At 43.2% G+C, this 72,089-nt stretch overlaps 1 protein-coding gene across 4 annotated transcripts; it reads right to left on the bottom strand.

Moving 5' to 3' along the window:
* Nucleotides 1–13,521: 13,521 nt before the first annotated feature.
* On the bottom strand, nt 13,522–56,641 carry LOC133130520 (ELAV-like protein 2). 4 transcript variants are annotated; one of them, XM_061245161.1, is made up of 8 exons: nt 56,352–56,641; nt 33,766–33,849; nt 30,649–30,892; nt 25,687–25,790; nt 22,731–22,884; nt 20,216–20,441; nt 18,638–18,676; nt 13,522–16,360 (listed from the first exon to the last, which is right to left on the bottom strand). In XM_061245161.1, exons 2-8 carry the CDS (start codon nt 33,835–33,837, stop codon nt 16,030–16,032), a joined length of 1,170 nt encoding a protein of 389 aa, XP_061101145.1. In that variant the 5' UTR covers nt 33,838–33,849; nt 56,352–56,641; the 3' UTR covers nt 13,522–16,029. The 4 variants fall into 4 exon arrangements, with proteins under 4 accessions (XP_061101145.1, XP_061101147.1, XP_061101148.1 ...); XM_061245163.1 differs by having other exon boundaries at nt 13,522–16,357; XM_061245164.1 differs by having other exon boundaries at nt 30,649–30,889.
* Nucleotides 56,642–72,089: the final 15,448 nt, after the last annotated feature.

Here is a 72,089-nt window from a genome sequence, read left to right as displayed (position 1 = left end):
ACCTGTGTATAACCGTGATCAGTGTACTCATAAACCTGTTTGTAAACATGAGCAGTGTACTCATAAACCTGTGTGTAACACAGTCTTGGGTCATTGTTTTGGATTAAAATACCTTTCTGTGCTCGATTGAGCTTTCCTGGTACAATTGAGCCAACCTAGGGGTTTTGCACTCAGTATTTCACCGGTTCCGGTACACCAGACAAGCTCTGTAAAGCATATACAAGTATTGAACCCAAAACAATTCCGTATTTGAGCCAAGTCTGGTGTAAAGCCAGATTTATACTCGTCGTACGACCCTTTCGACAAGTGTTTGATGAAAATGACGCATTTCCAACTGAATAAAGTGTAGTATGACTCTTTGTCTCAGTGTCACACCCCAGTAGAATTTTGTTATGTCATAGAACAGTCATACTTTGTCACACAGCGTTGATTGGACAGCCAGATGGAACACTGAAATTCATTGTTATGGATAGGCTACGGCAGGCTCCGCCCTGTTTTCAGCAGTTTGGCATCTTGTTACCATAGAGACAACAGAACCTTGATCACAGATCAGGCTTAACCCGTGCGCAGTGCACATACAAAGGGAGCAGGGCGAGTTTGCGTGCGTCGTTTTTTTAACAGAGATGAGAGAGCACGGGGCCTGGGGCACATGCAGCCCACGGTCATGTCCTTGCGTCTTCACAGGACTTCTTCACAGGAAATCACACCATTAACTGAGCGTTTCAGTTACTTAGACATACCGTATGCAGATCTGTCCCGTGTTTCCATCCTTTGTCCGGCCATACAGTTTCCTTTACTATCACTCAGCCTGGCCTATTATCTATAACATTTTAAGATTTCTTTGTTTTCAGAATGTGGAGCCAATAATTTGCAAGTCAATCAATTAAGAAAAGTGTTGCAAAAGAATGTTGAATAGTAATGTACACGCAGCACACTAATGTACAAGGTTGTGGACACATTTAGACATAGTATACTGTAAATGCAGGTCATGGGCACATGTAGTTGGCCAGACGAAGAAGTGTTTTGGACATAAGCCATCATATTTTATGTTTTGTAAGTGTTTTATCTCTGTGCAGTGTGATGTGATGAGGATAATTAATTTTTTGTTCCACATCCATTCTTATTGAATATGATTTATTTTCTATTTAACAAAAAATTCAAGCAGGAACTAGCCCCAAAGCAGTACACCAGAAGAAACCAGATATGATTTATGAGAGAACGCTTTGTTCCCCACCGACGTGTCATCTCAGTGTGTGAGAACACAGCTGATGCACACACCATGCAGGTTGACCAGTGGAGCTGCCAGTGCTTGATTTGTGATGTTTCAGCGTGTTTGGAATAGGTGCAAAAAAGTCTTGACCAAGGGCATGTGTCATCTTGGAAAATCCCCCAAAGATTGAAAGCAGGTTAAATGTGCCAATGGTAATACAAAAGCAGGAGTCCATTCAAAGGAACAGGGAAATGATGTCCATATATTTGTATTTCCATACAGTCGCTAGAGAATGTGCAAAGAGCACATGAACTGTATCCAGCTCCTGCCATCTGTCCCCTAATAAAAACGACTTATTTCACTTAGCGGCGAGCGACACAGTTCATTCCACAGTTTGATCACCTCCCTCCATAAAGGTTTAATGAAGTCAAAAGCTGCATTAAGTTGGGTGCGATGTTGTCACACTGCTGATAAATTATAATCTGTAAAACTCACACATATATGGCACAGGATGGGCGGGGAGGTAGGTACGGGAAAGCATCTGAGCCAAAATTTTTCTCTGTCCTCTGGATTTATGTGAAACTGTGACGACCTAATGTCTGCTCGAATCGCTTGAACACTGTCCCTACTGCTTTTCTGTCCCATCGGCACATGAGCGTGACAGAGCCTAACCACATCCATTACATTACATTACATTAATGGCATTTGGCTTATTCAGAGCGACGTGCAGTTGATTAGACTAAGCAGGAGACAATCCTCCCCTGGAGCAATGCAGGGTTAAGGGCCTTGCTCAAGGGCCCAACGGCTGGGCGGAGCAGTTTGGAGCAGTTTGCCCCCTCTGTATGTTTTGTACTATCAATGTCTTACAGCACCATCGAGGCAGAATGCACAAACCATGCTGGACAGACAGACAGACACCTTCTATCAGACGTCTCCAAGGAAGCCTTGCTTTCGGGTCACAGCAAGGCATTATTGGATCACGCATCTTTGACATTTTCCTCTACAATTTCAAAAATTATTATAGAGAGATGGTTACATCGATGGGTGCATTTTTATTTTTATGTTTTCACTAGGGACCTTCTGTTTCTATGAACAATTGTACATTTCATCCCAAGGGCAAAATAATGGTAATTAATTAACGTTAATAGTTACTAGACATATCCTTATGAAACATAACTCTTCCAAATGTACAGAAATGTAATTAATATTCATAATCATAAAAAGTATAGAAGTACAATTAATGCGTTATAAATCAAATGACTGTAGGAAATGACTGTACATCTCTCAAATATCTGAAAAACTTACAGTTGATCTAAGTGGTAATTGGAAGCTTTTATTCACAAATTATATAGCCATTTAAAACTAAAATAGCACCTTACAATTAGACAGCAATTATATATTGGCCCACACTGAGTGGAAAACTGCCATCAGAGTACATGATAAAAGGCTTTGAGACCTGTGTATTTTTTACTAATAGACAGTGCTGTCAAAACACAGTTCATGACATAACTTTGCAAGAAAGAACAAAGAGGAAAATCCTTCAAATCACAAAAAAGGATAGAGATGGGAGAAATTAATATGAACATTGGCAAAATGGCTGGACGTAGTCTCAGGAAGTGGTCAGTAAATTAGACCTTTAATCATGATGTTGTCCATGGATGGATGTTGTTATCCATTTCACCAACCACCAGTCTCCCAGGGTGGGCTAATTGGACATGTTTCTATTTGGATACTGAGTAAAACACTGGCTAAGAGTATCGGTTAAATGCCCATAATGTAATGAGCCTGTTAAGTGTGTACAAGTGTTGCAATATGAAGGCCCAGCTGGGATATTTGAGAAAGTTTTACCGAGGTAATTATGAGTTTCATTTTATGCTAAATCCAGGCTGGTATGAACGCCATATCATCTCATGCATCAGATTTATGCATATTTGGGCATTCATTTAACATATTTGAAGAGCATAACCCAGATTCCAGGATAACATTTTGGCTATGTTCTATGAGGGCTGTGGAGAAGAGGAATTAAAGCAGACTTTTCTTGCTATTTTTTCAATATTCAGGAAAATCTCTCTACTGTAGGTCATAAGTGATATACATTGTGTCTGACAGTATATAAAAACAGAAAAGAGAGGAAAAATACAAGCTTTGTGTTTGCTTCAAAATAAGAGTTTTCAGTTGAAAGTAGAAACCTCCAGTCTTCGGTTTTGGCAGCCTCATCTCCAGGGACTTTCTCCCACTTGCACAGACTTTTACACAAGAAATCCTGGCCTCCCCATAGACCCCATTGTCTACAGGTAAGCTTTATTTATTTCATTCATTTGTTTGATGGACTTTTATAGATTCACAGCTCCACATAGAGACAAACTGGGTTTGGGCTTTTGGGATCTCTTTATTCACATTTTGATTCAAATCAAAATAGTCATCACTGGGGACCCATTGGCAACAAATATTTTGTCCAGTATAGCTGCTTTTGGAGTCTGATTCTATTCTATGAGCAGTTTATGAGAAAATAAGAAAAAAAAAGTTATCTGGCATTACCCTCTGGAATTTTCTGCTATTTAAAATCTTTTTTTATTATTATTTGAAATCTCAAATCCCACCTGAATTTGGATTGTCTCATTCGCAAACGATGTACAAGCACACGCATATACACCCCCTGCTGCTGGCTTGGGCGAGTTAATACAAACTCCCTGTTCGTCTCCAAAACCCTCGGCGTCAGCTGGCTGCTTCTTTTTCACACCGCAGCCAGGAGCCACAGCCAGGGGCCACAGCCAGGGGCCACAGCCAGGGGCCACAGCCAGGGGCCACAGCCAGGGGCCACAGCCACGGGCCACAGCCAGGGGCCACAGCCAGGGGCCACAGCCACGGGCCACAGCCACGGGCCACAGCCACAAGCCTCACACAGGCAGAGCTGGGGTAGAGGAGGCCCAGTCATACACGTGGGCAGAGCAAGCCATGGGCACCGCACCCGGATGGCCAACAGGGGTCACTTGAGTAATGAACAACGCTATCCCCACCCAATAAATCCCTCCCCAATAGCCCTTGGGCGACATGAAGCCAGTTGTACACTACCCCTGCAGGGCTGCCAGCCACAGTCAGCACTGGTACAGGCTGGCTTCAGGCTGGCTTCTCATCCTTTAACCCTTGGGTTGTTGTCGTAAGGGTCAAAAATGATGTTTAACAGCAGAGAAAACCCCCTAAATGATCTTTTTATCTACTTGAAATTTGACAACAAAGTTTGTGAAGAGTGACAGGTTGTATCTCATGCAAAATATATGTGGGGTTTACAATTCAATTAAGCTGCTTTATTATAGGGGATAAGTGAAGGCGGGTCATTTTTTACCCTTAGGACAAGGGGAGTATGCAGAATGTTAAGACTACTCAAGGCATAACTATCTGAGACCATGGTCTTCACTCATTCCATACTCACCGAGTGAACTACCCAACAGCAGTTACCTGAACCTCTGACAATCTGAGACCATGGTGTTCAGTCATGCCATACTCACTGAGTGAACTACCCAACAGCAGTCACCTGACCCTTTAACAATCTGAGACCATGGTGTTCAGTCATGCCATACTCACTGAGTGAACTACCCAACAGCAGTCACCTGACCCTTTAACAATCTGAGACCATGGTGTTCAGTCATGCCATACTCACTGAGTGAACTACCCAACAGCAGTCACCTCATCCTTTAACATAAATAGTTGCTTTTACACCTGACGGCATCTGTGTCAAAAAGATCTGAGTTGAATGAAGACAGCAATTCCCCTCGGGGAAGCCAAACTTTAACCCTTTGAAGAGTAGGTTTTTTGGGGATTTTTTGTATTATTCTTTTTTTAAAATTTTTATTCTGAGTCATTGTTCAGGAACTCCTCTGCAGGCACCAGTAGCGATTGTTACATCAGCATTACACTGATCAGCAAAGCCGGCTGGCTCTCCGCTATTTGGGTCACATCGATGGGCTTCCATTTGAGAGTCTCTGTAGACTAAATCCCTGTCGGCCGGGCAGATGGAAGTGCGTGCTTCAGAGAGGGGCTGCAGACCTCCCAGTCACCTCCGCTGTGTTGTCACAGCCTAAGACAGTGACTCAGGCTCCGGCAGACCCACCGTAGCGGGCCGTGTGTGGCGTCGGGGCCGCCGTAGCGCGGCTTCGTTCCCGCGGTCCGGGGCAGAACGGGGAGGAGGGCCCGGGCGTTTCCGCCGCGTCATCGCTGCCCGCCCTCCGCTCGTCCGTCTTCATTAGAGCCTCCGTGGGCGGGGGCCTGGGTTTGATCAGCAGGGACTCCCTGGGGGCCTGAGGCCAGTAGTTCCCGTCTCTCTCCCACTGCTGCCCTCCGTCTCACACCGAAACAGCGGCTCAGCTCAGCCCGTCACTCTAATCCCTCCCCGGATTCCGTCGCGTCGTATATGCGAGGTTAGTACGCGTACGGGGCGATTTACAGAGGAAACGGTGGCTGGGTCTGCTTCGTCTCTCTCTCTCTCTCTTCATTTCAGTGAGATGTTCTGATGTTTCTGCTGTTTCCTAATGCATATCCATGAAGGGAGGGGGGTGTGGTCCACATCCAGCACACGAGAGCTGACACCACGGGAAGCTCTTAGCAGTGTGGCGATGGGAAAGGACAGAGAAGGACCCTCTTCAGTTTAACGATCTCCACCGTCAAGCGGACGGCTCGCCCCGCGCACGCACTTCATCCCGGGGCCCTTAAGCGAAACGAGTAGCACTCCGCTCCCTGCGGAGAGCTGAGAGGGGCCGGGAGCGGAGTGGACGGGCGGGACTCGCTCCGAACTTTGACCCCGCGGAAGTGACACCGCGTGACACCGGGCTTCCATCACGCTTTCAGGGACCGAACGTCGGCGCAGCGTGTCGACAGGGAACATGAACCGACTGCAAACGGGAAAGCGGAGAATTACTTTAACCGCGTCCTGTGGACACATTGAAACTGCGCGGGCAGTATTTTAATTAATTTATTAAATCAGGTGGTACTTTTAATAAAAAGCAAGCACTTTTCAGCGAAGTGGGTGACATTTGGGCGTAAATAAAACGTTCTTATCCTGCGCCACTCTACGCTCATCGGCTGAAGCACTTTCTGTTCATCATGATCTGGAGTGTTCTGCAGTCACTGGACTGTTAGGGTGTTCAATATCTATTTTATTTTTCATCTGCAGGCCATTCTCATCTATATGAAATCACGGCCCCCATCCCTGGGTATGCTGCCTCTCAACAGTAACTCAGCACTCAATTGATTTATTAGGCCTTTAAGCTGGGAGATCACAAATACAGTCCCGTCCAAAAGTATTGGAACAGCAAGGTCAATTCCATTGTTTTTCCTATACACTGAAGACAATTGAGTTTGGTGTCAAAAGATATACATGAGATGACCAATCTGAATTTCAGCTTTTATTTCCTGGTATTTATTTTATCTAGATTTGTTAAACAACTTAGAACAAATCACCTTTTGTATCAGACCACCAAATTTTTAGGTGAGAAAAAGTATTGGAACACGTGACTGACAGGTGTTTCTTGTGCCCAGATGTGACCTGTTAGATTGATTGGTTAAGCAATAAATAGTCCTGAATGTTTACTCTTGGTTTTAGCCTTGGGTTTTGCCTGTAAAGACTGCATTTGTGTTAGAAATAAACCAACACATAAACCAACATGAAGATCAGAGAGCTGTCTTTGTGAGAAAAGCGAGCCGTTTTAAAGCTTAGAAAAGAGCGGAAAGAGCCATTGTGCAAGCATTGGAGATAGCTTGTACAACTTGGAATGTCCTTAAAAAGAAAGAAATCACTGGCATACTGAGCAACAGACATCGAACAGGTGGACCAAGGAAAAAAACAGCAATTGATGACAGAAACATTATGAGAGCTGTGAAGAAAAACCCTAAAACATCAGTCAGTGACATCACAAACAATCTCCACAGGGCATGGCTGAAGTTTTCTCAATCAGCCGTTCAAAGAAACTTAGAGAGCAGCAATATAGAGGAATTGGCCTTGCTGTACTTTTGGAGGCGACCTTATGTGATTAGAATGACTCAGCAGAGCCTTCTAATGCTGATGTAATAATCACTACCTGTAACTGAATGCAATGGAGTTCCAGAACCCTTAGAATTTTGAAGAAAAAACAAAAAACATTAAAAAAAAAAAAATCTTTAAAGGGTTAATGATTACACAGGTAACTCTCTTCACCTGTTTTTCCCACAACTGATGAGCTGAGTTTTCACCTCCACTAATAAAATATACGTATATTTATAAATATGTATGCAATACAATGGAAATTGAAGTCACCATAGTGATATGTAATTTCAAACTATTTATAGGAATGTTTTTTTTTTTAATAGAAACCATTTAACTTCAGAAAATAATGATTATTTTCTCAAGTTAAATTGCTTTTAACATAAATTAGTTTCAAGCTAAATTGTTTTTCTGAGTATGCTTATTCACAGCATTGAAAACTGTGTCCCTGCATTAAGATTAATGCTGAGACCTGATTTTAGAAAACAAATCTAATTGTTTTCATTGTCAGAGGTAATGCATTATCCGCAAACACCATCTCCTGCTCCTTCTCATCTCCTGCCATTTGACCTCACGTTGAATGAGATTAAATTTAATGAAACATCCAAAGAATAATAAATACAAAGTATATTGAGCTTTTTTAGTTCTTAAACATTCGCTGTGGCAACTTTTCTGCCTATAATCAATTAAATCACTGTTTGCATTCTCTTTAAAACAAACAATCGCATCTCAGGTACTGGGTACTCTCCGAAATAAAAGGGTTCTTTGGTCTTGTCTCCATAGAATTACCTGTTTTAGTTCTTAATGGATCCCTCTATCATAGGCATGAAGTGTGAAAGCTCCAAGACAAAGAACCATTCTGCCCAAAAAAGAACCCATGAACTAGATAGGGTTTTTTCTATGGAATCACAGGGTTCCTCTTGGAAGCGTTTTTTGCTGAGAGTGTATGCTTCAGTTGCGTAGACTAGCGTAGGACATCCTGGAAAAGATGTAGCGGCGAATTGGAAAGGGGAGAAACACCAACCGGTCTGAACAGAACATGTTAGGATGCTGACTCATGTGAGGAGAGGTTTTTACGAGAAGAGCGAACAGCGGTGATCTTGAGACCAGCGAACACCGGAGCAGCGTTACATTTTTTACATTTTACATTTTTGTCATTTGGCAGACGCTTTTAATCCAAAGCGACTTACAAGTGCACAGGTTCTACCATAAGTCAAAGCGTCACATCCAGAACTAGGAAAATACACATAGAATGCTGTTCTAAACATAGTCAAATTTTTTTTTTTTTTTGGGGGGGGTTAGACAAGGATAGGGATAACAGAAAGGAGGGGCGGGGGAAATCAGGAGGGAGGACTAAGGTAGAGTTTGAAAAGGCACGCGGTACGATCACACGCCAGCACCGGTGCCCTTGAGAGACTCTTTCTGAGAGGAAACACAGTGTGTTACCGCGGCATTGTATGGGCGGCCTGTAGCGTAGTGGTTAAGGTAAAGGACTGGGACACGCAAGGTCGGTGGTTCTACTCCCGGTGTAGCCACAATAAGATCCGCACAGCCCTTGAGCCCTTGGGCCCTTGAGCAAGGCATTACTCCAGGGGAGGATTGTCTCCTGCTTAGTCTAATCAACTGTATGTCGCTCTGGATAAGAGCATCTGCCAAATGCCAATGTAAGAATTGTACCTGCGCACTGTGCTACAATGTACATATCTCACAATATACATGTCTCACAATATTACAGTGATGAGGGGAAACCGCATGCCTCTGATTTACTGAGCCTTTTAGACACATTGCTACAGTAACATATGGCAAATATATACCTTCTTTGGACGCACATACAGAATGATGTTTTTAATCCAGGCTCTGAGACGTGTTAGAACAATGCTGCATGCACACTCATTTTATTCATATGGCACTGTCATTCGAGGGCTGTGATCATGGAGAGGTTTGGATGGTGACTGTGTCAACAGAGAAAATATCAATAACAATGCGTCATATAGGCAGACACTCTGTGGGTTTTCAAGACCAGTCCAGATATGGTGCTGGATACTATTTAGTTTGTAGGTAAACAGTCAGCACTAGATACCCTTCAGTAGTATGAAAATAGTGAACAGTGATGTTAAGTTATGCAATCTTATATTTTGTTATCTTATGTTATGAATGTATTACTTTGGGCTGTTAAAAAAATATTGGAATCCGAAGCAAACAATCCCAGTGAGCTGCTGACTTGTAAAGGTGCCTTGGCAGACGTTAATCCATCTGCCACAGTACATTTTGAAAATCAGTGTAACCTGGAATGCGTTGTCTTTACGTAGGTGACTTTACGCCCCCGCCCCCCGCCCCCGCCCGCTCCCCCAGACTAGTCCGGCCCATCGCTCTCTCCACCAGCTTCATTCAGGAGGGGTAATGGGCTGAGAAAAGCCAACAGCAGGTGGCCACATTCCCCTGAAATCTCCGTGTGGCTCAGGGCAGAAGCTTCTCTGAAGTGTAGAGGAGGGTGTTCTGGGTAAATCCGGGCTGACAGTGCACTGGGGCTCAGCCATATTAACCCTTTGATGAGAAGGTTTTTTTTGGAATATATATTTTATTTTTTCAGTTAAGAGTGTTCTAATCACGTATTTGTGACCTCACTATGATGATAACGAAGATTTGTCATCCTTACTCTGTCTCCTCCAACCCCTACCATCCCTGCCCCCTTCTCAATCTCACCTAGAGTGTGCCTGTTATAGTTCAATTCGTTTTTTTTTTTCCCACAACCTCTTAATGTTCTGAAATTTGAGATTTAGCTCCAAGCTTCAAGGACTCTGTCACTGATGAATGTCTGACCCGTTCACAGTTTTTCCAGAGGAGGCTCTGATTATGTGACAGTTTTCTGAGTGACCACGTCACCTCCCACAAGCTATTACAGAAAGTGATATTCAGAAGTAAATGTGATAATGCCAAAATGCCAAAAAGCTACACCAAATGCCGAATCTCTGCAAACCTAAACACACAGTGTAACACTGCACTCTGCTCCCATGAATAACATCTCCACAAACTTTAATGTGCAGCAGTTAATCACCAGACTGTCATTTGTGAAATAAATCTATTCTCTTTGTAGTTTATGGCTAATGTTTCAGCCTGTGATCTCAAAGAAAGGTCTAACTGACTGACCCACACCGACAACCCTGTCTCTGGCTTTCTATTTCTGCACTTAAAGCGCCTGACATCTCAAAACCATTCTTTTTCTATCCCCTTCCTCCCTCCCCCTCACCCCTCCCTCTTTCTCTCCCTCTCCCTCTCTCCCTCTCCCTCCCTCTCCATCTCTCTCTCCCTCCCTCCCTCTCCCTCCCTCTCTCTCCCTCTCCCTCCCTCCCTCTCTCTCTCCCTCCCTCTCCCGCTCTCTCTCTGTCTATCACAGCTTATTTCGGGACAGCCACACCACTGGGGAGCGGAAAGGTTTTAAAGTCGTTCCCTGTCAGCTTGCTCCCGAATTTCCATACGGTGTCAAATCTGCCCTGCGGCCATTCCGGTTGGTCCTGCAGCACCGTTTATAGCAATGTCTTACTGAACAACGGCATAACGAATGTATCGCCTGGATGTGCAGCTCCATATATGCCACGGTAAAAAAATAAAGATCTAGTGTATTTAAGTAAGGAAGGCTGCAGGGCTAGTATCAGTTTTCTGCTAGCAGGATTCTGGCTAAGTGAGTCTGACATAGCAGTTTCTGCCCTGCCCTACCACACGTGTGACCTGGGGAAACATCGTGGGGATGTTGAGAGAATATTGGCACGGGAGCGGTCACACTCCTTGCTGTCGGTTTGAGATGACGTTCACATACACCGTGCCCTGTTATCCTCCACGTCTCCCATGTCCAGTGCGGGTATCAAAGGGAGATTTCCCTTTTGAGCTGCTCAGGACTCTAGCCCAGGGAAGCAATTTACACCAACAATAGCGATATTGTGCTTACTTCAGATAATCCGAAAGGCTGCATGCTTTGAAGGTTTTCCTGAAGGAAATCCACAAGCTTTCTTTCTGCTTTCAACACCAAACACAGCACACAAAGAATCAAGGAGTGTATCTGAGAAGCAAACAAAGCTACATTACTGAGCTTTATGTTGTCACTAAATACTGTATCTAGTCATTATTCTGTCCACTTATTGGATTGAATGTCACCTCGGATATGCAGGACAGTTTGCCTTCATGACACATTCAACCTATTTAAAGTGAACTCAAATAAACGTGCATGTCATCTGAAGTACCACAGGCTAGCCAATGTCAAACTGCATAAAAATATGCTAAAAATGCACAATAGTGCTGGAACTGATGGGGACTCAAGAATGCATTTTAAACAAGGGAATGATGTGGCAATGGAGAATAATCCATATTTTGACACTTTGCTGTTTGCCACCAATATTTCTATCCATCCATATCTAAACCACTTATTCCTGGTCAGAGTCACAGGGGAGCTGGAGCCCATCCCAGCATGCATCTTGTGAGAGGCAGAAATACACCCCTAGACAGGTCACCGGTGTATTGCAGGGCACCACCGAGGTTTGAAATGCTAAATATTTTTAAAATGTTGTTATATTTATATAAATGGTTATATATTTGCATTAATAAAATGAATCAATAATGTTCTGCTTCAGTCTTGGGTAATATACGTCTTGCAGCATGTACTGAGTGCAATACAGGAGTGCAATTAACACCTGGCCCCTTGCACAACCTCTCACAAGCTTACACGTGGCTCTTTAAATTCAAGTTCCCATGAGGATACAGGCTGTGCAAGTTTGGGCTGTGCATTCTGGGAATCGCTGAATGTGAATGTGTGAATGTGAGTTCTCAGCAAAGCATAAGGATAACAAAGGCAAACTCGAGTTTTTCCACCTTGGCTGTACAAGATAAGCCTCTGATGTAAAAGGATTTAGTTAAGTTTCAACACACACACGTACACACACACACAGACACACACAGAGGCTGGACTAGGGTTTATTTCCCACTCTGACATGATTTTCCACTCAGCAGGGGAAAACATCACAATCATGGGTTCTGCTGCACCATTTTAAATGTGGTTCAGAATGAACGCAATGTTATGGTGGTAGCAAAATACAGGGTTTAAAAAACGGTTAAATTAATATGGGTTTATGGATGAGAACGTAGGTCTGATGGGCATTTGATGTCAAAACATTGGTTAAATGAAAAGTAAGGATTTATTAGAGGAGTGTGTGCAACTTTCCTTAAAGTATGCCAGCACATAATTAGTCAGCACGTCCTTCTGACTAATTATTTTAAGTGAGAAAAAAGCTCCCAACACAGAGAACAATGGGCCATGACTTGTCATCAGAAAAAAAAGAGTGAAGCTTACTCTCTGGTCAAATGTTTGGTTCAGAAAAGGAGAGAACATGATCCTCTTTGCGAAACATGCTGGTGGGCCTGTTCAGCTTTGAACTGATTGACGGTTTTTGGTTCTGGATTCCTTGTTGAAATCGAAGGGAAATGGATGTGTACCAGGACATTTCTGGCAGGAGGAAAATAACACCCAGACTTAGATAATGCTCTGAATTGGTTGGTACAGAACATGACCAAATACGACAGCCTGTTCAACCGCCATGCAGCAGTGGATGTGTTTCCCTTGGAACGTGTTCTGGTGTAACGATCATCTGTTTCTTCAGATGTTTTTCTTCATACGTCAGCATAGCATAGCATTTGTCCACTTCATTGATGGCGGCCTGTAGCGTAGTGGTTAAGGTAAATGACCGGGACCCGCAAGGTCGGTGGTTCGATCTCCGGTGTGGCCACAATAAGATCCGCACAGCCGTTGGGCCCTTGAGCAAGGCCCTTAACTCTGCATTGCTCCAGGGGAGGATTGTCTCCTGCTTAGTTTAAATCAACTGTAAGTCACTTTGGACAAAAGCGTCTGCCAAATAACATGTAATGTAATGTAATGTAATGACATGCAATAACCCAAACCACCACATGTACTTTGTCCTTAAGGGAAATGAAGGAGGTATTGTTTGAATGGTTTTGGTAAGTCATAGTCACTGTACTGTATATGCTTATTTACTATTTTGAATGCTGAATGTCACTGCGGTTTAAACTTCCTGTGATTTTGTCATCTCTGATTTATTTCATAGTTTGTTGTTGTTTGCATCTTTGTGCCAATGTGAATCAATAATGCAACAGAACATTTGTTCACACAAGCGACATTTACTTCTACAGCTCTAACTCTGTTTAACTGAATAATGAAATGGAATATTACATATCGAAATGTATCATTCAAAGATAAAACAAAAATAAAAAAAGATAAAAATAACTGAAAACTGGATTTTCCCTTCAAATTGTTTATTGATGCACTGAACATGAAAAAATACAAAGTATTCAAACATAAATTAAACCAACATGTACATCCTTTTTAATATTCAACAAAAAAATGATGTGCTCCATCCCTACAGCCTCGGATTGAGTCATACCATACCACTTCAAGTAAATATTCACCTTACGTTTCGAGCTCAGAGATAAAGTTGAGCTGGATTGTGTTGACACTGCACGTTTGATGCTTGAACACCCGGGCAATTAACACGGAATCTCCACGTAATCGCCCAGTAAACACACGGCGAAGTCATCAAATTCATCGGGATTACATGCTATTTACAGCATTTGCTCACTGACCCTACTGTACATCGCATGTGTAGCATTTAGCGCGGCTGCTCGCTGGCTTTAAATCGCTGGGATATCAGTGTCCGATGCATTCTACAGCCGCCACGTCGACGTAGGGCCAGTGAGCAAACGCTCTGGATACAACGTCGTCACTATGAATTTGGTTACATCCAGCGGACATCGGGGTGATGAACGTGTGCTTGCTGGGCAGTACCGTGGTAAACTTTCTCAGAAAGGACCGGTGAAGATAGCGAAACGCTTTCCAGACGCTGTTCAAAGCAGCGAGATGCTTCCCGAGGACAGTAAAAACGGAAAAAATGCATTCACATCTGCGCACGTCGAGTAACCAAAGTTTGTAGAAGACCTTCGCTGAAATAAACCAGGAAAGCAGCTGCGAAGGTAAATATAACGCATAGCGCGCTGCTCAGTACGGGGCGTAACAAGCGCTATTTTGCTCATCCTTCCATTACCTCCCCTCACTGTAATTGAATCAATATACTGCATATATTTTTACATATTAAGACAGATTGTATGCATTTGGTTCGTCTATGAAAAATGTTAGCAAATTTTTAAAAACTGAAGATTACATCCATATACATATATATTATCTATGCAATTTATACATGAAACAGAAAATGTATTATGAAAACCTTAAATTGGACCATCTGTACGTCAAACTAAAAAGTTAAATGCAATACAATGTAGGTCCATGGAACAAGACATAAAGCATCTGAACTCATAATGTAAACAACTTTCAGAAATAATTGGCACACAACAGGGCTCAATGTAAAAATCATACTTGGATACAAAAACAAAGCAAGAATGACTTAACACTTTCCAAAAAACTGAAATGTAAAATAAAAAAAGTCACATATTCAACACAACAAGGACTTATTTACATGGCTCAGAATGAATCCTTAACCCACGTCACATTAAATCTTCATTTCAATGTTTCATCTCTAGATGCGGCTTCAGCAGACTTGTCTAGCTCTTTCTTTCAAAAGCAGGTAAAAACCCTAAATTTTTAATACAGGCAAAATGGATCTTTAATATAGCAAGTACATCACTAAACACCGAGCTCTATCAGAAGGGAATGCTACAGGAAGAACCGATTTATTTTCCCCTTAAACTCACTTCATTTTTACCTTTTTAGAATTCACATGCACTTTTGCAAAAATCATACTCTGTATTATTTGTTTAAAATAAGAGACACACGTAAGCAGTATGTAAGAGTACCCAGGATTACTGGGCGACTAACATATGATTGTACAAATGAAACCAACACCAATTAACCAACATCAGCCATTAATATAGTCTTAAGATAATACAAAGATCTCAAAAGGTATCTTGCGTCATAAAGCTCTCCAGAAATTTTGACCGCTGCAAACTTTCTGGTAAAGTTCAAAAGCTCACAAGGTGTAATACGAAGATATTTCTCAAAGTATCCAAGTCAAAATATTTGTTCCAGGTCCAGTAAAAAGATGCTCCAAATGTTTTTTTCCTTCTGTTTTTTTTTTTTTTAAATATAAAAATAGATGCTTCTTTAAACCCATATCAAAGAGGTTCTTAGCTCTTTGGCAAGGTACTGCTTTATGAAAAGTCATCTCCAGTTAATCTTACAATACACAACATTACGTAGCCAACCAATAAACCAACTAATACAATAAAATGTCTATATGAAAAAACAGAAAATGTGTAAAGAAAAGAGCTTCGATTTAAGTATGTATTTTCTGTTAGTCACATACAGGCAAATACACCGAAGCAAATCAAGACACTGAGAGAAGATACAAATGAATGCACTTTACAACGCCTTACGAGACATTTTAAAAGCAGAACCAGTAAGTAACAAAATCACAACCAAACAAAACTTTAGCCGCAACATTTAAAAATGTCCTTCTTCTTTGAAGGAGTATTAGAGTACAGCACACTGTGTAAAAATAAATAAATAAATATTAAGAAACGAGCAAAAAACAAAACTTGTTGTAGTAGCTCTATTTAAATGCAATATATTAGGAAGTTTCAAAGACTAGTAATAAAAAAACAAAACGAAAAAAAAAAACTTGGAGAAACACAGATGCTAAATATCAATTATTTTGCTTTGTAACAGACTTAAAGACATTTGAACTAATATGTATATGTATTATATAAAGTTTTTGTTCTATAGTCGGTGGAGATATTAGGCTTTGTGTGTTTTGTTGGTTTTAAACGATACTTGCAGAACTCTGTCCCCCAGCCGATAGCCGTTGAGGCTGGCGATGGCCACGGCCGCCTCGTCGTAGTTCGTCATGGAGACGAAGCCGAAGCCCTTGCACTTGTTTGTGCTGAAGTCGCGGATGACCTTGACGTTTGTCACCGCGCCGAACGGGCCGAACATCTGCCACAGGATGCTCTCGTCGGCGTCGGGCGCCAGGTTATAGACGAAGATGCACCAGCCGGTGCCCGCGTGCCCCGGGATGTTGATGCCCGCCAGACTGGTGACCCCGTCGATGGCCATGGGAGAGAACCTGCTAGAACACACAACAGAGCACAATCCTAGTGCAGTCCTAGGCCGTACACAACACCGGGAGAGAACCTGCTAGAACACACAACAGAGCACAATCCTAGTGCAGTCCTAGGCCGTACACAACACCGCACGCCGGCGGGGCGGTGAAGTCTCTCAGGAGTCTCAAAATGGGCGCAAGCTATCGTGCCTTTTGACAGCCTTTTGATCGGTTCATTTTAAATGTAGAAACTAAAAGATAGCTGCCAGTCATGATATGACACAAGGGTAGAGAAATAATGGGCACAGCCATAGATCTGCAATCATGCGTAGACTCCAGAGGACAACAGAGCCAATGGGAGCAAGCAAGCACTCTCGCGCATGCGTATGTGTGTATGTGTGTGTGTGTGTGTGTGTGTGTGTATGTGTGTGTGTGTGTATGTGTGTGTGTGTGTGTGCGCGCGCGTGTAGAGGAGCAGTAAGAAAGGCTCTCGTCCTCCTGTTTTGAGGGGAGTATTTTTTTTTATTTTGCTGCTTTGTTTTTGGCACGGTAGGCTGTGCTGACGAAGCTTTCATTTTTCAAACACATATTGGATATTATGTAACATCTGCGGGGATTTCCTGGAACTGTGGCGTGCTTTTTTTTTTTTGTATTATCATAAATTTGAACAAGCTCTCAAAAACCGCCAGAGCAGGAGTCCGTGAATTCTCTCCCTGTGAGCGTTTCAAATATATATCCGCTCCAGTTGGCTTCCCTGAGACTACCCACTGTGATGGCTGTCCTTAGTGCTCCGAGGCACCTTGAAGCAACTCTCTAACCACAAGGGGGAGGGGCACATTTCATAAAAGCCAAGGGAGCAGAGTCCTTTTAATATTTAGCTCCATTTTTAGTAACTGTGAGCAGCAGAGAGGTTTGATTCATGCCCTTGGAGAGTCACTGTACTGTACACTAACGACGGGCAGGACCGGGCTGGGAGAAAAAATTTAGTTCTGGCGTTTTTGGCCTTGACCGGCCTTGCCTGCTCAGCCCTGCACAAAAAAGCTTATATCAGCTCTAGGGGTGAGCAGATGAGAGGCGACTGCACTCTGGATGACCATGTGATGGGGGTGGACTGCGATTTAACCCTGGGCTTGTGGACCGGGGGGGGGAGACCACTTTTTTATTTTTAGGGAGTGGCTGAACAAAAGATGGAGAGAATATGCTTCTCCAAGTCCAGCTAGGTGGAAAATCCAAGTCCTCCTGAGTATTTTGTTCCATAATTGTGTGCTTAAACACACTTTATCACAATGTTGGCTTGGCTCATTACCATTTTCTTTGTCCTTGAACTCTTCATTTTCCACATGGTTTAATTTCAATGACCAGGTGTCCACTTCCAGCATTAAGGACTTCACTGACTTCAGCTCCGAGTCTATCATTTAATTCACCAATACACACTGTAACCTCGCCCAGAAGGAATCATTTGCCACGGCACATTTTTACAGAACACCAAATCATTAGCTGCCTGAGAATTGATCCGGATAGTTAAAAGTCCTTTCAAGAATATGGCTCTAATTAAAAACAATGAACAACTCTTGATACTTCAGGAATTTCAATTACAGCTCGAACAAAAACAGCATACACAGGGGTGCTCCAGCACCAGGGCTGAGAATATCTGATGAAAACCGATGCTCTTGACCCACACCTTTCTCTGCATCAGGGCTTTCGTCCACCAGAAACCACAAGAGTGCTTTACGTAAATCCAGCAATTAACAGGCAATTTATGTCTGCTGTGTTTACAGGGCAATACCTACCTAACCCAGCTCTTTCCCAAACAATCATATCCACCATTACATTCTGGACGCAGCGTGTTTCTGCAGCTTGATTGGCTGGGGAGGTGGAACAAACATCTACAGGCTGATTACTCTGTTGACTGGTCAGGTCCCCAGGAACTTAGTATTGGTATCACATTAGCGAATAAAAGGCTTGTCTGTGAGTTGAGTGGCTGCGTTGGGATGAGGTCAGTTAAGGGCGGTTTTTCCTCATGGCTGAATTCTCCACGGGAGACGTTTGACTTGGCAGTGACCTGAACACTGCCAGTGCGCATCACACACTGGCAGGACCGCTGTTCAGACGGACAGACCTGGAGCATGACCAGCCAAGCAGAAATGGACACAACAGTGCCCCCCCTTGCCTCCCCCCTTCCACCCATGATGCATTGCTCCTGCGGCGTGACGTCCAATCGGAGCGTGCTCAGCGGGGAGCGAAGACCAGGTTGGACACCTGATGTTTACGATCTGACAGTCCGTACATTCATACGATATTTACCTTTTCACTCCGTAGGCCATGTTTAGGAGGTTGTCCAACCTGAAATGGAGATTAAATGCATTTTACAATTCGGCCATGGAACAGATACTTTGGCTTCCTTTGGCATGATTAGTTTGACTGTTAGAGAACTGGAGTTTCACTTTAACATTGGAGAACAGGTGTTTTCCTGAACAGTCATGTGAAAAAAAAAAAAGATCTGTAAAAGATGTGGAGTAAAATATGTTTTAGTAAGCTATCCTTAAACTGCAATAGTGGTGTTTACCTATTGGCACAGTATATCACAATGATAACGAACATCACTTATGCCATGAAACAAAAAAACATTTCACATTCGCAAATCTGTCAGTTTTGCATGAAAAGGCTTTTTCATTTGCATGAATACCTTTTTTTGCAAATCATTGATTCATGAAGAAAGGTGTCACTTTTTAGGCACACTCTTCCTATACCGGCAGTGTCTCCCATGACAACAGTAGGGCAGACATTGGAAGAAAGAAAACACACACAAACACACGCTCACTCGCATACACTCACACAACCACACACTCTCTCTCTCTCTCTCACACACACACACACACACACACACACACCCTGATGGTGTAGGCTTAAGTGTTCATCCTGATCCAAAGTGGCACATTACAAAACAGTTGCCAGAAGCTGTCTCAGAGAACACTGTCTGCGCTTCTCAAAAGTGCCTCTTAAAAACTCTGTCCAGGTCCATGACTGAGCTCTTAATAACTCATGACCTAGAATACACTGGGGCTTTAAGCGCAAAATCAAAATGATTAGAAAGGCCATGACGGAGCTACAGCGAAGAAATTGTTTGGCATCTGCAAAAGAAAACGGTCAATATTTAGAAAGACCTTGCTTTATAAGCACTCTCAGAGAACATTGATCTGGCCTAAAAGAGAGATCCATAATCTGTCGACTTGACTATGTACAATACTGACAGTCTTTTTTTTAAAGCCTGCCAGTTTAAATCATTCATAAAGAGTTCATGGACACAAGATAAAACCACAGGTATACATTTCGAAGGATGATTTCTTTATTTTATGGAGGCAGATGGATTATAACAGTAACCTGTGTGAATGGTATGTGTTATTTACCTGAAACACTGTGTGTGAAGGTTATGTGTTCTTTACCTAAAACACCGTGTGAAGGGTGTTTGTTCCATTACCTGAAACACTGTGTGTGAAGGGTGTTTGTTCCATTACCTGAAACACTGTGTGAAGGGTGTTTGTTCCATTACCTGAAACACTGTGTGAAGGGTGTTTGTTCCATTACCTGAAACACTGTGTGAAGGGTGTTTGTTCCATTACCTGCAACACTGTGTGTGAAGGGTGTTTGTTCCATTACCTGCAACACTGTGTGTGAAGGGTGTTTGTTCCATTACCTGCAACACTGTGTGTGAAGGGTGTTTGTTCCATTACCTGAAACACTGTGTGAAGGGTGTTTGTTCCATTACCTGAAACACTGTGTGTGAAGGGTGTTCGTTCCATTACCTGAAACACTGTGTGTGAAGGATGTTTGTTCCATTACCTGAAACACTGTGTGTGAAGGGTACACTATGTGACCCATTACCTGAACCGCTGGGCCTGTTGGGCCAGGGGCCCTGGGTAGCGTCTGTTGGGAGACTGGTACAGCTGAGACAGCAGGGCCTGGCTGGTCTTCTGGCTCGGGTTGTTGGCAAACTTGACCGTGATTGGCTCGGTGGCACCCGGCGGCTTCTGCCCGTTCAGCCCCTTGATGGCCTCTTCAGCTTCGATCCTGCGGTCGAACCGGATGAACCCCACCCCTCTGGAGATACCTGAGTGAGGAAGAAGTGTGCATTTAGCTGACCGTCTGTAAAAAAAAGAAAAAAAAAAAACCTTTTGAGCTGTTCTAAGCGCATTAAATCAAGAAAAACGTTTAAATCCAAGGACATAAAAACTGGCCGCATAAAACACAGTTAGAAATGATATAGCCAGGCCATTGAAGAAGCCTTGCAGAGTCATCTTTATTGTGGTACCATGCCCAATAGCCTCTATTCCTGACGGGCAGGAAATCTCCTAGCAGTCTTCTGCTCCCATAAAAGCACAGAGGCTGTCCGCCCTGCATCCAGTTCAGGCCCCAGTGGAAAGATTGTGATTGGCTCAGAAGTCTGTTTGTTCATCCAGGATGCACTGCAGGGCATAGCTTTCAAAGCTGGGATTCCAAACTGACATTTCTGCCAGCGAGTTTATTCGGTTAAAACAAAAAAAACAGAGGAAGCCTGCAGGAGCCGTAAAGAGGAGGTCATTTTGACAGAGCTGATATTTATGGACAGCAATTTGGCAGGTCTGTGTGTTTTTACTCTTGGCTCACCTGAGAGGTCCATCTCAAAGCCAAGTTCTGAGGAGGCAGTTCAGGAGGAACTTTGCCTTCGGCGATGTCTTTGTCAAATGAAACCTTAAAATTGGCTTAGCCGCAATTACCAGTGCAGGCTATGTCCTGAATCCCTACATGGGAGAACAACTCCAGTGCCTCAGCTCCACCAGGGACAAGACTCTGCCAATTGAAAAATTTAAACTCTATATCCTCCTAACCCTGCTGTAGTTTTCTCCAAGTCGGCAATACCTCACAGCTCGGCCTGCTGACTCATTCACGTTCTCATGCTTTATGATTGGAAAATTAAAAGAAAGGTGGAGGTGTGGATTATGTGCCTTATGTGTGGCTGAGCATCTGTTCCTGTCAGGCCGCGTGGCTTCTAGCTAGCTGTTGGCCTGCTAGTATTAGCAAGCAATCTTTGGCTATTTCAGGGGATTAGGAATGCAAATACCACCAATTGAATGCTGTAGTACTATAGTTATCTGTGTGTTTCAAATGTATAGCTGTTGTTCACATTGAGCTTTATTGTATGTAATTTCTTGCAGTTCTGTGTTTTGGTCAACCATCTTGGCAAGAGCGAAGTCACAACTTGCCCAATTTATGTTGCAGAATCCTGATTACCCTGATATGATCATAACACAGTGTTCATGTGGACCTTCCCGGTGGGAAACTTGTGAAGCCCCAAAATCCAACCCCACTGGAAAGCAGTATAAGAGCTGATCATTCATTTTTGTACCCTTTAGAGGTCATGAGTTTCTGGTCTATTCGACTATGCTGAAACTTACACTGTAACGGATATTCAAGGATATTCAATAAAATGAAATATTAGAATATCCAAGAAGATGCTTGAATTAGGAAAAAAAAAAAGATAGACGTTAAGCGCTTTTCTGCCGGGCCACGGGAAGATATAGGAGCAAACAAAGACAGTGAGGAAATCCAGATGTAGCCATTGTACTGCAAACACATTTTCATCATACCTTCACCTGAATTCTTATTTCTTTTTTGGGGAATGGGTCGGGGACTGTATTGCCAAATCAACCTGTTTCAGTTCTGCGAACCAGACTGCTAGTGTTTTCCACCGAGCGGACAGCTCTCCCTCTGAACTGAATGTTCGGGCCGGTGAGCCTGGAGGTGGAGCAGCGTATACGCCCAGGGGAGGCAGGACCGCCCTGGAGGTGGAGCAGCGTATACGCCCAGGGGAGGCAGGACCGCCCTGGAGGTGGAGCAGCGTATACGCCCAGGGGAGGCAGGACCGCCCTGGAGGTGGAGCAGCGTATATGCCCAGGGGAGGCAGGACCGCCCTGGAGGTGGAGCAGCGTATAAGGCCAGGGGAGGCAGGACCGCCCTGGAGGTGGAGCAGCGTATACGGCCAGGGGAGGCAGGACCGCCCTGGAGGTGGAGCAGCGGGTACGGCCAGGGGAGGCAGGACCACCCTGGAGGTGGAGCAGCATATACGCCCAGGGGAGGCAGGACCGCCCTGGAGGTGGAGCAGCGTATACGCCCAGGGGAGGCAGGACCACCCTGGAGGTGGAGCAGCGTATACGCCCAGGGGAGGCAGGACCGCCCTGGAGGTGGAGCAGCGTATACGCCCAGGGGAGGCAGGACCGCCCTGGAGGTGGAGCAGCGGGTACGACCAGGGGAGGCAGGACCACCCTGGAGGTGGAGCAGCGTATACGGCCAGGGGAGGCAGGACGGCCCTCAGTGGCCAGGCGGGGAGGCGCGAGGAGCGGACGGCGGGGTCTGGACTCACCGGTCACCTGATCCACCAGGATGCGGGAGGTGATGATGCGTCCGTACTGGGAGAACAGCTGCTCCAGCTCCTTCTGCGTCATGGTCTTGGGCAGCCCGCTCACGTACAGGTTGGCGTCTCTGATGGAGGCCGAGCTTGGGCGGGCATACGAGACCTGACGCGCAAACAAAAAAAACAACCACAGCAGGGAATGTCACAACGTTTTAACTCCACGACGTGGAGTAGGAACGCAACGTGTACAGGTTTTTGGGGATTTACAAGCTTTGGCAGCGATGGAAATAATGAAATTAAATGCACTGAAAAAAAAGGATGGGATTTTTTTGACATACAAAAAAGTCAAGTAGATTAAACAAGAAATACCCAAAGGACTATGTGGGATAAAGACATATTGCTTGTTCAAGGGTTTTATTCCACAACCTCTGTGGACTTAAACAGGGTATAACATCCCATTTCTAATCTTCTTGGGGTAGCGTCCTCCGGCAGGAACTGCGTCTGTATTCATTCCGACTACCTCTTACCCCTTCCACGGTCTGTGCGGTACCACTTATGTCATTGACCGCAGAATGCAGGAACACAGTTCGCCGATGTACAACGCAATCACGCGGGGTGTAGCGCGCGGTCACAAATGGCCGACCCGCACCAGTAGGATACGAGCAGTGCCCGCAGAACGATTCTGCTCAATCAATCGAGCGACGTTAATGGATCTCTCTCCCGCCCCGGTTTCCCACGCCGATCTAATCCGTCTTAATGGGGCTGCGCGTCCGATATAAAGGAAATGATCTGCAATCTCACATCTCTGCTGCAGGATCATTACCAGCGGTGCGTAATGTTAATGACGGCATTCGGTACAGACCCGCTTCGCCTAGCGTGCCCAGCTCATGCGCTATCTATCCTGAAAACGTATTCACAGGAAACGGTCTCTGCGTTCTTCAAAAGCAGGTTGTGTTCACTTCATCCATATGTTTGGCTTTGTTGTCCTTAAAGAAGAATACAAACTGGATATTTATGTTCATTCTTGTCATCAAAGGATTTTATTTTGTATTTTCTTTGGTAGGCGTATTCACGAGGACAGCTAGAATTGTAAGACCACCGAACACACGAAACAAAAAAACAGCCATTTTCGTTCTAAGACTGAAAATGCACACCTGAATCCTGCAAGTGAAGCCAACAAATAGAAAAAAGACGCACACCGACATCATGGCAGCGTTTGTCTCCGCGTAACCTCACTGTCCTCGTCCCCAAAACTACTGATTCCAGGGAAATAAGATCAGCTCATTGATTTGGATGGGAGCGTCGGCTGCACCCAGCACTTTGGGATTGATTTCTGAGGAGAGGTCAAGCCGGCCGCCAGCTGACAAGGGCACATCTACAAACGGCACCGGGGGAAAGCACTTCTGCAACAAAATTTTAAAAAGATAAAGCAGTATTCCAAAGTAGGCCGCTCAGGACGCAGCACTCCCAGTGAAAAGTGATATAATATGATTTGTGTCCTTTTAGCCCATAAGCAGCGCCTGGGAGACGCTGGGATTTGGGGGTACATGAGAAATTACTTGTGGGAAGTTGGGATTCACGCAGTAGCAAAATGGCATTTCTGGTTTGCTCTCTGAATCCGTAGCTGCTGACTCAAGCCTTACTTCCCTGAAGTTGTTTTTTTTTTTTTTTTTTACTTGGCTGCCATGTCCTGCATTTGCTGAGAGACAAAGGCTTGTATTCAATCAACATTTGTCCTTAAGTTTGACTTACAAGCAAACTCAAGTGTTTCGCTTTCTCCTCATGAGCTCAGTTTGGTGCGTTAGCTTTTTTTTGTGCTTGCTGAGCATGCCAAACTGTTTGTCTTTGTAGAGAAAACATGATTCTTGCCTTTAATTGTTCACAAAGGCCAAATGAAGATTGAGTCCCAGCCAGACTGGGTAGGTTTTACACCACTTGTGTTGCCGCGAGAGACAGTTCACTGCTGTACATTTTTCAGTTTCTCTCCATCAATAACATTCACCTGCTTTAATTAAACCATGAAAAATGATCAATTCTGCTGCTCCGCGATCAATGAAGTCAACAGGAAGAGCACTGAGGTCTTCCCCCCTGTCACTTCGTACATAATATATACATATAATTAGTGAGACTGTCCTTATGAAGGTAGAAATATGATGATTACTGTCATATTGGAAAGAGTCGTTATGTCAGAAATGAGACTGTGAATATGAGTGATTAATAAAAATTAAAAAAAACTTGCAGATTCTATGAAATTTCACAACACAACATTATAGAATAAGCAAATACTTTCACTAAGATGGTGATCAGTCAAACAGAGCACATGCATGGTGTTGCTGTGTGGCTCGTTTTGTTAAGACAATGTTCCGTTGTGTGGATGGAGCCCCAGGTCTACAACCAGCGCTGATACTGATTGACAGCCCCTAAGGTGGGCTGCTAACTGGCCAATGGCAGTGTGTGTGTCCAGAGAAACCATTATCTTCTCTCCACTTCTACTCCCCAAATCCAGGAAGGACCCCGCCACAAGGAACCAGCCCAAAATCTGGGTAATAATTGGTTTTAAAAAACCAAAGGCATGGAATGAATTAGACAAGGTTTGCACTGTTAATTATGACAAATACCAGAGGGCTGAGATGAAATATATAGCAGTGTGTGCTGCAAGGTCTGTTGCCACAACCTGTAGCAAAGAATAAGTAATCTGCGGATGGTTAAGTGCAAACAGAATTAAGTGAAAGTGCATAATGTCCGTCTCGTCTACAACCATTTGATTTGAACATTGACAAAACACTGGTGCCAAGGTAACAGATAAACAAGAATTAAAAAAATGTATTCTACCACTGCCTTCAGGTCCATAGAATGTGTAGACTTCTGAATAATACACTAATGGAATGCATGTCCTTCAGCTGTTCCCTAGTTAAACGTAGTGGCTTTTGTTGGAATACAGGTTACACATCTCCACTCTGCTTACCTTAATGGTTTTTGTCTGGAGTCTCAGGCCATTCAGTGTGTTGATGGCCTTCTCTGCGTCTTTTGGATCCACGTAGTTCACAAATCCGTACCCTAGACTCTGTCCTGAAACAAAATCAGCAGAGTTTCGCATCGTCGATTTAGCATAGTCGATCTGTCTCACCGTACCTGAGAGGTTACAGAAGAAAGGCTTCATAAATTACTCAATTATTCAATTCCATTTCATAGCCTGGACCCTGGGATGTCAGAAAAGGAGGCATGTATTTAAGACTGCTCAAGCTGCCATCAACTACCAGCTACTCACTGATTTGAATTAATCATAGTGTTTCGTTGTGGAGAGCCTCACCTTCTGATTGGCTGAAATAAACCGCCACTGTATGAGATGCCACTTCTTTGCGGCGAGGTTCTTTACCGGGGCTTTGACAGACAGCGGTCAATAAGGCCGCTGTGGAACTTGTGTGAAGTGTAGGGGTGGTAACCATGGCAGCCTGGCACTATTCCCTGCAACCTTCTCCTCCCCGGTGAACGGGATAATCCCTTGCATTGCCTACCTGTGAGGAGCCACTGCTTTAGATTGGCAGACGCGCAGTTTTCGCACTAAAGCACGGCTCTCGCGTTGACCAGCTCGCGCGGTGGAAAGCGGAACGCAGCGCGTTCGCGGAGACGCGACCGGACGTCGCGCGACGCCTCGGGCCGCGGCGAAGGAACGATGCGTCCGAAATTCCCGACCGCTGGCGCACGCAATAAAGGCGGGATGAATTTACGGGGCAATAGACGCATCGCTGGTCCAGAGCAATCTTGGGAAAGGTGACACAGGAGCAGAGGGGAGAGAATAACCTCGGGGAGGCAGCTTTTTATTCCTCCCCACAGTGCGCTGCCTTTTCTAAAGCACCCTTGGCAGCTTGCCCTGGATTTATGCCTTGGCAGCTTTTGTTTGGGGGGGGGGTGGGGTTTGGCGGGAGGGGCGGGGGTTGAGGCGGTTCATCCTCGGTGTGATAAGCTGTTACAAACTCAAATCCACCTTGTCTTTCAGCGAACGCTCGCACCAAACGGGGAGAGAGAGAGAGAGGGGGAAAACAAAGCAGCTTTCTGAAACGAGATGGCGGGGACGACACTTGTACTGCAGCCCAGAGGGCAAACTCTCTCGCTCTCCGTGGGAAGAGCCATTTTTAGAAAGCCGCACGGAGGCTGCAATTACGCGTCCTGTGGATAACTCTCCCCCTATGGCACACGCCGCGCTCCCTAAACATCTGCCTATACTGTAATTGGCTCCCAAGCTGTGCCGGGGCGGCGCTGGAGAACGGCGCTCTCCTAAAAGGCGCGTCGTTTACAAATGAGGGCCAGGCCGAACCGCCCAGTGCGCGTGTGTCTCTCTGAGACTGCCAGTGTCTGAGCCGGGGAGGGTGGGTGGCTTGAGTAAGCAATAATAAACTGCTGAAGCAGGGCGGGGGGGGGGGAGCGATTGGGCGGGGGTGGGGGAATGCCCTCTAACATCAAGCGTTATTCTCACGCCCACCTATCGGCGCTCCGCACAGTTTTTAATTAACTACTGCGGCTCTCAAATGAATTACAGGTCAAGGTTGTTTCAGAGATGTTTCGGTGGAAACGTAGAGTGGAGATACCAGCACAATGCATGACCTAGAGAGGACTGCGTGCGCTGTGGATCCTAGACCTTTGCAGGCAAAACACTCGGCATTATATTTTTGCTTCTACTGCGTTTGGGTATTGAAGTTTTCTTCCCCACTTTTGTTCTTACCACTCTTATTTTTTCTCAATGTGAGTGCGCTAACTTTATAAATGTCCACAGCTTTTATTTAATTAGGATAATTGATGCTTATGGGCAGGTTAAACACCACTTTGCGGTAGTCTGGCCACACTGTGCAAGTTGGCTGGTAGGACTGGTGCTGAAACAGCAGTGAACCTGCAGGACTGAGAAATTCAATTCTGTTCAATTCAATTTCAATTTGTTCAGTGCAAGCTTTTTTTTTTCCAAAGGAGATAGTTTTTTTATTTTAATTTTTTTATTTGAGGCTGTAAAAACTTGAATTAGGTTCAGTTCAGTAAGTTATGAAATTATCTCAACATGTTTGCAGTAAAACATATGGAGAGAAGAGTTTCCGTGTGTCGGGTCAGAGAACAGATGATGGGGAGGAGCCGAGATGTCCTTGCTGGAGCTCAGTTTTATAGAGTAACAATATGTACATGAAGGGTTTATGTCATACACTCCATATATAGTGCTCGCATAAACCTTTTCATTTTGGAAATATAATTTTCCACCAGCTTCCCTTTATTGGTTGCTTTTTTACTCAGATATTTATACCTCATAGTTATGCAACTGATAGTTATTATTTAGTTCTTTTAAAAGATATGTGCTTTGCGAATCACAACATTAGTCTTATGTTTAGGAGAGGTGTGGCAGACCTCCTGCAGTCTCTCTCGTTCTTGCCCTCTCACCCTCTCTTTCTCTCTCTCCCTCTCTCTCCCCCCCTCTCTCACTCCCCCCTCTCCCTCTCTCTCCCTCTCTCTCTCCCCGTCTCACTCCCCTCTCTCTCTCCCTCTCTCTCTCCCTCTCTTTCTCTCTCTCTAAATATAATCTTAACGAGCAACATGCTCACATCCATGCTGAGAATCTGAGGCAAACCGCCTCCACACACTTAATGATCAAATCTTTATGATTGTCTGATTGGCAGATTAGGCCGCGGGTCTGTGTACGGGCAGCTGGGGGCTCAGTTTGTAAAAGCCCCCACCGTGAGTGTGCGGTCCAAACCTGTGTCACACTGGAACAGAGGGGCTGGGCTACCAGATCTGGCTAGAATTGTAAGTACGTGTTAGCCGGCCAGACAACCACCACATGATGATTTGCCCACCCCTAAGCTTAGCCCAAGGCTAACAGCTCCCTTAGGAACAGGTTCCGAAGCTCCAAGGCAGCACAGCGGCACTTAAAATGGTGTCACAGTGCAGAGCAGCCAGTCTGGTGCCAGTATAAAGGGGGGCTCAGGTATGGTTTTATGTTCCTTAAAATGTTTCACTGTTAATACAGTGTTGTATATTGTATATTGTATATAGGCTGTATATTGTGTATTAATTATAGCCATTTACCAGTATATACAGCACTGTACATGTCAGTATTTCCCAGTATAACTGGCACACTACATTTGGGTGCTGATGATTACCATGGATTTACAGTTAACTGTTTATCCACTGTTTCAAGACCCTTAATGTAGTATGCATTGTTTTGGTATTGTGGGAAATCTCGAAATACATTTTTATTTCAGAACTGTTCATGGTTGGCTTGTGAATGAGCGTCTGAGAGCCCTGGTACAGGTTCTCACTCTAACGTGTGTGTACAAAATCTAATTTTACCTTGACATTAACCTTGTCTGTTTGAACATGCTGTTGGAAAGGTCCTCTAACTGAAAACATGATGTTTTTTTTATCCCCAAACTAACCAACCCCCCCTCCCCTCCTCCCCTTCCACCCTGTGAAACATCCATTAACATTTGCTCTTTCTAAACCTGACCTATCAGTGCAAATGACACACACGACTCAGGTCTCCTACCTCCCCAGTCTTCTTTTAATGATGATTACAGATAATTATGGTGTGCCCACCCCCAACCCCCCCACCCCCCACCCCCACCCCCACCACACACACACCACCTCTGTCTTCTACTGACAACTGCGGTACTCCATTGGCTGAGCCAAATTGGTTTTAATTTTCTCACTTGCATTCAGAGGATGAATGCACACATTGTATTTAGGGTTTTATATTTAGAGTATGCCCTTAATGGAGTCATATGGAGCTATACAGACAGCCACATTGGTGGCTAAGGTGTGTGACACATTTTACTGCATGCACAAATTAAGCCAATGCAGAAAATATAATCCAATGTATTTTCTCCCTTAAACAAATACAAAGGCATTCAACTAAAAAGCATCTCTGACATCCCACCCGCCATATGTGTCCGGGCATTTCGTGTGCATCTATATTGTGGTAGTGTTTTGCTTGAATGAGTCCGTTTCTGTCCAAGGGCATTTAAGGGTTGTGAAATCCCAGCCATGCTACGACAATTCGCACAACATAGCGCGATTCCCAGCGAGCCATGATTCTCACGCTTACACCATAGAGGAGGATAGCAGTGCCTTTAAGAAACACAAATGAAACCAATGATATTTAACAATTAAATGAGCCTTCCATATAGCATTTCAAAACCTGGCTTCCAGGCAAGATTCATAATAGCTCTCACTTGCAAATGCCAGCAAATGAGCATGTTTTTCACACTGTGAGTCGCTTTCTGCCCCTTTATCTGTGGCAAGATAGCTGCACTTTAGCTGGGGTGGCCTCAGAATAGAAGAGGGTCACCTCAAAGACATTTAGATGCAGTAAAGAACAAACAGCAAGTAAAATGCCAGCTAAATGCTTCCGTGATCAGGGGCTGGATTAAAGAAAAACTGTTAAAAATAGAAAGAAAACTAAGGGCAGCACTCAATATTATCTCACAACTTAATTGTAAAGAAATAATTCTACAATAATATATTACATCTTTATATTGATAGCTTCAAAGCCCCACATATTTGTTGCATCAACTCGGGTAATGCAAGGCAGTCATTTTGTCAGGGTGGATTTTGCGTAATTTATCTTTGAAGAAAGAGATCACAATAACAGGAAATAACAGGAGCTGATAAACTCCTGGTAATGAAATGGTGCCAGGTGCATGCTGTGCAATTAAATTAAGAATAGGAAAAATAAGACCAAGATATCACGTCACACACCCATCACCAATATGTCATCCAGCTACACAAGCTGACTGAGAACCTGACCTTACTGTCGTGCTAAAGGATCAACCTGTGTGGGCTAATTGCCCTGCTAACAGAGAGGCAAATCTTTTTCAAGTGATCAGTGGCAGGCCAGTTAAGTCCCCGCTAAAGGAATTCAGTGTGAAATAAATGGGTTTTGATACATTACCTGTTATTTTGTCTCGTACTAATTTACAGGACTCAATTTCGCCGATGCTCCCAAACAAACTCTTCAGCTCCTCCTGGGTCATGTTCTGAGGCAGATAGTTGACTATCAAGTTAGTTTTACTGTCTTCTATGCTTCCCGACTCTATGGGAGAGGAGCAGTTGTTTGACATTGTCGTGGGACCGTTGGTGGTACTGTTACAAGTAGGTCCATTGGACAGCTGGGTCTCCATGGCAGCAATAACCTGCTATAAAATGAAAGAAAAGAGCCACATAAATGCACGTCAGGACCAATGGTCCAGATACCTCTAATTCAATTTATTGATAAAGACTGAAAAAATAAGATCAAGATATCATGTCACACGACCCACACCAATACTCCGTGGATTACTATCCATTATTTCCTTTTTAGAATCACACATACACATAAATTTGTGCATTTGCTAAAAGCTGAAATGTAATGTAAAATATATGTGTAGACTGACGGATACACTACAAATTAATTGTGGGAGTGCTTCAACTATCAGCAGGACTGGATGCCCTTTGACCTTTTTAATATCAAGGGCAAGGCATGCCATTCACTTTACTTACAGATTGTGCAACATTCTGTCATATGACCAACATTTTGTTCTATCATAACCTTCCCTCCCAAAAAGCTAATCAATCATTTTTGCAATGAACAATTACTGTAAATTAATTTTGTCCACTGCCAGTAATGGGCCACTGTACCTATTTGAAATGGCAAAAAACGTCAAGAGATGGGTTTTATTTCCGGTCAAGAGTCAAATGTCAGTTGTAAAAAGAGGTAATGAGCGACGCACTGGATGGTCACAGGGTCAGTTAGACTTCACAGCTCAGGAGAAAGCACACATTGTTTTCCCAATGTTTTAACTGGCAAGACAATCAGAAAAGGCTTCATTGTGTGTGTGCGTGTGGGTCTTGTACGTGTGTGGATGTGTGTGTCTTTGTACAGCATGTGTGTTTGTGTGTGTGTGTGTGTGTGAGTGAGAGACAGAGAGAGAGAGAGATCCATGGATCTTCTGCACTGACAAAATTCTGAATCTCATTGTGGAAAACATATGGAATGAGGCAGAAAGCTAGACACTAAAATGCACAAACATAGACAGTATATATATATTTTTTAACACAAGGCCATGTTGGTGTTTCTAAAACAGATATTTCCTCTCCTGTTTCTAGCAGTGCCGATATTCATGATACCGCAGCTCAATAGTGTTCACACATCATTTTAATATAATTACACCTTGTGCTAACATAAACATTCTAGATATGAAAACATTGTAAGCAGTCAACCTTGAGAGAAAATGATATTTTTAACATCTCATTACGCCTTCTGGCCTCAGTGTCCGTATTTTCAAAGTGAGCTGCCCAGTGTTTCACATATTGGTGCGCGGAGAAGAAACCCACAACAAAGGGCGAAATGAGGATTCTCCGGGAGCTCGCGAAGTTCAGAAATGGAACTCTAGTTGCTTAGTAACCACATAACTTTACATCGTGGAATATAGTCCCTTAAAGATTTCTATTTAAAATGGGCTTCTTGTACCATTCTATTTAAACTGGTCCTCACCAGGAGTTCTCTGGATCGATCCCTTTCATAAAAGCAATATGGAAATTGAACTTGTGTTACATCATGAATATCAGCACAACGAGGGACCTGCTGGCAATCTGCCACAAATTGTGCCCAACAGCAGCCCCTCAGCCATGCTATAACACAGGGTCTCTCTTGGGTTCTTTAAGGGATTATTTCTTCTTCTTCTGCTCCCAATTTAATTATCATTTTCTATGTTGCTGGAAATCCATTCAATCCGTGCTCTTGTGTGAATTTCAATGCGTATTCATTGGGCTGGCAGCCTCCACTAATAATCTGCATATGGCAACATGCTTTGCCAGAGTCGCACAATGGACGGCGTTCTCCATATTATGCAGAATGTATACTAATGAAAAATTACAATGCTCATCGGCTAGCCATGAGCAACACATGCAACCGAACAGTATGAATCATAACAAATGAGGCTTTAGAGATCTATGGATGGAGCAAAAACAAAAAGATGTTTCTGCAGATTTTCTTCTGATGCAATCTGAATTTTAGCTTTACTGTACGTATGTCGGGATTTTGACGAAGAGGGTGTGATTGCTTGTGATATTGTAAATCTCAATATAAATTATGAATTAACAAATGCGTACATTATTCTAATAATGAATGCATACAACACATAATCTAGTCTAAAGTATTTGGTAGCTGACAGCTTCTTCTGAAATAATTCCATCACTAGTCTGAAACTGAAACATATTGTGATTTATCTGTACCAACAGTTCACTTAATTTCGGTACTATACAAGAGTTGCAGATGATAATTAGTATGTGTGGGTGTTATGTAACTCATGAAAAATTGATCAAAAAGTCGTGTCATCTTCTGAAAGACAAATTTGAAAGCGTCAACCTGCCGACACACCAAAAAGTATATGACAGACGACTACAGCTATTTCTGTTGCATTGTGAAACATTCTAACAAGCATAGGTCAAGTAGATAATTTAGGCCCACGTTGAATCCCTTTAATATAACCAGATAATGGAACTGTCGTCTCCATAAAAAAAAAAAAATATATATATATATATATATAAATCAGTGCTGGAATTTGAATATCAAGGTTTAAAACGCACATGAAAACTGTAATGTGAGAATAAGAGAGTATTAACAGTTGTAGACCATACCAATATAGACATAAATTGAATAGGTATTTTGGCTACCTAAACCAAAATATATGCCTACTGCACTGATCTTTATCAATGCTAAATTTGACTTGAGTGAAACACTTCATTCGTTTTGCTGATGTGCTTGTACAGGCCATCTAAGGCCATGTCTTTCCATACTATTTATGTATGCAGTTTAATTATAGCTCAAGTCATTCAGCATCATTGTTCTGCTCAAGGGTACAAGAGCAGTTGTCCTTATCGGGATTAGAAACTACAACCTTCAGGTTAAAAGTCAGATGCCCTAACCGCTTTTGCATTAAATGGAGCCAGAGCTTGGTGTCATTGGTATGGCCTGAGCACTGATTGGTTAGTGGTTAGCCAATGAGTTTAAGAAGAAAGTCCCACAGACCCCGGTCCAAGGCTCGGCCGCCCACGACCCGCTTCTCAGCAGAGAAGCCACATCGCACAGTCTGACTGCCATGTTAGCTGCCGTCTGCAAGGTGGACACAACAGAAGAAACACGGGCATGTTAGAGTGACACATGTAAAGCGTTCTGATCATTCACACTCTCTGTGCACAGGCCGGCCAAGCAAGTCCTTGCCCAGAGAGCAGCCAACCGCATTTCATTTTCCCCCGTGTGGTAGTCTACACATCATCAGTGTGATTAAGGATGCCACAAAAGGCAAAGAATAATTCATAATTCTAAAAATCTGGAAATATATGCAGGGAAGCTCTCCAGGAAGTCAAATTAAAACAAGCAACATGATCCCATTGTTGGCGTAATAAAAACACACAATAGCATCATCTTAACTAAACAATGTGGGGAAAAAAACACTGCATTGGACTCAATCATGTCAAATCAACAAATCAAGATTACAAAGACTGAAGTCTATGCATGGATGACTCTGCCAGCAGCCTGTTTCTACCAGGGAACCTGGCCAAAGACACTTCACAGATAAGCCATGGTACATTTGCCCATGTGCCTGAGTGCCTAGCAGAGCATGATGGAAAATGTGAATTTACTGAAAAAACTAGCTACATCTCCCATGACTTACGATAGGCTACAAATGCTTCAGAATACCTTTTGAGTTTCTACAACCTGAACCAAAGGCAGTCAACCAAAAATTACATTTAAAAAGGATAAATTGCTAAATGCTGATATGTAACCCATGCCCTCCAAATAACCCTTAACAGTGTACTGCAGGGGTAGGGAGCCCTGGTCCTGGGGTGCCAGTGCATTTCTTGGCTTTTGCGCCATCCTAACCCATAACTACGCAACTGTATTATAAATAAGTATAATTATGTATAGTAAGCGTAATTATCGGGTGTGATAAACGCAGGTGACCATTTTGTGGAGATCTTCAGCATCGCACCATCCAGACTGAAGACAAACTAGCGCCGTCGCCTTGTCGCTTTGCTTCGCTGTAGGCCTACTTTAGACTATGCTCACGAAACCACATCCCACCAAAAATGTCCCGTACACATTTTACACGGACAAATGAAGGGCCGCACATTTTGCAAAGGTGTACAAAGACAGAGATTGGCAGTGCATCATAGCTGTTGCACAGTTATTATAATATCATCAGGGTAAACATCCGGCGTGTTATGCCTTTCAGACTCACACTCGTAATAATCCATCAAGCGCATGAAGTCAAGCTCAGCTGCAACCAAAACCAGAAACACCACTGGCACTTCAGGACCGGGGTTGCCCCCACCCCTGTTGTACTGGGTAGTCTGCAGTGAAATACGTAAAAATGACTCGCTAATATCATATGGGTCCCGCTAGTAACAGGACGAGGTATACACAGTAGAGGTGTGAATAAGTATAACCCCTCTGTAGTACACTGCAGAGGGTTAATGTATTAAAGGGCATCGCAGTGGGGGGGGATAGTGAAACTGAATGGGAATCGTGGGGGACAGACACTGCCTATACAAAGGGCCCAGAATTGTGTGCAGTTCTCCTGCCCCCATTACATGCATCTTGGCATTTTATGAGTGTGCTGGCATTAGCATCAGCACTTTTTCAGGGTGCTTTGTCAGCACGCCGTCCTGTCATTCACTTCACAGTAGTTTCACGCCAGGCAAATGCACCTCAAATCCTTGTTTCCACAGCCCTGCCTCAAAGCTCCCTGCAGGCCCGAGACCCTCCTGTTTGAAAAACGTGTAAATCTGTTTCAATTGGGCAATGTTTGCGCTGAGAAACCTGACAGGCTATAACTGTCTACCAACGCGCAGCAAGGAGACGAGGATCGTTCAGGGATGGCGTAAGCCATTTGTATATACTGCACATGAAGTTTGGATTATCTGATTGAATGGCATCAATTTTTAGACTCCCAGCAGTGGTTAGCATTATTAACATAGACAATATTTCCAAGTTAAGCTGGACTGTGTACTTTGAAATTCGATACAAATTGGTCAGAGAACGAAATATTATTTGCTTTCAGCAGGAAAGCTTTGTTAGGGAACTACATTAACCAGCATGCTTTGCCACACATGTGCCATTGCAGTGCACATATAATTGTGTCATTGTAAAGCCATTACATAAGACGAGGGCTGCCAACTCTCACGCTTTTGGCATGCTTACAGGCACTGTCATGCTACACATGCAAAAATCTCATGCCAAATGAAAAGGCCACAAGTACAAACCAAGGCTCTGATCAAATTCATAAACCTTACAGAGACTGTTCACTGCCTAGTATGTGACACCACCTTTCCAACACAGGAACTACTTATTGAACTATAACACCCCTATAACTATAACATAACTATACACTCAACGCAAATTGAGTGTATATGAAATTTGTTCCATTTTTGCACTTTGCACCTCCAAGATAGTCTGTTCATCTGAATGGCAGTTTTAATTTTAAAGAGGACTTGCTACCATGCAGGTTCGAGGGCCTCGTGGGGATACCAGGTAGAGAATAACACAGTAAAACATTCCCTGAAAAAAATACTGTTGTACAATTCCACAAATGGATAAAGCCTTCCAGTACAATATTTACCGAGCACTTGTTCTTCATGTCATACAGCAGGGGCCGTGTGAAACCATGGCTAACAAGGCAAGAGAACGATTCTCTGCAGGTAAGTGAATTCCTTTTTTTTTTTTTACCTTTCCAGAAGTACAGTTAGCTTGCATCACAAGCTCTTATTGTAACTCTTCTACCAATACATGCAGCAGATGTGCGTAAAGCAATATCCTCAAACCGGTTCTTATCACACGTTCTTATCTAATCTGAAGCTCGGATACCGGTGGGACACACAATATGGAACAGGGCGTATCGTTTAGCTGCTTTTGCTTGCTTCTCATAACGGGAAGGTGTGCCGGACACATATTGCCGATTGAGTCCCGCATATTTTTCGGTGTTTAGTCACCTCGCATGGAGCCGGCTGCACTGCTACAGAGCGTATCTGCAGCAGTGTGACTGGCCTGCCGTGCTAGCGATTCCCACGCTGGCTCACACACATGAAGCTAGCTCCTCATTGATCACTCCACCTTTCATGTACCCAGATGGTGAGTCCCGTCCCCCGCCAGGAGGAAAATGAAATTTTTAAAAAATGACCACCAATCGCAGCGCTTTTGAGACGAAGCGGCACCATTATGCTCAGAACAATCTACAGAAATTGGCTCTTTCCTTCCAAGGGGTGGGACGCATGACTCAGCTGCTTCTTTCCCACAGAAGTATATTTCAGCAAGGGAAAACTTTATTCTAACTTGCTGGTATTATCTTAATATTACTCTCTGATTATCTGTCTGCTGATGTAATTCTTAAACAATTTATTCTGCTTTGTGAGATGAATCTGTGTCAGACCCTCAGATTCTGCAGATAACGACTCTAACTACTTAAATTAGGATTTTACAATTTAAAATGAATAGCAGATTTTGGACATTGTATGAACAGCTACTGGATGAACATCAGAGACACAACAGACTATAATAGAAAGATATATAATGAAGATATATAAGGAGAAGCTTATAATAGGCTGCTTTTTTGGAAAATACAATTTCAGTGTCCATTATTCCAGCACACCCGATTATAATACTGTTGTTTTATGACAACGCATACCTTATTGCGTGTTACCTCATCTCTAGTGTCTAATCTACATTTCCGATCTGTTCGACTCCTTGGCATTTTACTGGATACGGAGCATAAATGTCAATGTCAATACATCAGGAACATTCTACTGGCCGTTACTGTTGCTAAGGGGGGCATGTTGCAGCTATGGGGTGGACATTGGTTCATTTTAGTAAAGAAAACATATACCAACATATACCAGCATCTGTATACAGCACATTCTGTGTGATACACCTAAGCCGTTGAGTTTTGGCTGGATTTTTGACAGGTTTATTGTTCAATACAATAAGCCATTTCCCACAGTGAGCTGCCTGCTTACAGGCTTTCAGTACATGATCCGTAGCTGTAACGAGTTGCAGTGTTCAGGAGTAGTATAAACCATATTGCACTGGTATCTCAATGGTACTAAAATAACTGCTTTTACATGTAGACTTGGTGAGAAGACTCCATTTTGGATCATGCGTTTTGGATTGGGTGTGTCTCACTATGTGAACAATATGAAAATTACTCTGTCAACAAACTGGCAGTCAAACAAATATCCACTTATTGTATTGGCAGTGGACAACTGTCGATAAGATCTGAATATTAAATATTTATTGTTTTTAAGTGCCATATACCACTATTCCTTCATACTAAATGTAGTGCCGTAAGTGCACATGTTTAAATGACCTAGACAAGGCTGCTCAATCCGCTGGAATGCAGCCCCAATTGATGAATCCCATTACCTTGCAAAATCTATCCATCATATGAAATCCAGCTCAAAACAGGAGTGCTGCACAGTGCACTCGAAGCTGCAAATACCAAAGGGGCTATGAGGTAAACGCTGACATGGAGGAACTGCTCCAATGAATCACCCTTGCCATGTGCACTCAGCTTTTCCTAAAGAAACATTTTTTTTTTTCACATTGCCTTAGGGGCAAAAGAAAAAAAAATCCTTGTGCCACCTCCAAGGATATCCAGCCTACTCTCAGAGCAGCTAATTGATGATCAGAGGCAAAGTCGTGCCCCGGCAAATGAGGGAATACGCGACGTGTCTCAAGCTCAGAAGTGTAAGATCCCACAGGCTGGCCGTTCCGGGGTGTGTGTAGATTAAGGGCTACAGCAGAACTGCAGTACAGTGCAGTAAACACACTTGAAGTTAATATCTGACAATACGCTCACTCACCAGGGAGGGAACACTCCCGATGAACCGTGCCGGTTTAACAATTATGAATTGCATACAAGAAAAACTGGATTGGGTTCCTCTTGTAGTCCTTCAATGGTGATGGGAGGCTACATCATGCATGGAACTACAATTACAGTAGAGGACACGTCTAAATCTTTAAAAAGCCAGGTTTTGGCAGTGCATGTATGAGCTCAGAAAACACTTTGAGATTTTGAGCACAGAGGGACGAAATTAGGCAATGACCTGATCTATGCATCCGACACAAATCTAAAACATTTCAATGATTGAAATGATGTCTGTTCTGAATATGAGTGCATGGTGGTATATATATATATATATATATATATATATATATATATATATACAGATGAGAATAAGACATTAACCTAGTTTCAGAACAATGTGGTTGTTATGAGGGCGGAGACTAAATATATCAGGATGCCCATACTCTGCTGATACTTCTGTCTCAGGTTACATGCGCCATAGCAAATAAACTAAAAATCCTCTGCAGGCATAACATTGCACAAGCTACTCTGGAGACACTTGAACTTAATTATTTTTATGCTGTATATATTTTCTTGTATTTTCTTGTTTTCAAATATAAACCAGCTAATTCCTCTCCACAAGCCATTGTAAAGCTGGCATTTCATCAGACCTTTCTCTAAATACATCAAATATATTTTTGGCCAAATGCAAAAACTGTCTGGGCCGATCAAGAAACATTCTATAAAACTGCCACCCTGTCAAAAAAATGGAACAAAACAGAAATTCAGCTCTCCGCTTAAAGCAGCAAAATTAGAGCTTATTATTGTGCTATTTGAAAATGAAAAAAAGTAAAGTGTGACTGTGAGCACCATGGTGAGGACACTCCTACAGTCAAGGTCACATTTATATCAGAAATAGGCTGTTGAGCACTCAGCCCTGTACACACAATGGGAGCTGGGACAGAGACACAAGCCTAACAGCCTCCTCCTGAGCGTTTAATATGAAATGAACAACAGACCGCGATGAGCCGACGCCACAAATACACGCGATGCCAAAGCCTGCGGGAGCGCTTCACTTCCTGTAGGTCACGCTTCCAGCTGACCTCTACTGAACCGGCAGGGGGAGGAGCCAAACGAGACGACATCCGCCTGCTGGATGTTCGTGAGCAACGTTCAGACGGGTGTCTTCAGCCACCGAGTGGAACCCATTTGCCAAAGGCCCTGATGTCACAGTGATTTAAATAATTCTGCTGGCCTTTCATAGACATTTAAAGTGCCGTACAATTCGGGTCAAACAAACGGGGGGATGAAACGCACCGTCGCTGAGAGAAGAGGCGCAGGGAACCAGATCCTCTGGTCATAACCGATCGCAACACATTAACTTGCTTTCAACAAACACCCATAACACATTCTCCCCTTGGTAAAGGGTATAAAGTGATAAACGCCAGCCTGTATCTTCTTCCAAAGCCAAATGTCATGTCTGCACACTGACAAAAACTCTAACATGAAAGGTACAGACCAAAGAGCGACAGTTAAAATCCTGTAATCGCTGACAAACCAGTTTGCTTAAAGCTCTTTAGCATCAGTGTTGGGTCTTTGTCGCCTCATGCGAGGGCCGTGTGAGTGCTACGCCCAGCCCCTCCGTCAGTGAGTTCAAAAGGTCAATGTACTGCAATGCAGTAGTACAGTCCATGACTGGAGGTTATGGTGTATTTTGATATCCACTCTGGACTTCAATTCCCATGAGCACCCGTGAAGCCTTTTTTTTTTTTTTTTTTGCATTGGGCCCAGGCTTGTTCAGGAACTACAAACTCGTAATTTCTACAAGTGAAACAATCTGAGTAAGCATTTTAAGGGAAGCTTATGTAATACTTCACTTTTTCTGCATTTTAATGATTAGTTTAATTCAGGTACTGAATTATATTTCCTGTGCTAACCATTATACAAACAGATGTAGATCTATACTTCAGTAGTGTATTCAGGACACATGACAGAGCAAATTAAATATGCATAGAACTGCTACTAACATGCTTCTGCTGTATAGGTTTACAAAGTGAGTGTTTAGTATGTCCAGCCAATTACATTACATGCCAAGTCTAAGGTAACAGATTAATGTTTCGCTCACTCGAAGAAAAAGGCTCAGACTTGTCACACTGCCCATGTACAAAAAAAAAACTAACTACAGCACATTGCTAACTGTAAATTGCATGTTCTGCCTTGTTTACCTAAACAAAGTTAATTACCTAATTAACTTTGTGAATTACCAATTACCATAAAGATGCTCTGTACACCACTGTGACTCTGTACTGTGTGTTCCTCAAATCGTACACGTTCTTTCGGGATTTCTCAACTCCGCGTAGATGTGTGGAATCCATGACTCCCTCCACGTGTACCTCATAACCAGGACCAGAGGGGTAACCTCTCCCCATCCCTCCCTACCTCCCTGTGAACCTTAATTGTTGTCTCTGTGACTTGCTTTGTGTATCGGTATTTTTAGTTGGCTAGGTAAGCAGTGTTTGGATAGTTTTGCTCTGTTTGTTTGTTTGTTCAAAAAAAAAAAAAAAAAAAATTGGCCCTTGTCCTTATCTTTGTTGTACAGGTAGCAGTTGAAATTGTACTCCCCTCTAGGGTCTTTCAGCGAACTTATCCCTGGTTATGGGTATGCACTTTGTTGTACGTCGCTCTGGATAAGAGCGTCTGCCAAATGCCAATAATGTAATGTAATGTAATGTCTACCCTGCTGAAAATCCACCTAAGACCAGTTGGGATTCTAAACTGGTTTAAGCTGTTTTTGACACTTCCAGCTGGACATTGCTGGTCGGTGGCGGGTCAAAGCTAGTTAAAGCTGGCAGAGTGAGATGGCGGCCAAACTGGTGGGCTAAAGGATGCTCCGCTGGTCAACAGCTGGTCAACCATTTAAAATCAGCTTAGAGTGGCCAAAACACAGCTTAAACCATCTTGACCAGCTTCGGATGGTTTAAGCTGGAAATTTTCAGCAGTGTAACGGCTCACAGAGAAGCCGATGGGCTCTTTGGAAACCCTGACACAGCCAGGTCTCTGCCACAGGCACATGCCTCCTGCAGGAAATAAGCTCCTTGCTGTAGAGAGCACTGACCGTGTCAGACGAGGGCACCCCAGATCACTTCAGAGTCACCGGACCCAGCCTTCCCCCGCTGCTTCCGTCCTGTCTTATTCACGACCTGCAGCTGCCACGGAGCACGGACAGCACAGACTGCGCACCCACACCAGCAAGAGCAAAGATGTGGGCACACGCCTGGACTCGACACACCACTGCTGTCTGCTGGGAGTTCCCCTCCAGGCAGAATCCGAGTATGAACCCTCCCTCACCCTACCAGGCAGAATCGGTACCAACGGGCAGAACCAGCATGTAAACCCAAGAGCTGAACCGTGCTCATTCTATGACAACAGTTAAATGCTTCTCAAAAAATTAACTGAATCCAGCCCTGACCCCCCGCCCGCCCCCCAACCTTGTTCCTGGAGATATACCGTACTGTCCACTCCAACCCTAACAAAGCACAGGGGCAACATGGCTCAGGCAGTAAGAGCAGTCGTCTGGCAGTCAGGGGGTCTGCCGGTTCGATCCCCCACTCGGGCTGTGTCGAAGTGTCCCTGAGCAAGACACCTAACCCCCAAATGCTCCTGATGAGCTGGTCGGCGCCTTGCATGGCAGCCAATCGCTGTTGGTGTGTGAGTGTGTGTGTGAATGGGTGAATGAGAAGCATCAATTGTACAGTGCTTTGGGTAAAGGCGCTATATAAATGCCAACCATTTACCATTTACCATTTACGTCTTATTCAGCAGCTAGAGATATCCTTGGGCTGCTAATTAGTAGAATAAGGTGTGCCAAATTAGGGTTGAAATGGAAACTTAGGTAGATCTGCAGTAACAGGTACCAAGTCATTCTGGTACTTAAGCCTAATGTGACAGCACGCTGTACAGTTTCAACAACTTTACTGTGACCACAGACTTTCTCACGTTACGTAAAACTAGTTTATAAAACAATGCTGAGAATAATACACAAATAAGGCCCGATATTGTCAAGTAGGACTTACCAGATGACCTAATTTTTCATCAAGTTCAGAGCATCAGAGCATCAGATGGCCAATTACCTTATTTTAATAACTAACTGTGTACACAGGTAGAATGCCATTTCTGACCCCAATCCTTTTTTAAAATGGCTGACCGAGGGCAATAACACCTGGCAATAGCAGAAAAAAAAAAAAACTGTCTCCAGCAGCCAACTGCAAAAGGATTTTTTGCAAGTGATTTTGTGGGCGCAAGGTGCGAATGCAGTATTCTCACTTTTTTTTTTTTTTTCTGTCTCGGCTCCAGGTCATCTTTACTTTCCCGGTTGTTGTTGGAGGACTTTGTGTTATTACACACAGCTAGCAAGCGCCCGTGCTTTCCACTGGAAGAGCCAATGGCACAAACCACTTTGTTTTTCAGCAGCAGCTGCTAGTATTGTTCTCACCAGCTCGCGTGACATTGTGCGATATCGCAGGAACCAAGAACTGTGGAGGCAAACTAATTTTAAAACCTGCGGATTAACAGTGTCACACATGGAAGAGTTGACATTTCTAGCTAAATTTAAAATAGCAAATTCCTGGTTTCACTTTTTTCAGGAATTCCCAGCCTAAAACTAAACTGTGACATATTGAATCTGCAACCAGGAGCTAGTTGAATGCCACATTAGGTCACAACAATACAAAAGCCCTACACTGCTGTCTGTTAAAGGCATGACCTGGGAAATGGATAATAACCCAACACTGTCCATCTTGCATCTTTTATAAAATTGAGCAAGGCATTGATGTCATCATTGCAATGAAAATAGTTTGATATGTTGCCGGCTTGACAGATGGAAATGTAACATGTGTGTGTGTGTGCATGTCCATGTGTGTGTGTGTGTGTGCTTGTCTGTGTGGTTGAAACTAAAGAAATAACCCTTTAACAGACAACTGCAGTTTCCAGGAGGGATTGATTGTAGCTGGAAAGTACTTCCCTTGACAATGGTATCCAATGAATGGCTTCACAAATAAAGTAGCAGGGTAATGACTGCCTAGCACTGCCAGCTAAATCATTGTTCAATCTTAGCCCCTCAGGAGTACAACTAGAAGAGAATGTTGCTATTACCAAGGTTTATAGCAGCAGAGCCAATAGCTACTGTAGCTAGCTCAATAAAATGGATAGAACTGACAGTCCTGAGCATGGTCTAACTTTTTCTTTTCTTTTTTCTCCAAGCATTTGCATGTTGTGTTAGCTGCTCTGAACTGGAGATTACTCAATGCAATGCTACATGAGCCTAGACTGGTGGTTTTGGAGCAGGCAGGCAACCACTGAGAATGACTCATGGTTCTCTGTCAGCCGGGCCTCACTCAATATTAGCTACATTTTAGATGCAATTAGCATGTAATAAAAGAGCTTTCTGGGGAGTTTTTTTCTCTGCTTTGTCTTTCTGAGTCACTGTGTTCTATGACCTCAGTGTTCACTGCAGTGTACTGAATGATTTGGTCCAAATCGGGCAGAACAGGAAAGACATCACAGTGGCTGGTACAGCTGACTCAATCACCCACAATGAGCACAACGAGGTAGGCAGATGAGCAGTGGTTTTCCAGCACTTATCCATGGTCCACCGCGCAACTCAGGGGGCCAAAGAAGTGGAAAGGGCACCCTGGTCCCGTGGTGGGAATTTTTCAAATTTTATAACAAGTTTTTTTCCACTTCCAAACTTCTACATTTGTTTGAAAAGCACATATGCGATATGAGTTTTTTTTTCCTGTACTGGTGAATCTCTGATCCTCGGCGAGATTGCCGTTTTTGGAACTAAGGGAAGAGGGGCCGGAGGTCTGGTGAACGGAGCTCCTGTGCAGTGAGCTCAGGAGGCCCCTCGCTGGCTCGTGGAGATGCCCACTGGACACTGGCTTTTTACAATGGGTTGACAAACGAAGTAAAACTAAACGGAACAGAATTAAACGCGTGCTGGTGTGTTTTTGTTTTTTTTTAAATATTTTTTAGGCCTTTTTTTCAGCTTTATTGGACAGTATAGTATAGAGAGACAGGAAGAATGGGAGCGAGAGAGAGGGGAAGACATGCGACAAATGTCGGACGGTCGGATTCGAACCGCTGACGTCGCGGCTCGCAATGAGCATGCAGTCAGTGCTCTACAGGCTGCGCCACCGATAAAACCCTGCTGGCGTGTTTTTAATGTTCAGCATGGACTAGCCCAAAATGAAAGGCTTTTCATATGAAATGTGTCTTGGTATTTTTTTTAAATATATTTATCGCACCGGGTTTGCTTCTTATGGGTTTGCTTATGGGTTTGCTTCTTATAGCTGTCTACCCGAACACTGCAGCCATCTCCACTGTTGGTGATTCAGAATTCACGGCATGTTCATAAAATTCCACCAATCTCACAATCGTTTCCAAAATACAGGCTGTAAGGCCTTGTTTATACCCGGAAGAATATATTATTTTTGTTTTTGGTATCCAGAATATATCATGGAGTGTAAGTTTTCATATCTGATTCTGTATAAACAGGCAAGTTATATTTGCTTCTGCGTTGCTGTGCACAGATGACCTCAGAGAGGGCGGAGGGCAAAGGGCAAAGGGCATATTCCTTTAAAAATGCATGGAACCCGTCCAGTGCTGCAGACTTCTTCTGTGGAAAATCGATTCGGAGCTTTAGGTTTTACTGAAAACCACGGCAGAGAATGACAAACATGTACACAATTACTGCCACCATTACCAAATACCATTAATTGCATTTCAAAGAAAAAAATATACGCGTATATTCTTTTACGTTCTTTTATTATATTTATTATCTTCGCCTAATTTATGTTGTTTGGAAAACTTTGGGCGGTTCAGTATGCAAGCAGTGTTCTGTAGTCCTGAGGCATTTTGACATCTCAGGACTGCTCCCAAACACACACGCGCGCACACACACACACACACCCAATAATTTTAAAGCCTGCGAATATATACAATATCTTTGTAAACTCGAGAGTACACCCTTTTATCCCGCTCACAAAGTAACTAGGGAAATGATACACTCTGCCACACTGCTCGCACCATGAGCAGGATCCGATATTTTCACAGAACAAACAGAGGCTTGCGGAAGACCGTTGGCAGGTCTCACAGCACCGCAGGCCGGGTAAATTATTTGGGTATGGACAGCAGCCTCCAGATTGCCGCTGGTGCTGTAGCTCCACCTCTTTCCCTGTCGACACGCGCTTTCTGAAGAGCAGAGCAAGCTCGGGTTAAGGGGCGCCCCGCTTTTTATCCGCTGCGGAGGAAGTCTACCTACGCCGTTTCATCCGACTGAGCAAGGCCCCGTTTTAAAACTCATTAAAGTGCATGGGCTCTCCGTAGCTCTGTTAACTGGCTGGCGCACTCGATCCCCCAGCAGCGCTGGAGTAAAAATCCCCCCCTGAGCACGCGGCGCTGTTGGGAAAACTTCAGTCTGGAAGAAGCATTAGCGCGGGGTTCATTTTGCTCACAGAAGCTCCGGGCCAGTCGTACTGCTGCTTTTTCGCTCTCTACCTCATTGCTAATTGATCGATTAATCCAAAGCGAAAAAGAAAAAGAAAACCAACACCGTGTTCGGTGAGGTGCAGACCAAGGCACCTAAAAAAGATCCCACCCACAGCTGGGAAAAGTTGGTGATTAAAAAACTGCATTGGAGGAAAGAGTGAACACCCTTTTTTTCTGTTTTAATTGAGGAAATAATACCACTGATTGGGCCAGAGGTTTAATTCACCTGGAGTCCCTGGTTTAAATTAGCCCTGATTCGAGGTTTAATTCAGCTGGAGTCCCTGGTTTAAATCAGCCCTGATTAGAGGTTTCATTCAGCTGGTATCCCTGGTTTAAATCAGCCCTGATTAGAGGTTTAATTCAGCTGGAGTCCCTGGTTTAAATCAGCCCTGATTAGAGGTTTAATTCAGCTGGAGTCCCTGGTTTAAATCAGCCCTGATTAGAGGTTTCATTCAGCTCAAGTCCCTGGATTAAATCAGCCCTGATTAGAGGTTTAATTCAGCTGGAGTCCCTGGTTTAAATCAGCCCTGATTAGAGGTTTAATTCAGCTGGAGTCCCTGGTTTAAATCAGCCCTGATTAGAGGTTTAATTCAGCTGGAGTCCCTGGTTTAAATCAGGCCTGATTAGAGGTTTAATTCAGCTGGAGTCCCTGGTTTAAATCAGCCCTGATTCGAAGTTTAATTCAGCTAGAGTCCCGGGTTTCAATCAGCCCTGATTAGATTGAAACCAGTGGCCCAGGAGTATCCCTGCTTAATGGGGTTGCTCAGCTTAAGGCTGATTTGCTTAACCTGACCCTGCAGGTGTAATCTGGGTTTGGGGTGGGGTACCCCTGGAATGGCTTCAGGTCTTTATTTACGTGGGTTATTTTTTAAAATGGACAAAGTCTGACTGGCTCGTGTGAAATAGCTGCTGTAATCAAGCCCTGAACTAACAGGGCAACAATAATCCCACTGTAAACTCAGCTAAAGTAAAATAAAAAAGAACAGATTTTTCACAAGGTCACGGTGACTACAGAAGCTGTGCAAAAAATGTTTGCTGATAATATGCTAACCTGATGGAATACTGCATCAGTGTGACCCTGCTGTGCTGTAGCTATGGACAGCCTGCTGTGGCTAAGCAATGTGTTCAGCTGAACTGAAACCAACAGCACCTTCCAGTCGTGTCACACCCTCGTATTGTCACGGAATAGTCAGTCGTGACTGCATTAGCAGCACCAATGGAAGCAAAAATCCCCCTCCGCTGTTCCTATGTTCCCGGATGTGCTGCTGCTGGTTTCCCCGCAACAAACAAACCCCAATTTAACAACAGCCAAGGTAACAGGTAACGAGGAAGGTGAGGATATTCTGATAATAAAAGAAACCGCACTCGAGTGTAAAAACCGATTCGAAAATGTTGGTTCCCCCACAACTAATCTGCCCTGATCTGCTAGGTCCACTGCTGAAAACACTGAATTATCAAAATAAAATCATGATAGCCACTGGGCACAATTCACTGATAAAACTGAAATACCACAGCCACTCTTCTAATTCTACATTTTTCAAATAATGCATAATTATTATTTTTCCCACCTTCTCCCCAGGTCCATCTCACAATTTTTTTTTTTTTTTTTTCCTATTCCTCACCACTGCAGGTATTGTTTTGAATAAGCCAGTTGTTGAAAAACACTTACAGGGTTAAATGTACAGTCGCCGTCGTACTGCAAAGAGGCAGCATTCCAACCATACATGAGGGGGCGGGAGTACAGAACAGCGGCATGAAGGTACTGCAGATAAGACTTCAGAATTTGATTTTCACTATTGAATGTCTATACATTCTGATTGCTCAAAACTCCCACACACCAACGGGGAACAAAGAAACTAATAAGAGACACGAGTCAGCTTGTTCTGCTACTTAATTTGCAGTGCGAGGAAACGGGTCAAATCCCCTGGAGGCACATTTCTAAGCCAGCTGGAAAGGAACGTGAAGAAGAGATAAAACAAGAAGAGAGGAATACAACGGAAGACCTGGCGTGCCTAACATAAGGCTACGGTGTTACGCTTTCAGATTGAGGACGGGTTGCCACTGGTTGCAAACCTGTTGTGAACTTTTGAACTCTGGGAGAGTGGACCTCATTCACGCCAACCAGAACGGCTCAAGGCCAAACCCTCCCATGCAAGAGCCTCTGAAGCATCTCAGGGCCACGCAGTGCTTTTGTCGATAGCAAGCAAGTGTATTGTGTGAGAAAGAGAGACTCAAAACAAAAATGATGTCAGTTGCAGCGTCACCTATTCTGTCCTGGTTTTCAATGACAGGCTTTCTGAGTCAATTGGGAAACAATACAAAATGATGAAAATGCACAGCCTCGTACCAATTCTTCAAATTACTCTCCAAAGCTGTCGGCCCTGGTGGACTGACAGCTAACCATTGCCAAGGAAACATTGACATGTGTACTCTTGCAAATCAAACACATTTGTCCTAATCTGACATTTACATATTATAGCTCCCAAGACCAAATTTTCCAATAATAAACAATGCCATTATATTTCATGTTCAGGTATAAAAATAAACAAAATACTCAACATATATTTTTGATCATTTCAAGCCATGATATGTGAGTTGGAATGTTAAGGTCATTCTAATGGAAACCTTTGTATAACTCTGGCTAAACAGACCTGTATGCATCAAGCAGACATGAGCTCTGTGGTCCATTTCATTCCAACTGAGGTAGAAAAGGTCCTCTGTTCTAATCACCTAGATTCCTAAAGGAGCATGATTCTTCAGTGAGCAGGTAGAACTAATTCATGAACTGAATCCATAGGTGGAACAAACTCTGTCCCCTGAACTTTCCACCTCTGCATTCCAGTGCCTATTGGCTGGCCTGGCATGGGAGGCAGGGCTACACAACAGCGCCCCCTCTGGCCATTCAGGAACCTGCACTCTGCCTGCTTTGATTGCAGTGTCTGCCGGTGCGGGTAATGTGCCACCCCGCAGGGCGGGGGCAGAGGGGAAGAGCTCCAGATGGCTGCATGCATTTGGGCGGGGAGATATTCTAGTGCTTCACTCTTTCTCAATACCGTCCTCAAGGGGTGGCGTGGAAGAGAAACATGGATTTTTGCTGAAAATCGAATCTTTAAATAGAGTGACTCTGAACAGACCTCTATATAATGTTGATAAATAAAGCAGCATGCAGCTTGGTCAGTTTGTCTCATGACTTCCTTGATGCAGAAGTCACTTTACATTACATGTCATTTGGTAGATGCTTTTATCCAAAGTGACTTACAGTTGAATTAGACTAAACAGGAGACAATCCTCCCCTGGTTAAGGGCCTTGCTCAAGGGCCCAACGGCTGTGCGGATCTTATTTCAGCTACACCGGGGATCGAACCGCCAACCTTGCGGGTCCCAGTCATGTACCTCAACCGCTACGCTACAGGCCGCCCCAGTTGGTAGAAATTTGAAAAGTAAAATAAAGCTGTGGTGTTCCACTGATCGTGCTAGAGAACGGCCCGCAAACCGAAGCACAGAAACGTGCAATGCACAGTGGCACAGCGCTATTCTCTGCAGATCCTTCTGAAACTGAAATATGTGGTCACGACGATCTCCCGCTGGAGCCATTCTGGGCTGTGTGTGAAAGATCCTATCCCCTACGGGAAGGGAAGCCCTTTTATTCTCTCGCCAGGTTAACTGCAGGTGACACCAAACGTGTTAAAGAGAGCATTACCCCGCAGATTTGTTCATTAAAATAAGTAAGCCTGTAAAAGAGTAACTACATTTTTTTACATTTTTTGTCATTTGGCAGACGCTTTTAATCCAAAGCGACTTACAAGTGCATAGGTTCTACCGGAAGTCAGAGCATCACATCCATAACTAGCAAAATACACATGAAATGCTGTTCATAAATACGTAAGTAGGTACGTGAATAAGTACATAGGTAAATAAGTGAGAAACTAAGTACATAAATCACTAAGTAAATAAGTAACTATGTAACCAAGTATGCAAGTAACTAAGTAAGCAAGTACATTAGTAAATAAGTAAATCATGGCCAAACCAATAATTGGCCAAAGTAGAATTGGACATACTGAGTATTTTCAGCTCACCTCGTATGTGTGTCTGTGTGTGTATGTTTCTGTGTGTGTGTGCATGTTTGTGTGTGTGTGCATGTTTCTGTGTGTGTGTGCATGTTCCTGTGTGTGTGTGCATGTTTCTGTGTGTGTGTGCATGTTTCTGTGTGTGTGTGTGCATGTTTCTGTGTGTGTGTGCATGTTTCTGTGTGTGTGTGCATGTTTCTGTGTGTGTGTGCATGTTTCTGTGTGTGTGTGTGCATGTTTCTGTGTGTGTGTGCATGTTTCTGTGTGTGTGTGCATGTTTCTGTGTGTGTGTGCATGTTTCTGTGTGTGTGTGCATGTGTGCATGGATGAGCGTGTGTGTGCAAACTAAAAGCATCTTTTCCGAAATGGCATAATACAGTTTGTTTGTACTCATTATGGAAAAGCCAAGAAGGACAGGGTGAAGGACATTTTACAGATGACTGTGAGATCTACCTGGTGTGACTTGTGCTTAAAACCTTCATAATGAAACAGAGAAATTAAGACCCAAGCACTCTTTTATTTCCCATTGTGAAGCGTTGCGGGATTCACGGGAACACAGTTGCATTAATTTCTCGTTAAATATTGAAACCTGCGGGTTTTGAAATGAAATTTACCTTTGATGGTCAATTTGTGAACCACATTATTTTAAACAATGAAATCTGTCAGTCACTGATTGCATGGAGAGAAAAAAACACTATTCCATGGAAAGTGTTTTACCCAACACCAAAAAAAAAATGGGTGGACAAATCCTTTAAAAATTATAATGAAAATCCAGGTACCGTATTTTTTGTACATTTGGAGAGGGGAATTTATTTATCTAAATGGATGCTTGTGATCTCAGTTGACACGTTTTTAACTTCACTATTTTGAGCAAATGATAATTTATTCATCAATACACTGCTACTGTCACAAAAGGTAAAACTGCTTGTGAAAATGCCATTATCCTCGCGCATGGACCGATATTACAATGTCTACTTGTCTGAAAACTGATATAAATGTACACATTAACTTGGTCATACTGACAGCACTTCCTGTTTGATACTGGACTCGGTGCTGTATTCTGTACCGCCCGCTCCACTACACAGTGTCTTCCTTTCCATCATTTCGGACGGCATCACGCGGTAATCATGCCAGTGCGGTTTCTGAAAATGAACCGACGGGTAAACAGGTAAAATGGATGCTCTGAGATGCTCTGGCCATATCACTGAGCACCGTGCTGCGATGCAGAGGAAGCCTGCGGTGCAAACGTTCATGCCAAGGTCCTGAAATAGAACAGAGCCGCCCCGGCCCGTGTGACAGGCCACCCAATGAAGGGCGTTGGCACTTGAAGACGGGTGTTGGCACGCACATCATCACTCAAACCTCTTTTAGCAGTGAGGTGCAAATGCGATGCACAGACAGCATCCACTATTTTCCGGAACACAGTCCGCCTCAATAAAGTAGACCCACACATAAACACTAGTACTTTTGGACAAAAATACATATTTTAATCATATGTCTGTGTCAGTGCTGAAAATATTCAACCGCACTGTACGGACAGAAATTTCCGTTATTGTACTGAGGAACCACGGTACATATACTTGCAGGGATTTCAGCCCATACTCACTCAGCGCTATTGAGAAACCATGCTTCTCACATTGCATGAGAGAAATGAGGAGTTCCTGTCCCCACCACAAGAGGGCAGACTTCCGTGCAGATGGAGTAGGTCAGAAAACCAATATCAGATCATTATAAAGCAATCTTTCTACCGACACAATACCACGCAACTAATATTCCATTCAAAAGAAAATAAGGTTGATTAACCTTCAGCTTCATGTAGATTTATGTCTACAGTAGATACTCAGAGCGCATATTGCGTCAAAAAAGTTGGTAGTTCAGAAGCATACATTTTTGTACCTTCAAATGGACATTTTATTCATCAAATAATTGTCTTTAATCATTAACTGCATTACTGTAGCCTTATTTTTGCATAGACTCATTTTTTCTTTGTACTATAGCTATATAGCTAATACTTAATAATCGATCCAGTGGCAATCCAGTACCAGTTATTCCTACGAACATAAATTACTTTTACTCTACATTAGCTTTTCAAATGATACAGCTCTTTTTGTGTGGTTTCATTTCAGCCAAGCCCTTCTTTCAGAGCAAACACTGTAGACATTCCCACACTGTCTCAGTTGGCTAAATGCTTAGCCATGCACCATGTCTCATTTGGATAATGCTTCCAGTTTTTATCAATGGGAATTGCGACGTGTTTCTGCCGCTAGCCTTTTTGCATCCATGATAATTAGCAGCTTGATAGGAGGTGTGAAGGGGGTTGTGTTTTCCACACTATGTCTGTTTTCATAACCTGTCGGTCGACTGGTCAGTTTGTACCTCTAGGGCATCAAGTTCTCACATACCTCATCCCACCAGAACTGGCTCAGATGCCGCCAGAATCTCCTCCAGCATTCATCCTGTGGCCTAAATGCTTGTTCTTATAGCTCTCTCGAGAGAGCTCCAATTTAGCCAAAAATCTTCAGGAAAAAACACCCTGGAGGTCTACACAAAGTGACTAAGCGGACTAAACACACACATTCTAATTCAGGTCTGGGAGATTTCCCATGGTAGTTTGGGAGCGGGACTGGAAGCCAACAGAAAGTACATTTTTGCCTGTTGGCTTGGGGTAGGTCCGACCCACTCAGACAGAAGCAGGGTACACTGGCTTTTAAGGGTAACGCTTTATTTATTCATTTACGTCCTTATATTCCCTCTGGGCAGTGCCTCCGTGACAACGGGCCGGTTAGTGGCGCTTATGCTAAAACGCTCATCATAAACTGTCCTGGCTCTGACTGCAGTCCTTCTGAAACATGGCCGCCCCACTTTCAAAATAAATGCATAATACACAGCCTGATGAAGGCAGGTGGGAGAGACACAGAGGAGAGGGGTTTTCAGCACAGACCATTTACAGTCTCAACAAGACAAGCACAGGGGATGGAGAGAAACAGCAGGGCGGGGAAACGCTAACTTTAAACATCCCCACGTTTCCGACACACCTGTCCCCTCCAGGACTAACAAGCTTTGTTCTATAAGCTCCAGACATTATGCGTAATTTATCTTTGTCATATTTCATTACCTAGAGCAGGACAGGGGGGTCGACGCTCTTCATTTTAGGCCAGTGTGTGTACAAGTTTGTGTCTCTGCCAATTTCCCTACCTCAATTAGCTAATTAGCTGTGTACACCAACAGCGATGCACTCAGAGTAGATCGCAGTGAAAATATTCTATATGGACAAGACCACTCTCCAGCTGTCATTGGTGACCTGAGATGATCAATAAGTCATAGCTGACATGTCAAATCATGTAAAGGCCTGGGCTAATTAAATAATTACTTAGAAGTATAAGTTGGTGTGACATTCAGAAACAGATACGACGCTCCTTCCCTACCCCTGAACTAGGACAGAAAACTCCTCTTGTGTGTGTGTGCCTGTTATTGTGCGTGTGTTTGTTTGGGTATGGTTACTTGATTCATCACTTGAAAAAATAAAATAAATATATATATATATATATATATATAGGGTATGCTTGCCAAAAACTGGTATATTTGATTAAAGCAGTTATTTTGCAACATGTTATGCCTGCTCCTGTCAACAGCATCCTCAAATATATAGTGAGTTATCAAGTCCTTTTCATAAATCCACCCTTGAAATGTTCCTTTGAGACAGTGCAACATTTTATTGACTTAATACTCTGACTTGTAAAACGTATGCAATACCCATTATACACAGGTTGTGTTAATCATGGTTATAACATAAACATAAAACATACTAGACTTTCGTGGTAAAGCTGACCATTGAGAGTGTTAGCTAACAAGTAACTTACATGTATGTTACTTCAACTGTTGCTTGCCCCACCCATTTCAATTCTAGTATCTACATAACAAGCAAGACTATGTCCACAATTTGATCAGGGGATTGGAACTTCCCCCAAAGTAGACAGTCCCATGCTATCATTTCAACCAGTAACATCAGTGAAACTTATTAGCCAATTACTGTGGCTAGGAAGCACTTTGTCATAGGTAAAGGTCACAAATCAGTCTACGTTGTCCAAGTTCTTAATTTGCTGAAGAGAAAGCCGTTAAATATCTGTTCATTAGCAAGATTAGCAAGCATGCTAAGCAAACAAATTGCAGGACACAATAGCAAGAAGACAAGATTTCCAACAAGTGTGCTTATTACATTAAGAAGAACAAGCCTTGCTACGTCACCACCTGCTAACATGCTAGCTAAAGAATGGCACAACTCAATGACAAGGCAAATTGGCCAACCAGTGAAGTCAGTTTTCTAAATCAAGCGCCAGGTAGCCAACGCAATTGTTGACAACGCCTAACTACCACAGCTATCTCAGGTTAGCAATGTAGAACATATTTTTTTTTTACATTGTTAGTGCCAGCTTATTAGCAAGGTAGCAAGGTGGTTTGCATGCTAGCATGCTAATGGTGTGTTGGCTTAAATGCAATGCACATGAGGATGGGGCCATGCACGCAATTTGGCTCAACTATCTACTCCGTCCACAAATGATCAACCTGTCCATCACTGTCATAGGTTTTCACCTCAATGACTGCCGGATTCCCTGCACTTCATAATACAGGAATATTGATACAACCCTGGTATGCTACCAAAATTCAGGGTTCTACATGGTTCCACACTTCACATAGATACCCGTCTACAGCCTCATTTTGAGAAGAGAGCAGTTTCTCACGCAGGGGCAGTATACAATGGGTGATTAATTTATCTACAAGTTAACTAATTAAGTGCCAGTGTTCTGAGACTAACTGAGAAGCTGGTGGCATCCTATAAAGGCCTTTAGGGGGTGAAAATGGGAAAAAACACGCACAATTGTGATGTCTTTCACGGAAACAAAGCGTCAAAGCCTCGTGTCCTGCATGCAAAATCTATACAGTAGGACTGAAGTTCACTTTCAAAGGTAACACCCATAGGTCGAAAAATCCATTGTAGTCTCGTGTTAAGGCTCGGCCCTAAATTGCTGTAATACTGAGGTATATTCCATACAGCAAAAATGTATAAAAGTTTGGAGAACATGTACAAGGAATGACAACATATTTGGGCTAATACTAGCCTCTGGCCCGTCCTATAGCACAGCAGCTTGTTTGAAATAATGCAACGAGGATTGAAGGAAAACCTTACAATAAGTACTTGATGTTACATGCGTTATTTTAAAGTATAAATGTGTCATTCCCCCTGCATCGCCTTTCACAAAACAGACAGACACGCTTCATTCCCTCGTTGTATTTTCTTTCACCTGTAGTCACAATGTTTCGCCAATAATGATGATAACACATAAAAACTCGATTTGTAAGAGTTCTAACACATATAGCAATTATTATTTGCACACACCGACCAATTATTCCTCCTCAAACAACCGAGATAAGGGGAGAGGCGCACGTCGCTCCGCGGTAGCGAATCCAGTACTCCCGCATCGGTGATTTATTATCTTGCGGTATGCTGTGGCTATAGCTACCTGTTAGAGATGCAGCGCGCGTACTTTCTCCTGTTTTTAGGAATCAACTTTGCACGGACTGCTCCCAGAAAGGTAGGGAGTCAAAGTTGATTTCTAAAAAAAACATTTCACCACGAGAAGAAACGACACATTTCAACATTTAATATTGGATTTCCCATCGGGTAGGCGACAGAACCACTCGGTCGCCAGTGCCTTTTGCATGAGTAATCAGTCGTATCTAGCACTGATTTTCTAAGTATCAAGATGCAATGTTATAAATCTAGGACGACACCCTTCTTTTCCTGTGTTCAAGTGTGCGCGAACGCTCGCAAACAGTGCAAATAGGCTATACTCCAGCTACATTGAAAAACAACACACAAATTAGCATAGTTTATTTTCTAAAGGTTAATAGATAATAGCTATGCCGGAAAGGACATGTGAGCACTGCTCTGAGGTAGCCTATAGAATATTCACTGAACCAACAAACCTATCGAATAATGTTACCAACTGATCATCCCGATAATGAGATATGGCCATTTTGTCAAATGAAAGACATTAGTACCACTGATGTTGTACCAGAATTATAAATCACTGAGGCTATTTTCCCAATCAGCACCACAACAGTTCACTTGCTTTTAAGTAGAAACTTAAAATCCCTTACCGTCTTTAATGAAAGTTAGATGTCCTTAGCGTTAACCAAATTAGACTCTTTCAACAAATGCAAAACAATAAAGCAAGATTAAAAGAAATCTCGCTTTATCAGAATGAAACGTAAAATCAACAAAGCAATAAATAAAAAACAGGGTTGATTTGGTTAAATATTTAATATTTTAAAACGGCCAAAGCACACAGATGCGTCCGTAACATATAACGAATTTGCTAGCAAAATAAAAGGAAATTAACTGAAGAAATAAAATGAAATTAAGGAATGCAAAAAACAGCCGACTTGTGTCTTTCGCTTTACAGGTTCACAACAAAAACAGGCAACATCACTGACTGGGAAGAGTACCAGCGATGGGAGGAGGCTATCTTTCAGGAGAAGGTGGTCCTGCTTGTGGATATATAGAGCCGTATCACAGCGATAACATACCTCTCCGCACTCGGTGTTCAGCATCCCCCAGTGCACGCGGAAGTATACGCTTACGTGGAGCTCCCTCTTCCATGTTGAATTGAGTCCCGGCATGCGATTGGCTGTGACATTTTTTCTTGCGACGCCTCTACTGTGATACCTGAGATTCAATTGGTCTGCCATTTTTTATTTCATTTTTTTTGAGCACCATGGAGATCTTGAGAACATTTTTATCAAGCTCAGGTGTGAAACAAAGCTCTGAAAAGGGAGGGCCTTCTGAACCTTTTACGCCAGCTTCACCCCCTAATGACAATACGAGTAAAGTTGCCTGCTGCATATGTTGACGACTTGCTTATGAGACGGAACTATCAGTTGACTGAAGGCATTGTTAAAAGCCAAACGTATAACAACGGGAAAATGTTTACATTACTTTGTAACCTTTTTCTGTAAGAATCGGACTGAGTTAAAAGAAGGAAAGCACCAGGTTCTGGAAAAAGTTCTGTCTGGACATAGGTCATTTCATGGAATTGTTTGTCAATCTCCGTCGTTCTACTTCAGGCATTTATCTTGCATATTTGGGTAATGGTAGTTATTTATTATTATTATTATTATTATTATTATTATTATTATTATTATTATTATTATTATTATTATTATTATAGCTTTGGACAGTTTTCAGACTATTGGTTATTGTTCTGTCAGAAGCTATGTTTTTGTTATTTGGGGGAAATATGCTTTGGGTCCATCAGCACAAAAGCTGGGAGCATAGAACTACATCATGTGTGAGAATGCTGCTGAACTAGTTCAATGTTTGTATTACTGGAATTCCTTAAATAACGAATTAACTGTATACAAATAGGATATGTCTGCTTCAGGCATGCGGCAGAGAAAATAGCGTCACCAATGTATGCACCTTAACATACACATATTTAATGGACACGTACAAGTCCAGTGTAAAACTAATTGTGGTTATTTTAAACGTGCACAACGTGCTAGCGCGTCACTGCGGTACCAATATCCAGGCTCACTGAGATCACTTCTCAGCACCAAGGACAGCGCCCGACGTGACCGAGCACGTTGCTGGAATCTCTCTGTGCGCAGCTGCCAAGTTGTTGCGAACACGATAAGCGCTGTATAAAAAAAAAAAAAAAACACACACACACGCTTTGCATGCAGACAAACATTGCGTCGCATGTTTAATCCCTAAATACGCTTAGTTGGGGAATACTAGTCTACGTCTCTTCTTCTCACGCGTTTTTATAGCCAAATAACATTTCTCCGTTTGGCAAATGTAATCTTGGAAAATGACAGGGAAGTAACCAGCCTGGCCAACTCGTGCCTAATTATGTTGTGATGAAGGAGCTCCAGCCACGAGTTGGCTCTTGCACATTCTGTGATAATAGTTCTATGACTCAGCAATGCGTCAGACTGATCGGTTGTTGAAATTCGCGTAAAGAATGACAATGCATCTGTTTTTAAGGTTTTGAATTTCTTTTCTTTTTCTATTTCAAATTAATCGAATCTGATGTTACATTGCTGACTCCATATTATTATTAATTATTATTATTATTATTATTATTATTATTATTATTATTATTATTATTATTATTATTATTATTATTAATATTATTATTATTATTATTGTTGCTGTTGTTGTTGTTGTTGTTGTTGTTTTTAGTTAATCTAAAGCAAGGCAGCAATTTCAGTGCATGTCCAAAAAGGTATACTGTATATAATCTTTACTAAATCTGTCTGTATTATTGGCTCATTGTGAATGCAAAATGAATGAATTGTTCAGTATTTGAACAGAGACCTTTCTGCATATGAAAAAAACAAAAATTCTTCTATCTATGTATTCTAAAGAAGATTGTAGGCATATTATAGCCAAAATCTTGGTTAAGGACACTTGTTGCTTGTTGAAGTACACTTGTTGGTTGGGGAAGGTTGCAAAGAAATGGCCGGTACTTTCCAGATTATATTCCCCTGAAGGGTAATGATGTCAGTAATACAGTGTGTTCTGCTGTGTAAGCCCCATTTAAGTCACACTGCGTTGTAGGGCATCTGAAAATAAAATAAGTACACAACAATAGAGGTCTGCTTGATTACAACAACAACAACAACAACAACAACAACAACAACAACAATAGTAATACTAATAATAATAATAATAATTATTATTATTTAATTTAATGTGGGATGAAAAGCAGTTTGGCCTCTGGTATTTCATATATCTGAAAACACTATGTGGTGCGTTGAGCCATTCTTATATTCTTATTCTTCAGATAGACTTACAGGAAGTGAATTTGGGTTCATGTATTTTTAGGTGGTGAACTGTTTCACCTATCTAAACAAAACAAAGCCGATGTGCTCTCTTTTTTTTTTCTGAAGAGCCATTCCTGTTGGAAAACGCAGCCGGCACGGCACGAAACGAAATAAACCGAAATCAATTCTTTCATCTGCCGCGTCTGGCGAGCCTATAAAAATAGCTTGAAAACAGATGTCATTTCAATTAAACCATTTGCGCTTGGCTTTATTCCGCTCCCTCGAAAGACAGTGAATAGCAGTTGTCTGAAGCACCTCCATTTTCCTTTGAAATAGCCTGCCTAAAATGGCCTCATTAGAGGGGGCCTGAAAAGCTGCCTCACATTTTGAAGTAGCCAGCTTGCTGCTGCAGGGGGACATCGGGGATCGATTCAGCTGTGTGCTGATAAAGTAAGGAATCTGGGATTCATCCGCCCACTTTGGGGAGTCAACAGACCGCCATTAGAAAGGGCTTCTGGGTATTGGGGCGGCCTGTAGCGGTAGTGGTTAAGGTAAATGACTGGGACACGCAAGTTCGGTGGTTATAATCCCGGTGTAGCCACAATAAGATTCACACAGCCGTTGGGCCCTTGAGCAAGGCCCTTAACCCTGCATTGCTCCAGGGGAGGATTGTCTCCTGCTTAGTCTAATCAACTGTACGTCGCTCTGGATAAGAGCGTCTGCCAAACGCCAATAATGTAATGTAATGTAATGTAATGAACAAGAGGGAAATGGTAAACCATTCTGGGTACTTTTCCAGTTTGAGTTTTTTGGTTATGTCTGTGTATATCTACCTCAAGTGTTCTCAACATGAATTGAATATAACTTCAAGACTCAACTTCACAGTTTGTTTGTCATAATATCGCATGTAGCACCCTTTCAGAATAATCATATATGGTTTGCCTCCATATTTAGCATTTCTTGAAATAAGACCGAGTAATTGTGTAGTGAGATCGCATTGTTTTGCTAATCATTAGTGCAATGGGAGTAGAAGGAAGGTTTTAGTGTTCTTTGTGTTCTGGTCCAGATTCAGAACCACAGTTACAGTATGTCACAGAAAGTCAAGAGCAGCGGTCTGCAGCCCATGTAAGACTGGAACTAATGCAACTTTGAGGAGTGGGATTTACTCCAATCACGTCCCTGTCTTAGAGGCAGAGCACAAACGTACAGTCCATTTCACATCTGGAAATACGAACTTTCTGAAAAAAAATTCTTATTGAGCTGGCCATTGACCTGGGATTTCAAAATGATCTGATAACCTGAAATATTGTTTGGTGAGGGTCTGCATCCAGGAAGCAGTGGCCTTCTTGAGACTCATAAGTGAGCCAATTACAGGCTCGGACTGGGGCCCACAATCAATGTGTTTGTTAGAGTTTATTATGGTCTTCTCTCATCTCACCAGTTTCCAGTTCCACAACTTTTTTTGGGTACTTTCGGAAAGCGATAAAGTCCCAGACAGGGCTTTATGTGCACAGGGCCGTGGTGGCCGTTTGATTGGGCAGTAAACCTGTTTATTGGAACCTGGTTCTCTTCATCCCTTTGACTGCAGATCTGAGGTGATTAGTATCCATTGACTACCAGGCCTACCTGGCTAGTAACAGTTATTGACTCCACTTTGAGGCATTTTTCTTTTTTTTTTTTTACACTTTGGTCTCGCCCACTGAGCAAAGGACACAGAGCATGCAGAACAATGTACCAAAATCAATAGTTCAGCAAAAAAAAACTGTCATGGCATTAATCTTCCGACTGCATCAATGTTTGTAATTAGTCAATGTCAAAAAGGTGTATGGAAATTGCCTATGAATCTTTAATCCTTACAGGTTCCGGTAATATTTCCTACGGGCCTTGGAGCTGCCACTCAGTTGGAATGGCTCTGTATTGTTTAATATGCATCAATTGTCAGTGATTTATTTATTTTTTTATTTTTTTATTTATTTACTTGTGAACTGTGATTGGAGGAAGCAAACATAGAAATCAACTCAGTAGTGTCCCTCACCGGCTGACTGGGTCACTGACTGACTGACTCCCTCACATTGCTTCTCTACGGATGTAGGTTCACCATTTGGCTCCACTCCGTCCCATTCTTCTCTTCGTGAGGTTTGTAGTGCAGCAGAGTGTTAATTTAAGGGCTCTCAATTGTCTTGTGCAGGCAGAAATGATGAAAGCATTTCTATACAAATCTGGCTTCCTGGCATTCGTCTCATTTGATATATTTCCCCCGCTTTCCTCATTCCAAAACCCAGAGACTGCTTCTGATGGCAACCCTTTTGCTAATACCCAGAACATGATACTTTTACATTGATTAGGAGAAGAAATTGCCTTGATAAAAATCCAATGACTGTACATGGCATAACATGACAAAGAACTCAGCAACTGGTGCTGTCACATTCAAATATGTGAGTACAGCTTTAGACCCAAGTTCTTTTTATATATGAAGCCTCACTACTTAGCGGTAAGCATATACTGTTGCCATTTGTGTTGGATGGATTTGTGAGAGTTAATAGTCGTTTACAGTCAACAGATTGTTGTTCTGAGTTATAGCACTTTCTTGTAAATATCTGCTTTATAAGACAGTAGGTTCTGAGTACATTTTGAGTATTACTGTTGGTTATATTTGTTTTAAAGCATTGTGTTTCCATCTGATAGAGACCATGTCGGACCATGTCGGTGCCATTGGTCAGTATGTGTTTGGTCGTAGCTTTAGCCAGAAAGGGAGGGATTTCATTCGGAGTCTCATTGCATACCAGCATACCAGCAACAACCACTTATCTGTCTCTTTTACATTATTACATTATTGGCATCTTATCCAGAGTGACGTACAGTTGATTAGACTAAGCAGGAGACAATCCTCCCCAGAAGCAATGCAGGGTCAAGGGCCCAATGGCTGTGTGGATCTTATTGTGGCTACACCGGGATTAGAACCACCGACCTTGCGTGTCCCAGTCATTTGCCCTAACCACTACGCTACAGGCCGCCCCTGTCTCTTCCATAGACTTCTGCTGCCTGTGCCATTGTCTCCTCCAGCACACTGTCTGTGGTGCAGAGCGGAACTGGAGGCTGACCATTTACACAGCGGGTTGCAGCAATGGACAAGAGCACAATCAATCTGCCTTCTGGAATTATAATACAATAGGGACAATTAACCTCAGAATTAGTTTTCTTCAAAATTCCATGTCAGAATTCCATTGCTTTCAGTCATCGGTAGTGATTGTGCATTAGATCAGCATTAGAAAGTTCAGTTATGAAGGCCACGCGTACACACATAGGCGGCATTATGGGGGGATCAGACCAGGCATCTGGCAACGCTAGCTATGTGTAATGTGTGTAATAGCACATGGTGCACAGCACCTGACACTTCTAAGAGGGTTTCAGGGTGACATGATATAGGCATCTGTGTGTGCTAATAAGTACTCTACACACTGTCGGGTATGAAAGAGCTGTCACATACTTTGAAGAATGTGCTGAGTTCTGCCAAGATACTGACAGTAACTATGGAGATGGAGGCATTACACTTCTTCTGAATATGTAAAGACCACCAACACAAATGTTTGATAAAATGATAAATATCTATAAACTGAAAGATGACAGAAGGGCCTTTGGTAAAGCCATGGTGTAAGTATTCATAAACGTATTCAATGGATTTATTTAGACAATACACATTTCAGCTTAAGGCCAGCCCAAACCTGAAAAGGACACAGCATTATCCCAGTCAAATTATATATTTTTGTTAGTACCTTTTACTTGAAAGTTATTTTCAATATGTTATTTTGTAAACAGGTTCATCACCTGTAGTTGCTTTCATAAGCATGATAAAATGTGCACAGATGTGTTCGAAAATAATGGTATGATATGAGACATAAAAATTCTAAACACAGTCAATTCTTAAAGAAATAAAGAAACAAATGTGTACTGCATCTGGAGATGCTGCAGAACCCTGTAATTCCAATCTTTTGATATTGTCCTGTATAATTAAATATATTTTCACGTCTACACAGCAACCTACACGTGAGGGTGGAAGGTATGCTGCACCAGGAGGCTTTGATAATGAGAAATAAAATAAATCATAATTCTGTCTGCCGATGAGAGAAAATAATCCCTCCCTCACAAAGCGCTGACCTGTTCCTCACAAATGAGATTAACATTCCTAAATATTGGTACTCTGTTTGGTGCTGTTACTCTATTCCTTTTAAGTGAACTTTAAGTTCCACTGTACTGACACTGTGGGGTAGTTATTCCTCTGCCTTTGACCCATCCTAACTTACATTACATTACATCACATTACATTAATGGCATTTGGCAGATGCTCTTATCCAGAGCGACCTACAGTTGATTAGACTAAGCGGAAGACAATCCTCCCCTGGAGCAATGCAGGGTTAAGGTCCTTGCTCAAGGGCCCAGCGGCTGTGCGGATCTTATTGTGGCTACACCGGGATTAGTGCCACCGACCTTGTGTGTCCCAGTCATTTACCTTAACCACTACGCTACAGGCCGCCCCTTCTTGGGTGCAGTGGCCACAGGGCAGCACCCAGGCTCCAGCTCCAGCTCTGAGGCACTGGTTCTCGACTGGTACTCTATCCCCCGGCACTGGTTCTCTACTGGTACTCTATTCCCCGGCACTGGTTTTCTACTGGTACTCTATCCCCCGGCACTGGTTCTCTGCTGGTACTCTATTCCCCGGCACTGGTTCTCTACTGGTACTCTATTCCCCGGCACTGGTTCTCTACTGGTACTCTATCCCCCGGCACTGGTTTTCTACTGGTACTCTATCCCCGGCACTGGTTCTCTACTGGTACTCTATTCCCCCCCGGCACTGGTTCTCTACTGGTACTCTATCCCCCGGCATTGGTTTTCTACTGGTACTCTATCCCCGGCACTGGTTCTCGACTGGTACTCTATCCCCCGGCACTGGTTCTCCACTGGTACTCTATTCCCCGGCACTGGTTCTCCACTGGTACTCTATTCCCCGGCACTGGTTCAAGTGCAGTTGCAGTAGCATATGACATAAGGCTCAAAGGAATTTGCAAAGGGGTGCTAATGCATCACAGAAATATGGAAAGCGAGGAGGCGCATCCAATGTTTGCACGCATCACTCTTTCTTGCACTTCCCCGCCAGAAACAAAAAAGTGACAGAAGATGATGAACCAGAAGTAAACCAGAAATAAAAAAATAAAAAAAACATTTGAATGTCAAAATACACCAGAAAGCTCTTATTTTAACTTGGGTCACACAGAAGCTAATTTGAAATCCATTTTGATTTGTAACTCACTTCAGGCTATCTAACCCTCATAGAAATGCATTGCTACATTGGTCTGTTCCTGCAGAAAATAATGACTGTATTTGCACAGTTCATTTTACTGTCACTGTATTGAAGAGGTAAGTAGAACTGTCAGAACTTTGCATACCAAGTTTTGTTATACTGGCTGAAGGAACATGGCCAGCTTCGCAATGCATTGTGGGGAATGAAGCACATGGGAGGGGGGAGGGGAATTATGCAGGATATAAAAATTTGATTTTTAAAATTTGTTACACATTTGTTTTATTTGTTGCATAGCTGCTAAACTGTAAAGCAAGGAAAAGCGCATCAAGTTTTGATTTTCAGTGAAGATACTGTATAAGGTCGATTTTTATCAATGTACATACTCAATACTTATAGCTTTTTATATGCATTTTTTTGATTATTGCAGACAAGCCAATAACATGTGATTGCAAAAGTGAAATATTGACCAATTTGGCTCATTTACTTTGCTGTCAATCTTGTGGTTGTGCATATCATTGCTCAATACCAATTACACCCATTAAATATATATATCCAATCTGAATTAAAGCTGTGTTTGACATAAAGTGTGGATTTGGTCCATCGGACTTATGGAATGAATATGGTTTTTATTGAATTTTGAGTGTCATTGTCATAGACCTGAATCACTTTGATTGTGCAGTCTGGATGAAGACCGATTCACACCCTGCAGTTCCTCCTATATAAATGACATAATTCCAGCATTAAAGGGCACATGGGAACACTTCAATACTGCCTGTTTATTTTACTTCAACATCATAGCAAAATTATGGACGTGCGGATTTGATAACCTCCGGGGAACAGGGAGCCAAAGTGTCGTTCTGCAGCGATTTGTGCTGGATATTGAGAATGATATTACTAGTAGCGTTATACAGAAGAAGTATGACAAGTGATTTTTTTTGTTGAGGGCCCTGGACTGAGCCCAGCTATGAGTCAGATTCAGCGATGTCATCAGACAACCATGGCCTTGCCCGAACGCCTGATTATGTCCTGCAAACTTCATTTGTTCTTTTTTCTCGTTTTTGAAGGACAGCGTACAATCCACCATCTGTTTTATTTTGCTTTATTCGGCCAAGGAGAGAGCAGAGAAGTCAGGCGATAGAGATGGGATTTCAGCTCAGAAGGAGTCATGAGTCTCACCCCAAACATGTAGGGGACTGGCATAGGCACTGCAAACAACGAGAAATAACTATCTCACTCTTATATTTAGACTTAAAATCCTATTTCTATTCCTTTTTTTTGCAAAATTTTGTAAAAGGCAATGATGTGAGACTGTTTTACACATTACACAAGGTGTGCCAGTAGGGTACGAACATTTTATTTAGGTCAAGCAACCTAAGTAACCAAAAACAAGCACATGTTTTCTACTAGAGGAAAGTACATGGTTTTCTCGTTTTCGTACAAAGTTGTTCTCTTGCTCGCATGATGCAGTTTTTACACTTAACGTAATGTTCTTTTGGGTAGTTGACAGGAAGTTGTGGATCGATTCTGTGCCTCTCAGGCCGTCTCTCGGGGGGCCGTGCCTCCCCCCTGTAGGGGGTCTGCACTCCGAGCCCTGCTTTCCGCCCGCGCGTTTGTGTTGAAAGGAGCAGCAGAGCAAAAGCCACACTGACAGAGCTCATCTGTCTTGGTCTCGCCACGTGTAGGGTGGGTTTAATTACGGCTTATGGGGTTACTGCTGCATTAGCGACCCTGGTAATGAAGAGCGGGACGGGCTGCAGTCATCCACAGTGAGAGATCGCCCGCTGCCACACTGCATCTCCCTACTGCGGTCTGTGTAGACTCCTTCATCTGATCATTTTATGTAAGGGTAACTAAATACCACAAAATGAATCCCAAACACACACACATGCATTCACGCACGCCCGCAAACACACATACACCCCCCGCCCCCACACACACACACACACACACATACACACACACACACACACACACACACACACATACACCACACACACAGGTACAACACACACACACACAGGTACACCATACACAAACACACACACACACACACACATACACCACACACACACACACACACACACACACAGGTACACCATACACAAACACACACACACACACACACACACGTACACTAACACTGTTCCATCATTCCACACTCACGCCATCTGAATATGTAAAGATCACATGCATTAGCTGTTTCCTGCAACCAGAGAGTGTTGAACAGCGTGCGAGTCGGCAGACTTTCCTCGTAACATAATGACCTTTAGGTATATCATAAAAAAGGCTAATTGTACAAATATATAGTCATACATTAAACATGAATTGAAGGTTTAATGGTTGTCGTATCACCGGCACCGTGCCGTGATATAATGCCAGACCTGCGTAAGCAAAAATAAGCATGATGACAGCAAGTGATACCGCTAGGTGCATGCGCAGGGTACATCCCATAATTATTGCAGTTATGAATTATACGACATTATTCCCCTCCGCAGGACCCGAGCCATCCATTCAGGCATTAAACCCCTGGAATAGTCATACACGGAGTACATATTCGACAGAGGTGTCTGAAGGAGGCATTCCAAAGTGACCTTTGCTGAAATTATGGTTGTACACGCCCACCGTGATGTGCTGTAAATATTCACACGGCAGTGGCTCACGCGTGTTTACAGGCGGCCAGTAAGTATTTAATGTCTGAGATAAACGCCGCTTGTCTTGTCTTCTGCCGGCACAAGTTAATGCCCTCTTTAGGGAGGTGGACACACACGACACTTATAAAAAGGGTTTGAAAAAAGAAATGTGGCGCACTTCATGAAGAAGAAAATCTAATGGGGTGTCAAAGGCAAAAATATGAAATATCAATATTGTCTCCACCTACTACAAATGAAAGAAAGTGGGGAATAGCTACTCTTAAATAAAAAAGTGTCTATTTTTGACAATAATGATGTGAAATGAGACCTGTGTCTGTCCTATAATCAATAGTCTACTTTCTTTCATTTGCAAGAAGGTGGAGAAAGTTGATATTTATGAATGGGTCTGTGGCCCCGAAGAGAACAGCCCTTGGTGTTCTTTAAAGTTAATGCCACATACTTTGCCTGACAGCAAGAAAATGAAAATGCTGACCCGACACACTAAAAGACGATGACATTAAGCTGAAGGCAAGAGAACTGCCTACAGTAGGCTTCTTTTAGACTCTGTATGTATGAGAGTATCAGTGTATGAGCATATGTGTAACAGTAAGAATATATGAGTATACTGTGAGTAGGTATATTAGTGTCAGTATATCAGTATATGAGTATGAGTATATTTTGTGTATATAAGTATGGGTATATTAATGTCAGTGTATGAGTTTATGCGTCAAATACATGAGAAGGAGCAAGCAAGAGAAGAATGAGGAGCACAGAAAAAGCAAAATAGTATTTTACTGAAATATACTTAAGACTGTACAGAATCTTCTCAGCTGTGCTATCAGCGTAGAGTCACTGGTACATCAAGAGTTCATGCTTTTATCCAACAGTGCTGTCAATAATCTTTTGGTGAGCAACTTGCCAGGAGACTGTTATTTTGTGATGTGCATAACCACCCAGATTACTGGGCTAAATAAAGTTTTATCATGTCAATATGCCCTTTGGTGACTCTTCTTAATGCATGAAGGACAGAAAGATCACTCTGCACACTGGGTCTTCTTTAGAAAAAGTAGTGGGGTATGATGGTGGGAAAATGAACTACACAGCCAAGGGAAACACAGAGAATATGGCAGAAAATAGCAATTTTCCAATCCATTAATTAGCCCCTGGATAAGGAGACGATTAATACGACAAATGTGAAAGATTTGAAAATCAGAAATATGCTTCTGGAACCATTTTTATACAGTTGTTTTCATTTATTTCTGCCACTTTTGAGGAAAAACCATAAAATCTACATTAATTCAGAAAAGAAATAGAAAATTAGAGCCTCAGACTAATACCGACCATTGATATGTGGTGAGACTGGCAGAGGCAGCCCTTTTACAATAAGCTGACACTGACATTTTCAGGTATTCACTTGTACACACTCACGTACTGAAAGTTTCTCTCACTCCAGCATGCACATTCACACACACACACACACACACACACACACACGCACACACACGCACACACACGCACACACACACACACACATACACATTCATTCACACACACACACACACACACACACACACACACACACACACACACAGACACACACACAGACGCACAGAGAAAAGCGGACAGTAGAAGGTGCGGAATGCTGAGGATGTTCAGGGCTAACACACACGCACACACACACATTAACACACACACACTCACACACACACACACACACACACACACACACACACACACACACATACACATTCATTCACACACACACACACACACACACACATTCATTCACACACACACACACACACACACACACACACACACACACACACACACACACACACACACACACATACACATTCATTCACACACACACACACACACACACACAGACACACACACAGACGCACAGAGAAAAGCGGACAGTAGAAGGTGCGGAATGCTGAGGATGTTCAGGGCTAACACACACGCACACACACACATTAACACACACACATACACACACACACACACACACACACACTCACACACACTCACACACACACATTAACACACACACACACACTCACACACACACACACACACACACACACGCACTCACACACACACTCACACACACTCACACTCACACACACACACACACACACACACACACTCATACACACACATACATTCATTCACACACACACACACACACTCACACACACACACATTAACACACACACACACACACACACTCATACACACACACATTCATTCACACACACACACACACACACACACACACAGACACACACACACACACACACACACAGACACACACACACACACACATTAACACACACACACACACACACACACACACTCACACACACACACACACACACACACAGACACACATTAACACACACACACACACACACACACACTCACACTCACACACACACACACACACCCACACACACACACACACACACACACACACACACACACATTAATGAACAGAGTCGAGGTCAACGCACTGCTATGACACACCCTGCGCAATTAGGGGGAGTCGTCAAATCGAGAGGGCCGTGCACTGCCCTCCCCCTGGCCCCCCCGAGGTCAGAGTGGAGCGGAGCACCCCCGTTAATGAAGGGGTACCCGACTCTGCCCACACGTGTTGGCCAATCAGTCAGCCCGGGTCTAATTAGATAGAGAGCCCCTTGGCTGGAGTCTGTACCCAGTTCATTAGGCACGACCAGGCCACTGAACAGGCTGGGCTGCTGCGGGTTTGGGGGGGGGGGGGGGATTAAGATTTTTAAACCTCTAGTCCTGCACATCTCTCTAATTTGCGTAATGCACGCGGGAGGTGGAATACCGGGGCCGTCATACGTGTTCTAGACGTGTTCCGCGGACGTGACACGATTTCAGCCGGATGAGCGAGCCGGCACAGAGGAGTGGGAGGACTGAAGTGTCTCGCTGACCTTTAGCGGGATTCGCGCTCTCAAATTAGTGCAGAAGGGGAGGCAGAAAACGCTACATTCAGGCGTGACGTGGGCCACGCCGTCCCCGGCAATATCATCCCAGCACCCTGCTCCGGCTCTCTCTGAAGGGCCGAGAGCCACTAAACGGCCTTTAATGGCCTTCTGTCTACGGGCCAATGGGGAGCGTGCCTCTACACATCCGAATTTAGAGAGCAGGCCACTGACTCTAATGGGCTCAGCGTCATCAGTCACGCAAGATACCTCACCGATTTAATTTTCTCATAAATCCATCCATCCATCCATCCATCCATTATCTGAACCCGCTTATCCTGATCAGGCTCGCAGGGGGGCTGGAGCCTATCCCAGCATACATTGGGCGAAAGGCAGGAATACACCCTGGACAGGTTCGCCAGTCCATCGCAGGGCACACGCACCATTCACTCACACACTCATACACTCATACACTCATACCTACGGGCAATTTAGACTCTCCAATAAGCCTAACGTGCATGTATTTGGACTGTGGGAGGAAACCGGAGTACCCGGAGGAAACCCACGCAGACACGGGGAGAACATGCAAACTCCGCACAGAGAGGCCCCCGGCTCATAAAGAATGATCTAAATGAAATGGAAATAATAAATAATTTTAAATTTCAATAAATAGTAAGACAAAATATACACTCAGTGAGCAATCTATTAGGTAGACATGTACGCCAGCTTGTTAATGCGAATATTTCATCAGCCAATCATGTGGCAGCAACTAAATGCCTAAAAGCATGCAGACAACAACTGGTTCTGCTGTTGTTCAGACTAAATGTCAGAATGGGGAAGAAATGTGACCTTGACCGTGGAATGATTGTTGGTGCCAGACAGGGTGGTTTAAGTATCTCAGAAACTGCACAACAGTCTCTAGAATGGTGTAAAAACATCCAGCGAGCATCAGTTCTGCAGACAGAAACGCCTTGTTAATGAGAGACGTCAGAGGAGGAGGGCCAGGCTGATCGAAGCTGACAGGAAGGTGACAGTAACGCAAATAAACACACATTACAACAGCAGAAGAGCATCTCTGAACACGCAACACGTCAAACCTGTAAGTGGATAAGCTACAGCAGCAGGTATTTATTAAACTTATTTCTAAAATATAAGTGTAATAAATACCTAATAAAGTGCTCGCTGAGTGTAGGAATATGATTACAATAATTACAGTCAGGAGAGTTGGTGTGTGTGTGTGAAATATATGCCTCAAAAAGAAAATGACACAAGTGTCTGTGCATGTGAAGCTGAGTGTTTTCTCTGCGGTTGAAAACATCGCCGTTAAGATGCAGCAGCACTTGGCAGCTTAAGGTCATACGCTTTAGAGATTTGGCCACTGAATGGCGCATTTTACTACACAAACGCTGTTGAGGAACAGATCTCAGAGAATGAATAGTAAATATATTTGGAGGTCACCCTCAGCACAAGATGAGAGTCAGGAAAAGCAAACTCGTGTTTCTGTTCATGACTTTGGAAACGTTTACGAGAGGCAGCATAGATGCTGGGTGCATCAGCGGCTGCTTAACCCTTCGAGGTCACAAATATGCGATTACAATGTTCTCAACTGAACACTTTAATGCTGATGTCACAGTCAATACTGGTCATTGAAAGCAATGGAGTGACTAAGAATAAAAAAAACAATTTTTTAATTTTTTTTTTTTAAACCTGTTCTTCAAATGGTTAAAGATACACACCTGCCAGACCCCTCTGTTGAATACCCTCCGCTACTTCTGGACGCCTGGCACCACCCCCTCGTCGCCCCTGCACTTCCCGGTCATGACTGTTGTGTGTTCTGGCCCCACGGTGGTGGAATGACCTTCCTGTGGACGTCAGAACAGCAGAGTCTCTGATCACTTTCAAGTGCAGACTGAAAACTCACCTCTTCAGACCGCAGCTTCCCCACTGTAATAATTTGACATGTTTGCTATGTGTATGCTATAGGTAATAATTCCACTTGGATTTAATTACTTTGGTAATTGGGATATTCTAGCTGCCAACCATGGTATTGCTACTTGGAAAGTTATCTGATTATTCTACAAGGGTTTAAGTTTGTGTCTTTGTACTTCCCTCTAGGGTCTTCAGCGCACGGTCTCTGGTTCTGATTTGTACTTAATTGTACTGTGTTGCTCTGGATGAGAGTGTCTGC

This window comes from Conger conger, chromosome 6 (genome assembly GCF_963514075.1).
Source record: "Conger conger chromosome 6, fConCon1.1, whole genome shotgun sequence".
NCBI lineage: Eukaryota > Metazoa > Chordata > Actinopteri > Anguilliformes > Congridae > Conger > Conger conger.
This window is presented reverse-complemented; position numbering and strand designations above follow the sequence as displayed.

What these genes read in the sequence shown, in the direction of transcription:
- LOC133130520 (XM_061245161.1), bottom strand. Translation starts at nt 33,837, where the DNA reads ATGGCAGTCAGACTGTGCGATGTGGCTTCTCTGCTGAGAAGCGGGTCG. An exon ending in CGGCCGAGCCTTGGACCGGG is followed by an intron (nt 30,893 to 33,765) that starts GTCTGTGGGACT and finishes TTCATTTTATAG; the next exon opens with CAGGTTATTGCTGCCATGGA. An exon ending in AGTACGAGACAAAATAACAG is followed by an intron (nt 25,791 to 30,648) that starts GTAATGTATCAA and finishes ATTTTGTTTCAG; the next exon opens with GACAGAGTCTAGGGTACGGA.